A 50470-nucleotide genomic window follows, 5' to 3' on the forward strand; every position below is an offset into this window, starting at 1 on the left:
GGTTAAGCATCTGACTTCGGCTCGGGTCATGATCTCATGGTTTGTGAGTTTGAGCCCCGCGATGGGCTCTGTGCTGACAGCTCAGAGCCTCAACCCTGCTTCAGATTCTGTGTCTCCTCCTCTTCCTGCTCCTCCCCAACTCATGTTCTGTCTCTCTCTCTCTGTCTCAACAATAAATAAACACTAAAAAAAATTTTTTTTTTCAACATTTTTTATTGATTTTTGGGACAGAGAGAGACAGAGCATGAACGGGGGAGGGGCAGAGAGAGAGGGAGACACAGAATCGGAAACAGGCTCCGGGCTCCGAGCCATCAGCCCAGAGCCTGACGCGGGGCTCGAACTCACGGACCGCGAGATCGTGACCTGGCTGAAGTCGGACGCTTAACCGACTGCGCCACCCAGGCGCCCCTAAAAAAAAATTTTTTTTAAATAATTGAAGGTAAAGAGGCAGAGAGGCTATCAGTATTCAAACAATTTCTGTTCATCCTTTAGGACAGGGTTGGGCAAACCCTTCCTGTGAAGAGCCAGATAGTAAATATGTTAGGCTTTTCAATCTACATAAACTCTATTGCAACTACTCAACTCCATAGTATAGTTTGAAAGCAGCCGTAGATAAGATGTAAAGGAATGGACGTGGCCGTGTTCCAATAAGCTTAATATTCATACACAGAAATCTGAAGTATGTATAATTTGCATGTCACAAATTGCCCCCTTTTAATTGTTCAGCCAGTTAGAGTTTTTATTTTTATTTATTTTGAGAGAGAGAGAGAGAGAGAGAGAGAGAGAGCAAGCAGGAGAGGGGCAGAGAGAGAGAGAGACAGAATCCCAAGCAGGGCCTGATGCAGGGCTCGAACTCACAGACCACGACGAGATCATGACCTGAGCCGAAATCAAGGGTTGACTGAGCCACCTAGGTGCCCCATACTTTTCAACCATTTAAAAATATAAACATCATTCTTCGTTCATAAATCCTATAAAGACAGGTGACAGCCGGATTTGACCCTTGAGCTACTTTGACAACCCCGACTTTCGGAAATGTAAGAGACAAGTAGATGAGGAAGTAGGGAGACAACAAAATATTTCTTGACTATCTACTGTCTGCCAGAGACTGTGCTAAGTGCTGCTGAGGATACAACAGGGAAGGGAAAAAGCAAATCCCTGCCCTTAGGAAGCACATGTTCTAAGCAGGAGATCCAAGTAATAAACAAGATCATTTCAGGCTGGGTACTTGATATACAGGAAATGAACAGGATAATGAAATTAGACCATTTCAGAGAGGCAAAGACAACCCTTTTTATCTTTGTATTAGTTTCCTGTAGCTGCCATAACACAATGTCACAAATCAAGTGGCTTGAACAACAGAACTGTAGCTCTGGAGGCCGGAAGTCCAAAATCAAGGTGTCAGCAGGCAGTACTTTCTACAGAAGCTTCGGGGAGAATCCAACTTTTGCCTCTTGCAGCTCTGGCAGCTGTCAGCATTTCTTGGCATTTCTCGCCTAATGACTGCTTCAGTCCCGTCTCTGCCTCGGTGGACACATTGCCTCCTTCTCTGTGTCTTCTCCTGTCTTAAGTCTCCCTCTGCCAAAGACACTTGTCATTAAATTTAGGGCCCACCTGAGTAATCTCCTCATCTCAAGATCCTTACCTGTATCAGCAAAGATCTTTTTTCCAAGTAAGGTAATATTTGGCAGGCTCAGAAGATTCCCGAATTAACTTTACTTGGCTATATGAAATCACAGCCTGCTAACAAGTAAATGTAGACATAATGATCTACTGGAAAACCACCAGTTTGCAGCCATCACTGAAACAATGGATTCTGGCTAAAACAAGGGGGTGAAAGGCCACTGGAAGAAAGGATACTCACACAAACTCTGTGTCCTCCAACAGATTACTTGTTAATTATCAAGGGGACAGCTACCTTTGCAGTAAAGAAACCTGGCGGAACGCTTCTGAACCAAGCGATCAGGCCTTGCACTGACCTCATCTGAAGAAATGCACTGAGAGGATGGAAACTCACCTGCGTAGATTTTCAACAGAAATGCATTATCTGAATCTACTCACGAGGAAACAAAGCCAAGTCAAGGGACATTCTGCAGATCTGGATTTGCCAAGATAACAAAACAAGGCATTCTTTCCAGTAATTCCTAAGTTAAGTCGTGTTATACTTTTTTACATATGTGTCCCCTCTACTAGACCAAAAACTCCTAATGGACAATATCTGTGTCTTACTCATCTGCGAATCCCCGGCACCAAGAATGGGATATTAGTGAAATAATGCAATTTAAAGTAGGTACAACAGATACTACTGAATTGCTTGAAATACCGTAGAAGATTAGTTAACAACTTGAAAATATGATCGCAATATATTCGATAAGAAAAGCAGTCCATACAAAAAAAATATGATCATTTGTGGCATGTTTCCAGGAAAAAGGTGAAAGAATTTTCACGAAAATGTTAATAGTGGTCATCCCTGGGTGGGAGGATTATCAGTAGTTCTTACTGTCTTCTTTTTATAATACATTTATACATTTTCTAGAGTATGCATTACCTTGTAATAATGATGTCTAATTATTAATGACACTAGTCTATTCTAAGAAGTAAAAGATGTGGCCACTCTTCCCCTCCAAACTTAATTAAAACACACTATCACACCTAAACTGTACACTAACATTTTATAAAACATTTTTCTTTTTTTTTTGGACTTTAATAATTTATTTTTTAATTTACACCCGAGTGAGTTAGCATATAGTGCAACAATGGTTTAGGAGTAGATTCCTTAATGCCCCTTACCCATTTAGCCCATCCCCCTCCTTATAAAATATTTTTCTTAAGTATGAGTCTCCACCCCCAGACCACTTATGCATTTTCAAAATGCAAATGCTTTGGCCCCACTAAGACTTAATGAATAAAAATCTCTAGGAGTAATACCTGGGTAGATGTCCTTGATAAAAATACTGGCGTTGCTCGTTAGCTTTGTCATTCCTATACTAGGAACCAATGTTTAGGGGTACCTGGGTGGCTCAGTAGGTTAAGCATCTGACTTCGGCTCAGGTCATGATCTCACAGCTTGTGGGTTCAAACCCCATGTCGGGCTCTGTGCTGACAGCTCAGAACCTGGAGCTGCTTCGGATTCTGTGTCTCCCTCTCTCTCTCTGCCTCTCTCCAGCTCGTGCTCTTTCTTTCTTTCTCTCTCTCTCTCAAAAATAAATAAATGTTAAAAAAAAATTTTTTTTACCCATGTTAAAAAAAACATGTTACCCAAGAACCCATGTTAAAAAAAACAAAACGCACAATGTTAAAAACCTAGGTTCCATTGCATAATATGTAAAATTTTATTAGCACTTCTTTCTGAGACTGTACTCATGTGTCTCTCTCCGCAACATCAACCTTGAACCTCTGGAGACAGGGAATTTTGGTTGATTCTTCTTCCCATGGCAATGACTGATGTGTAAGTAGTGCACCCTCTGTGTTGGTGGGATGGGTGGACGCTTGCATGCAAGAATGATAGACACCGTTCACCTTGCTCCTTATTTCTGCCACTGTTTTGTGGCCCAAATCTAGCACACGTATCTGGAAAATACAGGCAGACCTTAGAGATATTGCGGTTTGTTTCTAGACCACTACAATAAAGCAAATATTGCAAATAAAGTGAGCCAAATATATATTTTTGGTTTCCTGGTGCATATAAAAGCTATTATTTACACTATGTTGTGGTTTATTAAGTGAACAATAACGTTATGTCTAAAACAGTGTACAACCTTAATTAAAAAATACTTCGGTAAAAAACACTAACCATCATCTGAGCCTTGGGAGACTCATAATCTTTTTGTTGATGGAGGGTCTTGCCTCAACGCTGGTGGCAACTGACTGATCTGGGTGCGGGTTGCTGAAGGTTGGTGTCGCCATGGTAGTGTCTTCAGATAAGACAACAATAAAGTTTGCCACGGTGATTGACTCCCCCCTTCCTGAATGATTTATCTGTGAAATGTAGAAATTATTGCATTTCACCCACAGTTTAACTTCTTTCAAAGTTCCTGCTTTATCAACTAAGTCCATGTAAATTCTGAATCCTTTGTGGCCATTTCAACAATCTTTATAGCATCTTCACCAGGAGTAGATTCCATCTCAAAAACTACTTTCTTTTGCTCGTTCTTAAGAAACAACTCCTCATCCATTCAAGTTTTATCATGAGATCACGACAATTCAGTCCCATCTTCCAGTTCCGCTGCGATATTCCACTTCTCTTGCTAATATTCACATCTGTTGTTACTTCCCCCACTGAAGTCTTGAACCGTCGATTTGTAAAAAACACAGTATCTGCAAAACACAACCAAGCACAGCACCGTAAAACGAGGTATGCTTGTAATCACGTCAGGCAGCTAAAATTGTAACCTGACCAAAACAGAAAACAATTTTAGAAATACGAAACAATTCTAGTAGGTAGATATTCTGCATAGAAATGACAACGAGGCATACAGATATGGAGCGGCTTCATGCACAAGATATTTTTTAAATGCAAACCAAACTTTTCTGTAGCTTTTGATCCATACCTGGCACTTGTCCAATATGATCAGGCTTTTGGCCATTATCCTTAATTAATTCAATTCTACATTAAATTCAATATTCTTCAATAACTCCCTTTTCCAAAAATGCGTTTGAGGTATTGATGTTAACATTTTATTAATAGCTCTGCAATATTTGCATTCTGTGTGACACTAATATCAAGGATCCAAAAATAAGATAAACTGGAACTCAATTTTTCCTAGGCATACTTCAACGCAATTTGTATATGTGGCCAATAAATTATCCAAAAATCCAGATTTTTATTAAGTGCCTAGTATCTCTCAGATACTGTGGAAATTATGTACTCGGTGACCAGGGAGGTGTTTGTAAAAATGACCACGAATTCTCTTCTTGGAGTGTGATACTGCACTTCCCATCAAAAGGTAGAGTCGACCTTCCTATCCCTTGCATCGTAGATGGTCCTGTGACTTGTGAAAAAAAATGTGATGCAAGCGGTGGCTTTAATTCCCCAGCGAGGGTTTCCTCTCCTGCTGTATCTGGGGCCCTAACACCACCGTGTGGATGAGCCTGAGCCAGCCTGCTAGAGAAGAAACATGGAGACACATCAAGGCTCTCTGGCCAATTGCGAGACCTATCAGCAAGGCCTTCCTTAGTTATTTGGTCACCATCTAACTCATTGGCTGACTCTAGCCGTTCGGCCAGCCCAGAAGAAGTCAGCTGAGCTGCCCAGACCAGAATCGCCTGACCACAGAATCACGGACTAAACACATGGTTGTTGTAGGCGCTAAACTGGGGGTGGAGGAGGTTACTAGCAGAAGCTATCTGACTAAAACAGGCAATGGTTTTACAGTTCGGAACACTAGAGTCAAATGAATTCTCATTTAGGGACTTTTTTTGAAAGCGTATTTATTTATTTTGAGAGAAAGCGCAAGTGGGGGAGGAGCGGAGAGTGAAGAGTGAGGGAGAAAGCAAGAATCCCAAGCAGGCTCCGCACGGTCAGCGCGGAGCCACGGGCCTCGAACTCATGAACCATGAGACCATGACCTGAGCCGAAGTTGGACGCTTAACCTGCTGAGGCACCCAGGTGCCCCTTTATTCAGGGACTTTTGCGGTACATTCCTATAAAGTCAAATCTGCAAAGTCTCAATTCTATGTGCCCTATAGGACAGAAAAAAACGGTATTGGATGTGCACTGAGTGCGCAGAGGCTTTGGGGAAACACCACAGCTTATTCACCCAACGTTTGCTGAGCATCTTTGGGGTCTATGGGGATACAAAGACGATCAAATAACTCAGGCTCTGCTCTCAAAAGTCTTAGTCAAGGAAATGGAAAAACACAATAGTAATCAGAGGATTAAAATAAAATCTGATAATCTCTGTGAAGGAGTCAGGCCTGCTGGAGGCGGCCGGGAGGGTGACGAAAGAGAAGGGAGGAAAGGCCCCCTCGCCCTACCACCGCAGTCAGATCTGAGAGATAAAAAGAGTCAGCCAGGAGAAGTGAGGGATGGGAGTTTACAGGGTCAAGAAGAAAGGAGGGAGCCAGGATCCCATTTGTTATAACTTCAAGTAGTTCCCTGGGATTGGAAACCAGAGCAAAGAAAAGGGAAAGCAGCAGACAAGAAGGGAGGGGTGTGGCAACCGAGACACGGAGAGGTCGTGCTAAGAACCTTGAATTTTATTTTGAAGGTAAAGGGGAGCCACTGAAAGTTTTTAAGGTGGGGAGATACCATGATAAGTTTTAGAAATCTGTTTGCTCAAGTTGCCAGTCGTAGGAATGGTGAGAGGAAAGTTAAGTGGAGGCAGGTAGACCGAGGTGAAAGCTGCACTACATGTCTTGGAATCGTGATGTCCGCGTGGGTGGGAGGATATAGGATGTGGACAAGGAATTGGTGCATGAAACCCGGGTAGGGTGATTAGGAACAGGTAAAAGAAAAGATCATTGTTAAGGGTGGATTAGGGACTTACGCAATGGGGAAGCTAGTTTGCAGGTAAGAGTTGGAAGCTGTGTTTGACATATTGAGCCTGGGGCATCCATGGGAACCCTGCATGGAAACGTGTGCCGTTAACATGCTGCTGGCGAGCTCAGCAGAGACGTGGAAGCTGAAGGTGCACGCTTAAGGTGATGGACCCGAGACATTCCCCAAGAGCCTCTGGGGCTATGCCCCTGGGAAAGTAACCTTCCTTTCCAGTGTCTACGTCTGAAAATGAAGATATTAATCATCATGTGACAGGGACGTGGTGAAAATTACACGTCATGATGTTAAACACAATGCCTGGTACATGACAGGCATTTGACACATGTTTATTGTGAATGAGAGTCAAGAAGAGAACATGTTCAGTGAGAAAGGGCCCAGGATGGGTGGGGAAGTGGGGAGCTCCAGTATTTAAGAAACACTAAGGAGCAAAGGATACTGAAAGAAAATAAGTAAATAAAGAGAAGAAAGTAAGAGAGCAGGCAAATAACTATTCAGAAACCTGTTTACTAATATAAGCCTACTATCTTCCAAAGAAGGTCATACACACTGACCAATAATTCCTCCTCTGTGTATCTGTCCTAAAGTAATAATAGTTGTTGGTTTTTTGTTTTTGTTTTTGTTTTCATTAAGAACAGGGGCATCTAGGTGGCTCAGTTGGTTAAGCGTCTGACTTGATTTCAGTTCAGGTCATGATCTCACAGTTTGTGGGTTTGAGCCCTACATTGGGCTCGGTGCTAAAAGCCTGAAGCCTGCTTGGGATTCTCTCTCTCTCTCTCTCTCTCTCTCTCCTCTCTCTCTTCCCCTTCCCCAATTCCACTCTCTCATTCTCTCTCTCTCAAAATAAGAAAAATAATCTTAAGAAATTAAGAACAATATTTGTATAAAATGTTTGTTGTGTTTTAAAAAAACATAAAGAGGGGTGCCTGGGTGGCTCAGTCGGCTAAGTGTTCTACTTCAGCTCAGGTCATGATCTCACGGTTTGTGAGTTCGAGCTCCACTTTGGGCTGTCCACTGTGAACACAGAGCCCGCTTCAGATCCTCTAACCCCCTCTCTCTCTGCCCCTCCCACGCTCTCTCACTCTCTCTCTCTCTAAAATAATTGTTTAAAAATCTTTAAAAAAAACGTAAGGAACATAAACAGAGAAGAGCTATAAAAACTGTGGTAAATTTATAGGATTTATTTTATGACAAGGGTGGTCAGTCAGAGTTGAGACAGTGATGAGGAATGACGATGTTCACAAACCAGAACAAAATATACCAACTATTAATAAAGATCAGATAATATGACTTGAGAATTTCTGGTTTTTGTTACTTCATTCATTCGTTACGATGAGGATGTACTAGTCACACTCCAAAACCCCTACCTGAAAAATAAATAAATCAAAGGCAATACAGATACTTCACTCAGGGTGGCAGGGGGAAGAGTACTCACCTTGGTTCCAACGTCACTCACAATAAGACCTCTATCTTTCTATGATGGTTTCTAATGATTCTGATGATTCCTCACCATGTAATCTTCCTCCTGCCAAACTCTGCTTGTTGGATTGTTTGAGTTTTCCTACTTCCTACCCTCCTTCCTTCTGCTGGAATCCTGCCTCATAGAGACGAATGCCTGACCTCTAACTAGACAGGCCTGTTTCAAAACATACCTACCCCACCAGCCCCACCAGCCCCTGTGACCCACCTGGATCTTATCTCTAATCTCTCTTTCTAGTCAGTGACTATGGCTTTGTGCTTCCTTCAAGGCATCACTATTTCATTTCATGCTAAAAAATACCCTCGGGTCATTCTACGGACAAGTTCGGGAGTGGAAGGGAAAATCTTCAAACGCTCTAAAATCATTGCAAAATTGTGTGTGTGCGCACATATGTGCTTTTTTATTTCTTTTTTCTTTCTTTCTTTCTTTCTTTCTTTTTTTTTTTTTTTTTTTGAGGGAGAGGACCCATAACTTTCACCAGATTCTCAAATTTCCCATGACTCAAAAGACGGTAAGAAACAGCATTCAATTCTCATTTGGTCCTTTTGTTCTACCGGCTCTGCTAGGGTTTATCCAGCTTGGTGCCTCTTCCATGCCTGGTAAGGAGCCTTGCGCAAAACAGGTATTTGGTTGCTGAATTCAACTGAATGGAGTAAACACAGATGTTGGCATTTACCAAGTTGGAAAGGGGAAATTTTTTAAAAGGAAGAAGAAACAAACAAAAAGAACCCGTTAACTCCTCCAATGTAAAGATTCTATCACAACCCACACAAGCACAAAAGTGAAAGTGAAATCACTGTATTTTCTTCAAAACCTAGGGCCAGCCCGGCCTGCCAGCAAGGCTAGGATTAGAGGATCAGGAGAGGTCGTGTGCAGTCCTCAATCTGCCCCCGACTCACTTCTATTTTGAGTAATAATTCTCTCAAACTCACTATACCTCATTTCCTATTTGTGCAACACGGAAAATAATTCTTGCCCCTTATCTACCCAGTGAGGAGGTCGTCAGGAAAACAGATGACACACAGAATGCTTTCTGAACACTTCATTAGGCAGTCTCCACAAATCTTTTCATCAGAAAGCCTGTGGTTGCAAAGGCCTGCTCAGCTGTGGTGCTTGTTTTGATGTCCCGATGCTTTCTTTCAGGTCTAAAATATTTCCAAATGTGCTTGAGTTTAACATCGACGGTAGGAAAAAACTTGGGCTGGAATGCACTCTGACCACACTCCAGACCAGCATTTCTCAATTTTTAACCCATATTCCCATTTGATAAGCAGTAGAAATCCCACTCCCTCTTTAAACTTTGTATTAGGAAAACAACGGTTGATTCTCTCCCCCCTTCTCAACATACACACTTCTATAATAAATACGTCTCACAATAAAAAGGAATGAACTATTGATTTGTAACAGCATGAATGAATCTCAAAAGCGTTATGCTCAAAACCAGTGCAAAAAGAGTACATTGTGCATGATTTTATTCACATAAAATTCTGGAAAAGCACATGACTCTACATGACAGACGAGCAGTTGTCAGGGGAAGGATGGGGTAGCAGGACAGGAGGGGCTCTAGGGAACTTTGGGGGAAGGGGTGATACAGATATCCCGCATCTTGATTGTGCCGTGTTCACAATGTATGCACACGTCAAAACTTAACACATATCTGCATCCATTGTATGTGAAGTATACATCAATAAAGCTGTTTGTAAAAGCTGTATACCCCTGGCAGCTGAGTGGCTCAGTCGGTTTGGGTGTCTGACTCTTGATTTTGGCTCAGGTCATGATCCCAGGGTCATGAGATCAAGCCCTGCACCGGGCTCTACAGTGAGCACAAAGCCTGCTTAAGATTCTCTCTCTCTCTCTCTCTCTCTCTCTCTCTCTCTTTCTCTCTCTCTCTCTCCCCAGCTCTCTCTCTCATAAAAAAAAATTATTATATGCCACTGAATTACTTTCAAGGAAATTGAAACCTGTCCATGTCCCCATAAAAATTGCTCTAAAACATGAGCTTACCGACCCTCTAGACTGAGTCTTTGATTCATTCTTTAACCCCCAAGACTCAGTACAGCAAGCAAGCATTTAACACTCAGTACTCCCCATTTCCACAGAGGCCTGGTGGTTTCAGGCCGCCTGTGCTCATTGTGTTCTCTCCCTGCAAGTGACCTCCTGCTTCTTTCTTCTGTTCTTCACGCTTTATTCCAGATGCAGCTCAGGAATCTCCTGAAGCCGAGTCAGCCCCCTTCTTGGGCTCCTGTAGCTCCTGGGCATATTTCTTGCCTCTACTCACCCCTTCCATGAACCTGTACACCTAAAGGGGTTCTTAACCATTTATCGTGCCTCAGTCACCTTTGGCAGTCTTGTGAAGACTTCCCAGAATGAGATAAACTACACAGGCGCGTGCAGTGAACTGATCACGACATATGGTTGTCGAACTATCAAAACACATATTTGATGTAATAACACGTGCCTTTTTACGGATGTATTAAATGACAATATCCAGCGGTAGGTCAAATAACTGCCATTATTTCAAAGTAGCGATATGTATATGCAATATTTCAAGAGAGCTGCACACAGCTGTGATAGGATATGTATATGAAAATATATGTGTTTCCTGGTGACCACGGGTCACAGGTACGGCTGATGCTACTGTGTTTTCCATCGCCGTTTCTCTCTGAAGGAAATACTGCGTTCCAGTTAGAGGTTACTGAAAATGTAATTTCTTCTCCATTCAAGTTCACAAAGCCGCTGAATTCCATCCAAGGACAAGGATCCATGGACACCTGAATAAGAACTGCTCTTTAGAGAGGCTGTGTACTATTTATCTTTGTGTTCTCAGTGCTCTTAGCCACACAGGGGGCAAGGGAAGCTTAAGGGCCCGGGACAAAACACCGTAACGATAGCAATGACAATATTACGTAGGAATTCAAAAACAAAGACAAATAATTTCTCCCGTTAATAATTGTTACCATCGCTGCTAGTATGTTTCCACCAGACTATGTCCTGGAAAACTGTTCGCTCAATGCCAAGGAACTTCAGATACATCTACCTGAAACCGCATTGTTCTTTGGCCACCTTGTAACATAGTCTGTAATTCGCCAAGTGTTAACATTAAACCAGGAAAAGAGAGTATATAAAGACTGAGGAGATCTAGCGGAAGTCAACTCCCTCACCATGACCTCACTGTGTCCATCCGATGTGACCTTCACATGGATGGTGTGGCTCTAGATACATGAGGAATGTAAGAAATTCCCTTGGCTCAGTCTTCTCCTCCTCATTGCAGCAGACGATAACGCAAGATGCTTTGTCCCAACCACGCCTCTCTCTTAATATTTCTAAATACTTCCTTTCTTCTCTTTACTGTTGCAGTTCTTGTTGAGAGCATTTCGTAAGAGTGTAAAAATAATGAAGTAGGCTCAAGTGAACTGGAGTAACAATGGAGCACCTTGTGGGGAAAAACCCTGTTCGCTGTGAATTTTCACATGACCCTCTTCGGTCTCATGCTGCAGATTCAGCCATGCGCTCTGGGGCCCAGCTGGCGTGTGGAGGCTCAGGCCACAGAAGGAAAAGGCATCTCGTCCGCCTCCCACTCTGTGGGACCCGTTTCCTCCAGTATTTGAGGAGGACTGGTTTCTTCACTTCCAGCAGAGTTCACGTGAACTAAGGTGAGTTTAAAATTTTGACCTTAAAGCCTCTGTTTTCACTCCCACCCAAGAAGTTTTTAGAAGCCACTCTTACCCTAAATCAGTCAGATTCAAAAGAATGTTGAGCAAGCCTGTTATCCACCCACACCCCTACTCTGTCGGAGCCCTAAACATCTGCAACATTAAAAATGAGATAAGCAGTTTAGGAAACAGTATGTGAAGATAGTGGCTTGTTGCCTGAACAAGGACTTGGGAGGTCCCGCAGAACTACCGAGTGAGGACAGACCCCCCCTTGCTGGAGGAGAGAGGCACAACTCTGAAGTAAGCTGGCTGATGTGCAGAACATTCTGCCCGTGGCAGAAATGAGCGTCTTTCCCGTCTCCACTCTCTCGCCCTTCGTCCACAAACGTGTTCAAATTGATTGCATTGTAGAGTAGTAACAACTACCTTTACACCACTTCTCCCCAAAGTTAGCAAACTGCCACCCCATTATCTCTGTGTTCTAACTTCTTAAGCGCAGTCCACAGCTGGTGTCCTCACTTCCTCCCTATTGCTCTCTTCTCTAACCTCTCTCAACTCTGCCTCCAGCCACCAGCCTCCACGCTGGATTGTAGTCTGTAAGAAAGGAGAATGTCAAAGTCAAGGACTCCATAATTGCCAACTGGATCCAATGGATGGCTTGGAGTCCTTGGCTGGCCCAGTCCAGATTGACACCTGACACTCCTTCCACCTGAAAACAGTCTTCCCTGCTCTCCTTCTACCTCTTAGTTGTACCCGCAATGTCTAGTTTGACGTCCACATTTTAACCCAAGTTCAAATGGTTGCAAAGAATCTAGTTTATGGTGCTTTGTAATGCCAAGATCCTTAATAGTCAATAATTGTACATTATTCTTTTTTTCTGTTTTAAGTCGTATTTTCCATTCCATTTCCCCACAGGTGTTTTTCTTAGCTTTCCTGAGATATAAATCACATATCATACAATCCATCCACTTTGAGTGTATAATGCAATGGTTTTTGGAATATCCAGAGTTGGGCGATCATCACCAGAATCCACGATAAAACATTTTCATCACCCCAAAAAGAAACTTTGTACTGATTGGCAATTACTCCCCTTTCCCTGGTCCCCTACCACAACCCTAAGCAACCACTAATCTACTTTCTGTCTACAGGTTTGCTTATTCTGGGCATTTCATACAAATGGAATCATACAATATGTAGTCTTTTGTGACTGGCTTCCTTCACTTAGCATAACGTTTCAGGGTTCATCCATGTTGCAGCAGTATCTGTACTCGTTCCCTTTTATAATCCAATAATATTCCATTATATGGATATACTACATTTTATTTATTCATCAATTGGTGGACATTTGGGCTGTTTCTACTTTTTGGCTATTGTAGACACTGCTGCTAGAAACATCCATGTACAAATTTCTGTGTTACCCACAGATGTTAAACCCAATTTATTTCTATGTTTCAAAGTCTTTTGTTATCAATAAGCTTTTCATGCATCTCATCCACAAACTATATACATAAATTAAAAATTAAATTAAAAATTAGAAATAAAAATTAAAAGAAAAAAGTTTCTGTGACCATAATTCACCAAATACATGCAAAAAAATTGGACTGAATAGTAATACTGAGTAGTAATAAATTCCAATTATTGGTAATACACAATCAAAGCATCAGAAGTATATTGCAAAATTTGACAATTATTAAACATAATAAGTAAAATTTGGAGGGGGTTCCTGGGTGGCTCAGTTGGTTGAACGTCTGACTTCGGCTCAGTTCATGATCTCGCGGTTTGTGAGTTCAAGCCCAACATCGGGCTCTGTGCTGATGGCTCAGAGCCTGGAGCCTGCTTCTGATTCTGTGTCTCCCTCTCTCTTCCTGTTCCTCCCCTACTTGCGGGCGCTCTCTCTTTGTCTCTCAAAAATAAACTTAAAAATTTTTTAAGTAAAATTTTGTTGGAAATATATCCATTACTAGAGATGAACTGGGTTTATTTTCCAAATATTAGTTCATGGGTCTGTGGATGCCTTTGAATCACACTGAAATAGTTTGGCATAATTACATCTTACTACTTTTTTTTTTTTTTTTTTTTTTTTTTTTTTTTTTTTTACAGATGCAATCACTGAGAAACACTTCAAAATACACAAGTGAGGGCACCTGGGTGGCTTAATCGGTTGAGTGTCCGACTTTGGCTCAGGTCATGATCTCACGGTTTGTGAGTTCGAGCCCCACTTTGGGCTCTGTGCTGACAGCTCAGAGCCTGAAGCCTGCTTCAGGTTCTGTGTTCCCCTCTCTCTCCACCCCACCCCTGCTTGTGCTCTGTCTCTGTCTTTCAAAAATGAATAAACATTAAAAAAAATTTTAACAAAATACACAAGTGAAGGAATGGAAGTATTCTACTTATACCATTGTTGCTCAAATCTTTGACATCCAGGCTAGCCAGAACCCCACAATCACTTTGTAATCTATCATCAAAAATTATGTTTAGGTCTCCCTCCAAAAGTGCTAAAAGCAAACAGCCAAAACCACCTGATTCGTAAAAGGAAGTGTGGCCCAGTCCTTAGTCACTCACTTTCTCACACCTGCGTCAGTGTTTAGAATGGCCCCTTTGTTTGGAGCCCAAGTTTTTGTTCACTCCCCAAACACATCACAGTAAGATGGTAGGCAAGAGGGGTGCCTGTTTCCTGTAAAGTGGGAAGCTGACTTGTTCTCAGGGGGATCTGTTTCAGAAAAGGGTGTAAATATGGACAACGGACACCTGAAAATTGCTTCCCTCACCCAGACTGTGATATCATTTCCTACAACCACTTTGACTCTCAACTCCACAGCTCCAGATCAGCCTCCACTGAGGCCCAGACCCGCAGCCCACAGTGCACTGCTTGGCCAGCCCTCAGGTCCCTCAAGAGTCCCACATACAGCTAATCTCCCCCCAAATCTATCTCCCTGCCCATCTTCCCAGGCACCCTCATCCATTCTGTTCACCACCCTGCCACTAGATTAGTATGCTACACTGTGCTACTATGATCTAGTCACTGACCTAGTTGAAATCCTTCATGGGTGCCCCAGATCTATCTTGAACTTTTGCACATAAAGCATCTCCTCCAAGAGACAGAGTGAAGCCAGATCCTCTCCAGAGAAAGGGTGCAAGTTCTCAGCCTCTAACCTTCTAACACCCAGCTAAGCCATCCAGGAGACAGGATAGGTTAGTAGTTAAAAGGATGGACTCTGGAATGGGACTACCTGATTGAAGGCAGTCATTCGAGGGGTAACGTTGGGTGAAATCTTTGACCTCTCTGAGCCAGTTTCTTCACGTACAGAGGATAATAATACTATCTTTCTTAAAGGATAGGTATAAAGATGAAATGATGAAATGTGTATAATATGCTTAGTACAGTGTGTGACACATGATAAATTCGAGTAAGACCTCAATGGATCCTAGTGGCCAACATCATGAAATAAACCACCGATGTCTTAAGTTGAGAATCCAAAGCCATTTCAAATTGGGAAAGCCCCTTTTCCAGCCTCATCTCCTGTCTCTCCCCAACGTTTCCCCCACAAGCTCCCCATACCATACCACTTGCTCTCCTCCTCCTCTCTCCCAAATCAGCTTTTCACAGCCCTGAGTCTTTGCTTTCAGCCTTCCTCTCAGCTAGAATTCTTTCTTTACCATCTGCCTTGTGAATGGCACCTTCCCAACAGCCTCCCTGGTTGTTTTGTCTCAAGTCTCCTTTGCTGATCACTCTTCTTCTTCCAGAACTCTCAGTGTTGGAGTGCCCTAAAGCTCAGTCCTTGGACCCCTCCTCTTCTCTATCAATGCTCCCTTTATGATCTCCCTAAGTCACCAGTCTTTAAATATTTATATGCTGATCATTTCCAAATATGTCACCAGATCAGACCTCTCTTTCCACTTATTGACCTCCACTTGGATATCCAGTGGACGTCTCAACATGGACAAATGTGAAGTCTTAGTCTTACCCGCAAGTCTGCTTCATCATCTATCTGCATGTTGCCCCCCAAATGTTGCTGGCAAACTCCAGCCTTCCTACTGCTCATGCCAAAAATATTTCATATCTAACCCATGATAAGTCCTACTGGTTGTACCTTCAAAATATGTCCAGAATCTGATTACTTCTTATCCCCTGTACTGTCATGAACCCTGGTCAGAGCCATTATCCTCTCTTGTCTGGATTACTAGTCTCCCTGCTTCAAACTTGCCTCTGCAAGTCTATTCTCAGTATAGCAATTGGAATGACCTTTTCGAAACCTCAGTCTCATCATGTCCGCCTCTGCTCAAAACCTAGCAATGGCTCCATATTTCTTCACATTTCTTTCATTATAAAACTCAAAGTCCTTTTTTTTCCCCTTAATGTTTATTTATTTATTTTGAGAGCAAGTGAAAGCGAGAGCAGGGGAGGGGCAGAGAGAGAGGGAGAGAGAATCCCAAGCAGGCTGCACACTGTCAGCACAGAGCCTGACATAGGGCCCAATCTCACAAACTGTGAGATCATGACCTGAGCCAAAATCAAGAGTCAGATGTTTAACTGACTGAGCCACCCAGGTACCCCCTCAATCATTAAGATAATGCTTAACAGTCCAACTCCTTTACTTCTCTAACCTCACTTTCTATTACTTCCCCCCACAAGCTCTGTTCCCGGCACACTGCCTTCCTTTTTATTCCTAAATCTGGCCAGTAGGCAATTTTTTATTTGCCTTAGCTATCTTCTCTGCCTGAGGACCTTCCACCAAGATCCCCACATGACCAACTCCCTCAGCAACTTCAAATCTTTGCTTATATCTCATCTTCTCCATGAGAACTCCCCTGACCTGAGCTGGGGCTCAGACATAGCCACCTGAACCCAGAGCATTTCTATTCTCTATGTGGTTTCCCAGGTTGCTCTATGCCAGAACTAGTCTTACCTGGGCCTCTGAGGAAGTGAAAATTAAAAATTCACTTTGCTGAGTCTCTCCTCTGGTCCCACACTAGGTCTTGTGAAGAAAAGGAACCATCCTGATTTCATAGGGATCAAGTCACTTGACCCAGATCACCAGGCTTATAAACAACAGAGACGCAGAGCCATGTCGGCCTGATGCCTACACTGCACCCTTTCTTCAGACCACTCTGCTGAATGCTAGATGCTCATGTCCTTGCCCTGCCCCTCTACCTGTAGAATGTTAGCCTACTTCCGGTTCTGGAGAGTCAAATGAAAGGCAGTCAGCTTAGGGGTTTCTTTTTTTGTTCTTTTAATGCCAAGTCATTGTGTTATGTCCATCAATCTAAGCTTGAAACAAACAAAACACATGTGTAATACATTCCACGTTTTCATCTATAGGTGCTAATGACAGAATCGCTTTGAGCAAGAAGGTGTGCTAAGTTAGAATCTTGCTCTGCATCCCGCTGGGCTCCTGGGTGGCTATTTGCAGTCTTCCGGCCCTTTCTTCTCTTTCTCCCGTCCCCACCCCCTCCTTAATTGTTCTCCAAGAGAAAACAAGAACTCCAACCAACTGATGATGTTCTTTCCATATTTAACATTCCTTGTCGGTGAGTAGTCATTTTTATGAGCTAAGAGGCACTCTCCACAGTGACACCAGGGCTAGAATCATTCTCCTGGGCTCAGATTCTCACTCTGCCACTGTCTAGAAGCGCTATGCGAATGATTTAGCCTCTAAGTTTTAGTATACTCAGCTTTAAGCTATTAAAAACAAAAGCTCTTCCTTTATGGAGACTGTAAGGATGTTCAGAGAGAGTGCAACAAGGTACTTAGCACTGTCGCTGCACAAAGCAAGTGAACACTCGGCGGGCAGTACTTATTTTGTTGTTATTCCACAGGTGCTGGCTGGGAGATGTTGGTGCCCACTGCTCCATCCATGAAGCGATCAAGCCGCTGCTCCCCACCCAAGACTCAACACGCTCTGGAAGACAGTCATCTTAACTGTTTCTATAGTCAACATCCATCTCGTGAAATGACCTTATTTGTTAATACTAGTAAACAGAAATTTCTGACTTCCTTGTTGAAGGAATGTTGTCATTGAGTTCCGAATGCTTACCTTAAAGGGAACCACTTTCATATCATAGAAATAAAATAGCCACTCTAAATACAAATGGTTACGAATTTTATCTTTATCTATGATCCACATTCCCAGCAAGCGTTCTGTAAACTTTCTTTCCGATTCTCAGGAAACTGCAGCTTCCTGCCACTTCTCCTATTAATCCAGTTGTAGTCACATCTCCTCACTGTCTATTCAACTACATGATCAAATAAGAACACAGACTTACTGAAAGTTCGACTAAAGTTAGACATCAGCTCTCAATATCTAGTTCATTACGGTTATGCTTTTATGATTAATTCTTTGAAAGAAAGCTAATTCAAGAAGCTTAGTTATGCAAAACTTCAGAATAATGGCAAAGACCATTTCTTTTTTCCTTTTTCTAAACATTGTAAGACAACTGCTTTACCATTTATATTCATTTTCACTTTCCAGGAACAGGAAGAAATATTTAAAGAATTTCACCAACAAATCACCAGACAGAAAGAGGATTTACCAGACTATAGAAATCTCTGAAAACAAATTTAAAAGTTAATAACAAGTTACTATGCATGATCTCCCTTCCAGTCTTCTTATTCGTATCCAAATAACAACATACCAGCTAGCTGCTCACAGTTTTATTTTCTGCGGTACTTTTCCTAGGTGCAAAATGTTTGACCCTGCAGACTAGGTGACTCAGCACATTCAAATTGCAGATCTCAGGTTTAGAGGGTGGATGACCTCCTCTCCTCCTGCAAGTACTGCAAAGAAGATACCAGGATGGAATTTTCTTCTTCTTCTTCTTCTTCTTCTTCTTCTTCTTCTTCTTCTCTTGAGGCTTGAAAGGTCAAAGATGCTAAACATATGCCTCTCTAACGATGAACAAATGAACGAACGAATGAATGAACAAATATAAAACAAAGAGAAATAAGATTGGCAGAAAAACAGTTCTATCTGATTGCTAAAGAGATTATAGTACTGACACATTAGCATTTAAATTGCCCCAGGAGGACATGGGGGGAAATACCTCACTGATGCTAAGGTGGTAGGGAAGCTGGTCAAGTTTGCACCTTTTTTTCTACTATTGTTTAACTGGAACGGTTCTTTCCAGTTCATCCTGTTCCAGGACGAACAGACCACGGTGAAGGTGAAACAGGCATTAAGAAAGCTAATAGTTCACACAAAGGCAAATTAACTCTTTTTTTTTTTTTAATTACAAAGACGATGAAGCTGAGTAATGGAGACTTTTGAGCACTATGCTTTTCTAGCGATACATATACTAGTGGTTCCCCAAACTTGCAGATGATCAAACCACAAGGGGAGGTTTTTATAAATGTACATCTACAGTCCCCTTCCTGCCCCCAATTCTGATTCAGTAGGTGTGTGGGGTGGGGCCCAGCAATCTGTAAAACACTCACCCCACCGACTCCTTTGCAGGGCTAAGTTTGGGATCAGACAGCAGATAAACAAAGGTGCAGCAAAACAAATGGTGAACCACACCTCCCCCAGCCCGACTATAAATCTTGTGGATAAAAGAGAGTTCTTGTAAAATTTAGGAGGATGCATCCTCGAATGCTAACGCTGTTAGTAAATATCAGTGGTATTCTTCATTGTCTTAACTTTTAAAATTCCCAATGAAATCCTAACCTTAAAAAGTTATTTCAGGACATGACCTTGTCTCCCAGTTCCTGTTTATAGTGATGAGCTCCACATATCTCTGCGCCTGAAACAAAGACTCCTGAGCCAGGCCCTGTGTTTGCTAATTTCCTTCAATTCGCTCCCTTAATCTTCACAGCAACCCCTGGAAATAGCTACTCCTATCCCTGTTTCACAGACGAGGAAGCGGAGGCTAGGAAAAGCAAATCATTTTAGGATAAAGCCAAGATGTAAACGATGTCTCTTACTGGCTTGGTTGGGTTGGTTGGTTATTTGGAGGAATTTACACATGAGATTTGGATCTGTTCTTTAAAAAATCTCAGGCCAGTAGAATCCTCAGACACTTGGCAACATCGGTTGGGGTGGGCATCGTGCCAGGTGCCGGGCAGATACGAAGAGATACAAACAGCTCCCTGCCAGAGAAGGGCCTTTCCTGGCCCCTCACAGGGTGGTGGAGAGGAAGAAGGAGTGATCTCCCACGAGGTTCTTCTGGACTGCGTTCAATTATCTGTCCCATTGTCTCCAGGAGCATAGTCTTTGCCATCTGAACTGTCACATCTGCACTCTTGATTCAGAAATGTGTTCACCCAAATCGTGGGCGCAGAAGGCCGTGTGAGGGACACTGGTGGGAGGGGCTGACTGGGGCCCTCTTTGAAAGCCTTCACAGAGGATGTGGCTTGCGAGCTAAATGTTGAAGGATGAAAAAGACTTCACTAAGCAAAGGGGAGAAAGGGTGTTCTAGGCCCAGAGCAGCATGTGCAGAACCTGCCTGGTCTAGCAGGAGACCTTAAGGCTAAGGTGCAGCTGAGGGCAGGGGCCACGGAGTGGGGAGGGAAGCTACACAAAGACAAAGAAAGGGATTGTATGCTGTGTGAGGAGTTTAGATTTTAAAACATGCACAAGGAGCCAACGGTGGTTTTAATGCAGCAGTTACAAGACAGAATTTGTATTTTATTTTATTTTTTAATGTTTTTTTCACTTTTGAGAGAGAGAGAGAGAGAAAGAGACAGAGCGTGAGCGGGGGAGGGGCAGAGAGAGAGGGAGACACAGAATCTGAAGCAGGCTCCAGGCTCTGAGCTGTCAGTACAGAGCCCGACGAGGGGCTCGAACCCACAGACCGGGAGACCATGACCTGAGTCAAAGTTGGATGCTTCAGCGACTGAGCCACCCAGGTAGCCCCTGAATTTGTATTTTAGAAAGCCAGTGTTTGCCACGGGGTGGAGAAGGAGCTGTACACAAGCACACAAGGAAGGCTGGTGGGACATGCCAGGACATATCCAGTCCAAACTAACACAAGGATCCTGAGGTTAAAGGAGGGACTTCTTTGGACAAATTTCTCAGGTTGAGGGTGCAAGCTTTGGGGTCTGGTGGCTGAAAACTGGCTTCAGACCTCTGTCTGTGACTCACAGGCAAGTTTTGGGCAGCCACTTAGGTGGCTGGCTACAGGCTGAGGGGAAGAGGGGAGAGTACGGGAGCCTCCAAGGTCTCTAAGTGGGCGGGTGAAGGCACATGTCATGAACCAGGCTGGGGACACAGAAGAAAGACCTGTGTCTGAAGGAAAAGGCAGTGTGTTTGGTTTTGAACATGTAGAGTTTGGGATGCCTACAGGATTTTCTTTCCAATAGGTAGTTGGAGACACAGATTTAAAAAATGGTCAGAACCAGAAGAGCAGATTCGTGAGTCATTTGGGAGCACATTTGAAGCCCTGGAAATGGAATTTCGGGGAATGCTAATTCATAGGGCATACTGATGGAAACCAGAGTAGCAATTGTTTTGTTCAAAATGGAACCTGTAGTTCAGGTTTATCCGAAACACATACAACAAATACACACTGAGCACCAACTGCATGCCGGGCACTGCCCTGGAGCCTACGATTTGAACAAGCAGACCAAGCCACCAAGAGCTGACACTGTCACTGGGGAGTAAGGCCATCCACGCACTGTGGGAAGACCACTCAGAGGGAAGTAGACAGAGGGCAGAGATGTTGAGCGCCTGTGGGAGGCCCATGCTAGCTCCAGGGGTCAGGAGGCTCCTTCTAAGCCCTTTATGGGCATTATCCCATTAATCCTTACAAAAACCCAATAAGGTAATATGGTTATTATCTTCACCTTAAAAATAAGGAAACCAACCTATAGAGATGTTAAGTAACTTGCCCCTAGTTACTTGCTAGGTAACAAGGGAAGAACAAGACAGGGATTTTACTAGCTTACAGCTAGTAAGCTTTTCGAGAAGCCCTTGACCCAAACAATCTAGCTCCAGACAGAGTTCATGCTCTTCCCTCCTCCATGAATTGCCTCTCGCCGTCTGATAAATGCTCAGAGAAAATGAGACTTAAAGAAGGAAGAAGAGATTAACAGCACATCACAGTGGTTAAGAGCACAGTGGTTCAGGTTGTATCTGGAAATAGCAAGCGGTTGGTGTCTGCTATATTCTTATTTAAAGCATGGCAGCTTCACAAAGAAGTGGTCAGAAGCCTCAAATTCAAATGTGAGCTCACTATTTGCTAATTCTGTAACCTGGGAACAGAAAATGACCTCTATGAACCTGTTTTTTTTTTTTTTTTTCCATCTAGAAAATAAATCTAACTCACAACTCAAAGATTATCCTGAAGATAAAGGGATATAACCACATGAAACACATATCAGTCTCGAGCACACAACGTTGCCCTCAACAGCTGGTGGAGCTGGAGAAAGGTCCCCGTTGCAGATAACACACCATCGCTTCCGCATAAAAAGCTGAAGCTCAGCGTGGACACAGCATCTAAACCAAGATTGTTGGGGAACCTGGCTGTTTCAGTGCATGGAGCATGCAATCTTTAATCTCAGGGTCATGAGTTTGAGTCCCATGAGATTACTTAAAAAAAAAAAAAAGTAAACAGGGGCGCCAGGGTGGCTCAGTCGGTTAAGTGTCCGACTTCGGCTCAGGTCATGATCTTGCAGTTCGTGGGTTTGAACCCCTTGTTGGGTTCTGCGCTGACAGCTAACATCCTGGAGCCTGCTTCAGATTCTGTGTCTTTCTCTCTCTGCTCCTGCCTTGCTCATGCTCTGTCTCTCTCTCTCTCTCTCTCTCAAAAATAAATAAACATTAAAAAGAAAACAAACAAACAAACTACTACGGTTAAAAAAAAAAGTAAACAAACCAAGATTGTTAATGATTATTAATTGTTAATAGCAATGAATAACTGATATTCTGACAAAAAAAAAACCAAAACCTAGGTGGGATAAAAATGTCACTTTGGGAACTCCAACTGGTCTTAACAGTTATTAAAGAAAAGTAAATTAATTTTATGAGCCACTGTGAAAATTAGCTTAGGTACACTAAAGGGAAGTTTATTTCACTGAAACTCAGGCCCTTCCAAAGTGACTCAATCAGAAAGGACAGGCTTCGTCTGCATTGTACCTTTTCTCCCTCTACTTTCCTCATTCTAAGATAAGAATATTGGCCAGGTGCCTGGCTGACTCAGTCAGTAGAGCCTGAGACTCTTCATCTTGGGATTGTAAGTTTGGGCCCCACATTGGGTATAGAGATTATTTAAAAATATAAAACCTAAAAAAATAAAGTAAAATAAAATATTGCCCCTACAAGGTAGAAACAAAATTTCAAAATGAAAGCAAATTAGCTCTTGGGAAGAACAGACACCAAGATCCCAAAGTGCCACATAAAGTTCCATAAGAGGGACCTCCACTGTGCCATGGGGGTCCAGGAAGATGGCTCTCAGCTGGCAGGCTCAGGCATGGGTATAAAAAGAGCATTTGATCATGGCTTTGAAGGACAACCTACAGGGGGCACCTGGGTGACTCAGTCGGTTAAGTCTGACTCTTGATTTCAGCTCAGGTCATGATCTCTCGGTTTGTGAGATCAAGTCCTGTGTGGGGCTCTGCGCTGACAGCACAGAGCCTTCTTGGGATTCTCTCTCTCCCTCTCTCTCTCTCTGCCCCTCCCCTGCTCACACTGGCTCCCTTTCTCTGTCTCTCTCTCAAAAATAAGTAAATAAGTAAACTTAAAAAAAAAAGAACAAAGAAAGAAAGGAAGGAAGGATAAACTACAGTGGCCCCTGGCTGGCTCAGTTGGTAGAACATGAGCCTCTCGATCTTAGGGTTGTGAGTTCCAGCCCCAGGTGGGGGGTAGAGTTTACTTTAAAAGTAAATAAATATATATCTAAAGGACCAACTACAGTTGAAGAGAACACCAGCAAGGTGCCTCCTCTGGCATCAACCACTCCCCTAGTCCTGACCACCCAGCCACAGAGGCGGCTCTGTTCTTCAGTGCACCCGGGCCATCCCTGCCTAGAAGCAGCTCCAGGTGAGCAACATGCCTGGGCTGTGAGTGAGCTTCATATGGCTCGTCTCAGGAGGAGTATCACCTCCTCTGCAAAGCCTTCCCTGAGCACCTGCCCTTCTAAGGCTCCCACGCCGATATGCCCACGTACCCTGGACTCCCCGCCCCAGCCCCTTGCCCAACACACCCAACTCCACACAAAGTCACATGAACATTCCATTTCGCTTTCTTTATAGTACTTACAACTATGAAAAATGATCTTGTTTGTTTGTTTTTACTGGTTTCTTTCTGCCCCTCCCATCCTCTGCTAGAAACCGTAAGCTCCGTGCACGCCTAGGTATTGCCTTTCTGGTTCACCCTTACATTCTCCGCACCTGGCAGGAACTAAAGAACTCACTAAATATTTATTGAATCAATAAAGTAACACAGAAGAGTGTGATCAAGTTGCAGAGGCAGAAAAACAAGAGCTGCATTTGAGAAAATGGTGAGTAGCTCATTTTGGTGCAGCCAGGCACGTACAGAGGAGGCTACGCGGGCTGCTTGCAGAGCGTCTGGCTGGGGCCGCCGAGGTTTGGATTGAGCAGATAGTGGAGAGCCTCTGAAGTGTCTGGCCCGGAGAACCTCTGAACAGATCGGTCCTTAGGGAAGGACTGCAAATATAATGAACTGGAAGGAAGCTAGAAAACCGGAGAGAAAACCATTTGTTACCACTAAAATTGGCAAAAATTAAGAAGCCCGATAGGGACGTAATGTACAGCTTAGTGACGATAGTTAACCATACCGTATTGCATATTTGAAAGTTGCTTAAGAGATCTTAAGAGCCTTTATCACAAGAAAAAAAATTGTTTTTAAATAAATTTTAAAGCAAGCAAGTCTAACAAGTGTTGAGAGTATTTAGGGAACGGTTTCAAACAGTTGAAAATCAATTTGGTGATATCTCTTGAAAGTGATATTTGGCATATTTAAAATGTAGTGATTCTACATGCTGGTATCCAGCCTAAAAAACTAACACCTGTATCTGGTGAAAATAATATAAGCATTGTTTATGTTCGCTAACATTGTAAAACAATCCATATCTCCCTAATAGTCTGTGTTGTGTATGAATAAATAAGCAAATTAAAGAACTATCCTGTAAAAAAATAAAATAAAATAAAATAAAATTTTAATATAAAAAGATCCCATATCCACTAATGGACTGATTAATAAAATATAGTATTATTCATACCATGATATACCAGGAAATTATAAATAATTTATATCTGGTATATTTATATATAAATATAAATATAACTATATATGGATAGATATATGTATATATGGATGCATGGATAGATATCATAAAACATTCAGTGAAAGTAAGCAAATCATAGAAAAATAAGTACACATGGAACCATTCATATGTATTTAAAATCATAAAACAATACTACATATTAATTATGGGTGCCATAAACATATAGAAAATACATATTTTTTACACGTTTATTTTTGAGAGAGAAAGAAAGAGCATGCATGAGTGGAGGTGGGGCAGAGAGAGCAGGGAACAGTGGATTTGAAGCGGGCTCTGTGCTGACAGCAGTGAGCCCGATGTGGGGCTTGAACTCATGAACTGTGAGATCATGACCTGAGCCAAAGTCGGATGCTCAACTGACTGAGCCACCCAGGAGCCCCCATATATAAAATATTTTTAAAGCACATATCAAACTAAACAGGGGTTCTATGAGGTGAGGACAGAAGGAAGAAATGGAAGTCGAATTAGTATTCAAAGGAAACTTGACCTTATCTCCAATGTTTTATGTCATTAAAAAATTGAAACAGATATGACAAAAATAACAACAGCTGTTAATTTGGGGTGATGAGAATATAGTCCATCACTTGGAATCAGAAAAGGGATGCTAGACACTGATGGAAAGCCTGAAGGGATCTCAGGACTGGGTAGATTGGTAGAGGGTCTAAACAAGTCTGAAAGGATGGAAAGTTCAAATTTATAATTTTTTTTTCTTTTAATTATGAGAGGCACCATTAAGAAAACTAACAAACATTGGGTTCCATTTTTGAAAGGTTTGCTGTGTTAAGGAGGCCTCGACTTGATGTCCAGCAAGAAGACAGAATTCAAAACCCAAGCTGGTGCTTAATAGTGGTCCTGGGAAAGTGAGGAAAAAAATGGGTGCCTCAATTTCCCTCAAAACAAACAAACAAACAAATAACTTTTTTAGGGTCTCTGGAGGATTCACTCTGTACTTTTGGTCTCTAGAGGATTCACTCTGTACTTTTGGTTTGTTTACAACACATACAGAAACCCATACTCAGTGCCTTCCACTCAATGAATAAACATTAGTTTCCCTCTTTGAAAGTCAGGTTACTAAATTTAAATACACGTTTCTAGAAGGACTGGGGGGGATCTGATCCCTGACAAGCAATTAACCATTCCAGTAAGGCAACTTGTTAACAGTTTCCTTTCAGTAAGCAACATAGATTAACAGAGCAAACAAGGACCCAAATTCACAATGTTCAAACATAAAACTGTATTTTGAAGTCAAACTCCCTATTCTTACATAAAGATTATCAACTTCTAATTTTCAAAAGAATCCACTTACCCTTATAGTGGTGCCTGACTGGCTCAGTCAGTACAGCATGTGGCTCTTGATCTTGGGGTTGTAAGTTCAAGCCCCATGTTGGTATAGAGATTACTTAAAAAAAAAAAAAAAAAAAAAAAGGAATGCATTTGCCTTTATTATGTATGTATACATATTATATATGTATACATATTATATATGTACCTCCTCTAATATTTCATAATTACATGTTTGTTTAGTGCCATCCTATCCTTTTATAATGTGTTTTGCAACCTCTGAAAAAGTCAATAGTCTGGGGCCCCTGGCTGGCTCAGTTGGTAGGTAGTTGCAGTCATGCAACTCTTGATCTCAGGGTTGTAAGTTCGAGCCACGTTGGGTGTAGAGATAACTTAAAAATAAAATCTTAAAAAAAAAAAGTCAATAGTCTTAGCTCTTCCCTAAAGAAGGAAACACAAGACAGTGGGTGACTAGTCAGGGTGACTCACGGACAGTGTCAATAACTGGAACTCAGAACCCAGGGAGCCTGGCATCCTCCGTTCCTAAAACCGCAAGGCTTCTGCTAACCCCAGCAGAATTTACTTCTTCACTTCGCTTCTTTGAGGACCTGGGAACCAGAATATCAGTTTCCAAAGTTTTCTCCTTCAAAAGTAGTCAGCAGTCAAAAATAAAGGTTGGCCTGCAAGTTGTAGCCTTTAAAATTGTTTGAGTATCTGAATATAAGATTCCATTTTCTAACCTCTGCTTTTTAATAAGGCATAGCTAACCTCCACGGTACCACCTAACAATCTCCGAAACTAACGTAACTTTGCTGGTGAGCTTTTTGAGGAATCCTCTTTTCAGACCGGGTTACATACAGATCAACTGGTACTGTTTAAACGATTTGCTGTTTGTGTTTGTTCGAGTTAGTGCTATCTTGGACACACTCAGCTCCTAACAGCCACAGGGCTGGTATGCTGAAACTGACCTTATAAAGCCAACAGTTAGTGACTCTGTATACAAGGATTTAAGAGATTATTTTACCCGAATAAAGTTGCTATGTAGCCATCCGGAGTGTATGGCGTTTCTTTCCATTAACACACTAAAGATTTTGTAAGCACTTGAAATTAAATGGCTTAAAAAAAAAAAAACTAATATACTAAAATGTAGGTTTACTGACAAAATCAGATATTTTCAGTGAAAAAGCCAACCTGACTGTGGTTTCTGATTGTGCTTTCCTCCTGGGACTTTAAAACGCCTTCACAAATATTTTTTTCACCATCACATATTTCTCATTCCAATTTTATATGTTTTTAAAAAAAGGAACTTAATCACTTATTCAAAGTCACACAGCCAGTTCAGAGCAGAAGTCAAATAAGAGCCCGAATTTAATATAGAAAACTAAGAATCTGATATTGTGTGTCCTTTTCACTAGGCTGTATTGCCCCCTTATTTTATTTTCCTAAAAAAAAAATAATTGTTTACATATCAGTTAAAGTGGTCACATTGAAAAGCTAGCATTAATTATCAGCAGGTCCTTTCTTGAAACTACAAACACAATCAAATTTGTGCTCAAAAATAAGCTATAAATATAATGTTGTATCTTATCATTTCATCTATAAGTTGAAGCCTTCATCATATTCATTAATTAAGATGTCATAAATCTTTTCTATCCTATCGCTTAAATGTTCTTAAACTAGCATACAAAACACCAAAACGCACATCAGCCACACAACACACACAAATCCATCACTCAGTCTCGGTCCATTAGTCTTGCCAAGGTCAGTATCGAGTATTCCTGAAATTTTCACTTGTAGAATGAATGGATGTTTTGTAAGGATTATCTATTCAGGCAGAAAAAAAAAAAAGGAGGGGTGGGGGGGATGAAAACAAGAAACAATTAGCTATTCAACTGGTACTGAGCAAATTCCAAGTATGAAATCCTTTGTTTGTTTTTATTTTGTTTTTGTTTTTCTTACCTACCGGAGGACTCCAATTCACGAAAAGGAATACATCTTGTGAGATTTTTCTAGAGCTTTCCACAGACCTCTGTGGAGACCCTCCTTGTCAGTTTTGGCTCTATTTTGGCAGCCCGGGACTGGAATTTAGAGCTGTCTATTTGCATTTCAACACCCTTCTTTTGTTTTCTGTCCTTCCAGAGCTCAGCCAGTTCAAATAGCAGGTAAGGTAGTTAGATCATTCCAATGACCCTAGAAAACTCAAAGGAGAAAACTTGTCCAAACAATGCGGTTATTTTGGCTAAAAACTACCACTTACTTCATTTAGCCAAGCCTACAAAGCCCAAGCTAGACCATCGTGTTAAAAATTTACCTTAGATTGTTCTTAATACTCTCACAGCCCGAGAGAGAGGTTAGAGTGATTGGTGAGGAGGAGGAGGGGAAAGGAGGGGGCAGTTTTGCCTTCTGGAATCTCTCCTGAATAAATATCAACAAAATGTTGAAATGGTCATAGGAATTTACAGGTCACAATATTGCATTCGATTCTGAGAGCAACAGCCTCTATCACTTCTGCTGAAGGAGCTCTCCTATGAGGCACTAACACAATTAAAAGAGAAAAATGCGGGGTGTCTGGCTTAGCTGGTAGAACATGTCACTCCCTGTCTCAGGGTGGCGAGTTCAGGCTCCATGTTGGGCATAGAGATTACTTAAAATAAATTTATATATTTTTTAATGTTTGTTTATTTTTGAGAGACAGAGAGAGAGCAAGAGAGGGAGAGGCAGAGAGAAAGGGAGAGAGTGAATCTGAAGCAGGCTCCACACTGTCAGGGCAAAGCCCTACGTGGGGCTCAAATTCATGAACCGTAAGATCATGACCTGAGCCAAAGTCAGACATTTGGTCGACTGAGCCACCAGGCGACACAAAATAAAATAAAATAAAATAAAATAAAATAAAATAAAAAGAGAGAGAGAGATACAGAGAAAGAGGGAGAAATGCTTGTTAGGTGGAGAGCATTGGAGAGAGTAGGGCCTGAAGGACACCTAGGTCCAGATGCAGCTGGTATAGAATTCCTGTCACACAGGCTCAGGTGACCACATGGCCAACATTCTGTCACGTGACCCAGAAGACAGCTTTCCAAGAGTTTAATATTCCAAGAAGCAGCAGATAAATATTTGCAAAGTTGCATATTTTTTTAATGTTTATTTATTTTGAGAAACAGAAAAAGAGCATAAGCAGGGTAAGGGCAGAGAGAGAAGGAGAGAATCCCAAGCCAGCTCTGTGCTATCAGATCCTGCGCGATCCCATGAACCCTGAGATCATGACCTGAGCCAAAATCAAGACTCGGCTGCTTAACTGACTGAGCCACCCAGGCTTATTTTTTTTATTTTTATTTTTTACATTTATTTATTTTTGATAGAGATGCATCTAAAAAAATTTTTTTTTTACATTTATTTATTTTTGATAGAGACAGAGCATGAGCAGGGAAGGGGCAGAGAGAGAAGGAGACACAGAATCAGAAGCAGGCTCCAGGCTCTGAGCTGGCAGCACGGAGCCCGACGCGGGGCTCGAACTCACTAGATCATGACCTGAGCCAAAGTCGGATGCTTAACCGACTGAGCCACCCAAGCACCCCAAGTTGCATATTTTTAATAGGCAAATCCCCCAGGGTCCATCTTGAAGGTCAGTGTTTGGAAAAAGACTGTAATTATAATGAGGCCATACAGTCACAGATGAGAGATGGAAGGGACCATGAAGTTCATTTCCTCAAGGTCCATGGTTACACAGCCTATTTGCTATGGGCCTGGAACTGCAGGGTAGGCCCCACAGCCATGCTCTTGGGCTTTTGGTTTCCAAACCCGCCTACATGCAATCCACAGTGAGATCAGATTATGTGGAATCCCGGGACATCGCAAGTCAGCCCAGAATGAAGATACAGCTGCATAGATTCCAAAGGCTGGAACTTGTTGTCACCTGAAACATCCATCTGAGAAATTGCTGACTCCCAGGCACCCCTCGATGTGCATCTCTCCTTCTAACTTGCATGGTCTACAGCTGCAACTGTTCTTAGAACTATTAGTGCCTCCACTGGGTGGCTCAGTTGATTAAGCATCCGACTCTCTGTTTGGGTTCAGGTCATGATCTCACAGTTCATGTGTTCCAACCCCACATCGGGATCTGCGTTTACAGTACGGAACCTGCTTGGGATTCTCTTTCTCTGTTCCTTCCCTATTTGTGCTCTCTCTCTCTCAAAATAAATAAACTTTAGAAATAAAAAAAAGAAACAAAGAAAATGTGCTGATCCCTCTACTTCCTCCCAATTCATCAGCCCTCTGCTTTTTTCACTCTCCTCTTTATCAAGTTTGATTCCATGTTATAATATCCTTGTCACAAATCCATCCAGGAAAACATCAGCCCTGAATGAACCCACTCATCTCTTTCCCCCTTGCTTGTATACAAGCAGGCATATTCTGCTGGAGAGAATCAAAAGAGTAGATGGTTTCATAATCCCCAACTTCAAATGGGCCCTTTCCAATAACTACTTGGAATCTTCTCCACCATTCTTACAGTTTCGGCACACCTATCTCTCCCTTTACCTCTCCATCTTTTAGTACTCAGATGAGGGCGCTCTAGACCTCTTTCTTCCAGCCGCAGCCCTGCTCTCTCTCCCAGTTCATGATGAATGGGACTCTTCCTCTGTGTGTTCAATCCTTCCACCTGTGCTTTATGTTCTCTCCCGTCATCTTCAGCCACAACACTTTTATCACTTTCTTCTCAAATCACACATCAATTCTATCAGAAAAGCCTACCGATTCTGCCTTCAAACTATATTGAAAATCCAACCATTTCTCATGATCACCACTGCAACCAGCCAAGACACAATCATCTCCCAACTAGATAATTAATGGTCTCTGAGCTTTGCCCCTCACAGTCTATTCTCAACATGGCAACCCTAGTGATCTTTCAAAATCATAACTCAGAGCATGTCCTCCTTTGCTTAAAATCTTCCAACGGCTTTCCATCTACCCGGAGTAAAAGCCAAAGAAAGACTCTATGAAGGTCTTTAAGATTCCATCAGCACTGTCCAACAGAACTTTCTGTGATGATGGAAATTATTTCTATGTCACTGTCCAATACAGTAACCACTAGCTACATGTGGCTATTGAGCACTTGGAATGTGGGTAGTGCAATTAAGAATATGGATTTGTGGGGTGCCTGTATGGCTTAGTCAGTTGAGCATCTGACTCTTGATTTTGGCTCAGGTCATGATCTCACCGTTCGTGAGATCCAGCCCTGCCTTGGGCTCTGTGCTGACAGCACGGAGCTTGCTTGGGATTCTCTCTTTTTCTCTATGCTCCTCTCCTGCTTGCATGTGTGCACACACTCTCTCTCTCTCTCAAAAAAAAAAAAAAAAAAAATAATTAAAAAAAAGAATATGAATTCGTATTTTTAAATAACTGATTTACATTAAAATAGCCACCTATGGCTAGTGGCTACAATTTTGGAAAGCACAATTCTATGTGACCTCTTCCCATCCACCCTATCCTCCATTTCCTGACTCTATATCACACTAAAAAATCTCCTTTAAAGTCAGTCCTTTGATGTCACTTCTCTGCACAAAAATCTCCACGGCTGGGGCATCTGGGTGGCTCAGTCGGTTGAGCCACCTGACTTCGATTCTGGTCATGACCTTGCAGTTCATGAGTTTAAGCCCCACATCGGGCTCACAGAACCCGCTTTATATCCTCTGTCCCTCTCTCTCTGCCCCTCCCCAGCTTGTGCTCTCTCAAAAGTAAATAAAATATATTTTTTAAAAATCTCCTTAGCTTCCATTTTACTCAAAATAAAAGCCAAAGAATGTGCTTATTTTAATGTACAAGGCTTTATATGATCCAGCCACCCTACCCAGCTCTGTGGTCTCAGTCCCTAGTCCCATTCTCTTCCTTGTTTACTCCATTCTAGCCACAACACTGGCCTCTTTAGTAGAACATACAAACATGCTGCTGCCTCAGGGCCTTTGCTCATACTGTTCTCTCTGACTGGGATATCTTCTGCCCAGGATTCATATCACAAGTTCAGAGCACCCTCACTTCTTTCAGGAACACTGCTCCAATGTCTTCTGGTGAAAGAGGCTGATATTATTTGACCTGAAAGCCCTATCCAAAACAGCATCCCTCCCATCCTATCACTCTCTATCTTATCTCCATACTCTGTTTTTGTTTTTGTTTTGTTTTTTTCTTTTTTTAATAGCACTTATCTCCATCTGGTGAATCCTGTTTGTTTACTTATTGTCTGTCCACTCAGCAGGGCAGGACCTCTTTCTGTTTTGTTCACAATAGTACCCCTAGTACCTGGTTCATCATAGGCATTCAAAAAAACAAAAAACAAAAAAGCTGAATTTGATGAAAGAATATGGATGGCTTTATGATGCTAAAAGCTGCTTTCAAACTTTCAAACTGTCTCAACCCTTCAGGCCTGACATCCAGCACTTTCCTGCAACTATCCCTTGGGGAGAGGTTGAGAATTGGGTTCCTCTCTAAATATAGCATCCTCACGTGCAAGAGAGTAGCTCGGTGCTTTTACTAGATTAGCTTGAATCCACACAACAACCCATTTTACTAGTAGAGAAGCAGACAGTTTAAGTAAACTGCTTGAACTCAGCTAGAGTGACCTTCACCTTGCCTCTCATGATGAAGTTTCCATAGTCAACTGAAAAGCTTTCTGAGAGCAACAACATTAAAGTGACCGCAAACTTCATGATTAAATCTCTCTTCTGACTGTGCCTTCATAGGAGAAAATGAGAATAGCTACTATTATTAAGAGACTAAGTGAAAAATAATTCAGTTGAGCTAATAGAAAGTGACTGTATCCTTTATTCTTCCCCTAAATGGCCAAAGTTGTGTGGTTTTTTTTTTCTTTTATCAAATTGCTTTTAGATTTTAAAAATGCTATGCTGTGGGCACTTGGGTGTCTCAGTCGGTTGAGCGTCCAACTTCAGCTCAGGTCATGATCTCACAGTTTGTGGGTTTGAGCCCCGCGTCGGGCTCTGTGCTGACATCTCAGGGCCTGGAGCCTGCTTCGGATTCTGTGTCTCCCTCTCTCTCTGCCCCTCCCCCGTTCATGCTCTGTCTCTCTGTCTCAAAAATAAATAAAAATAAGTAAATAAATAAATAAATATGCTATGCTAAATAAAATATTGTTGGCCTTCATGTTTGAAAATGTTGCTGCTGAGAATGCTATTTCTTATGCTAGAATTTTTACAGTCAGCAAATAAAGTAATGGTCAGTAAATTCAAGACCAGTTACACAGATTGGATCAACTTCCTCTCAACCTGCTGGACAAGAGTGAGTGCTATATTTTTTTTTTTCCTGGTTTTATGTTTAACATATTAATGAGGAACAGGGATGGTCTCAGTAATTTCAAGCCATAGGTAGTTAACATAGTTATAGCCATTAGTTCTAATTATATATGCCATGAAACCTTTTAGTGGAAATGTCAAAACATAAACACTGGTTTGCGTTTCACATCCTGTTCTTTTCCATTGTTGTCTGACAGAACCACCAGTGAATAGGGAAATTACATCTTTGGCTACAAAAATGAAGATACAGGGGCGCCTGGGTGGCTCAGTCAGTTAAGCATCTGACTCTGATTTCAGCTCAGGTCATGATCTCACGGTGTGTGAGTTTGAGCCCCGGGTCCTGAATCATGTGCAGAGCCTGCTTGAGGTTCTCTCTCTCCCTCCCTCTCTCTCTGCCCCTCCCCCACTCGCACATGTGCCCTCTCTTTTCCTCCGAAAAATAAACATTTTTTTAAAAATGAAGATACAATTGGAGTCATCCGCTGGACAGAGAACCTAAAAAATTTTAGGGACTTTGGGACTCTTGCTTCCAACATTCTTGCTTGTCAGAGGGGGAAACCCAGCTCAAAGCACAGGCACCATGAGATGTGTGGCCAGGACTAAAGCATCCTGACTTCCTTGCAGTTCATGTGTTTCCACCAAAACCCAGTGATTATCTTCCAATTGGCATAGGGAAGAGGAGGGGGGAGAATTTCCACAGAGGACCTGCATATGACTTTTCTGATACTATTCACGGTTATGAATTGCAAATTACTTTTCAAAATGACTTCTCTCAAAATACCCAGACACCTGGCCACAGACTGCCAACCTAATGCTAAAATAGGCACCTTGATCAGCTCACCCTGTGACTTCAACCATTCAGCTGCATTTGACCACAGAGACAGACATCTCTGCCAAAAGAAATATGAACAGCCCTGGGAACTGATTACAAAATTGGGATTGGTCCAAACTTTTCAAAAGTGATGGCTCTGTTGTCTGGAATGTCTCACAGCCAGGACATTTTTCTCGACAAGTCAGCTCTATGTAATGAAAGCAATTAGAAGAAGTTCAAATGTGCACAGAACTTGTCTCTCTGCCTAATATGGAAATAATAATTAACTGTCCAAAATGTAAGCCCTGGATCATGGCTGATGATTCACCTTTAAGTTGTGCAAAGAAGGTCAAACCTTTTGTAAAACAGTTTAACAATGTGTATCAAGAGTCATAAAAATGTCTCTTCCCTTTGACACAGTAATCTTACTGCTGGAACTGATCTTAAGAAATGATCCCCGTCCCCCCCCCCACCCCAAAAGAGATGTTCACTACAAAATGTGAATCAACTTAGATGCCCAATAATAGGGAAAATGTTAGTTATGGTACATCTTTCTAATGAGATATTACACAAACATTAAAAATGAATTATGAAGAGGGGTGCCTGGGTGGCTCAGTCAGTTGGGCGTCGGACTTTGGCTCAGGTCATGTTCTCACGTTCATGGTTCGAGCTTGGCGTCGGTCTCTGTGCTGACAGCTCAGAGCCTGGAGCCTACTTCGGATTCTGTGTCTCCCTCTCTCTCTGACCCTCCCCCATTCTTGCTCTGTCTCTCTCTGTCTCAAAAATAAAAACATTAAAAAACAATTTTTTTTTTAAAGCAGAACACAGGAGTGCCTGGGCAGCTCGGTCCGTTAAGCATCTAAACTCTTGGTTTCAGCTTGAGTCATGATCTCACAGTCTGTGAGATCAAGCCCCATGTCTGGCTCTGCACTAACAGTGCAGAGTCTACTTGGTATTTTCTCTCTGCCCCTTCCCCACTCACTCTCTCTCACATTCTCTCTCTCTCTCTCAAAAACAAATACATAAATTAAAAAATTTTTTAATGTTTATTTATTTTTGAGAGAGAGAGAGAGAGAAACAGAGCACGAGCAAGGGAGGAGCAGATTGAGAGAGAGAGAGAGAGAGAGAGAGAATCCGAAGCAGGCTCCAGGCTCTAAGCTGTTAGCAGAGAGCCTGACGCAGGCTTGAACTCACAAACCACGAGATTATGACCTGAGCCAAAGTCGGATGCTTAACCAACTGAGCCACCCAGGTGCCCCTAAATACATAAATCTTAAAAAAAAAAAAAAAAAAGCAGAATACAAATTATATGTGCATTATGATTGAGACCATGTCCAAATCTTGTTTGTTTGTTTTGAGAGAAAGAGAGAGTGCATGTGCAAGCAGGGGAGGGGCAGAGAGAGAGGGAGAGGGAATCCTAAGCAGGCTCCACACCCAGCACAAATCCCACGAGGGGCTTGATCTTATGACCATGAGATTATGACCTGACCTGAAATCAAGAGTCAGGCACTTAACTTACTGAACCACGCTTACAGCTCTCAAATCTATTTTCACACAGAAAAAACAGAAGGTACGATAATGGATTATTCCCCCCCCCCCCTTTTTTCCCTTAGCTTTTGGGAATGTTGATCTACTGTTTTGATCAATTTCAAAAGAAAAAAGTGTTATGTACAATGCTCCATCCTCTGCTCTATATAAATAAATCAGTACATAAATACTTTTAAAACTATAAACAGCTTATTTCAAAATATTTAGCCATTAAAAATTGGGAGCAGGGTACTTGTCCAACATTTGACAGCCGACAGAATACTCACATCAGTATTGCCTCAACCCCCTCTTACCTGTCCAAAGTCAACCCAGATTCACCGGAGTCCAGGATACAGTCAGGTTGACCAGGTACACGGCTCCGCCCCTAGGGAACTCCCTCTCCTAAAGAAACTGGTTGTGTTATTCTGTATCCCAAGCTCCTACTATTTCTACAGAGGACCCAGTTTGTGCAAAGCTCTGGGACCATCCCCTGCAGCTACCCCTGCCCTCTGGAAGGCAAGTAAGTCCTATCGAGACTGGACTTTGGATCCTAGCTCCAAAGGTAGAAAAGTACACAGCTATGAGGACTTTGTTTTGATGTTTTTTTCTCTAAAACAGATTTTCACACCAGTGAACCTGGACGTTCCAGCCCTTCACAGGCAAATAAAGAGTGGGGCCTCTCTTCTTGCTTTGCGTCTGCTACCGAAAGCAGTGAATCACCCCACAAATTGTGTGGGGAATGAGCCTGAACGCTGACTACTTGCACTCTGTGTTCATGTAGATATTGGTCATCAGTGTTCACACACGAAAGGAGACAGAGTTGTTCTTATCTAATCATTAAAAAGGAAAAATAAAAAACCTACCAAATTCTACAGATTTGTTTCACTGCCTTGAGACCAAAATGTTCATAAGAACTCAGAAATCTGTCTACAGAAGTCATGCTATTGCTAAGCTAATGCTTAGGAAACTCAGACATGGTCATTTTGGTATGTCAGTAAATAATAAGAAATGAAAATAGACCCCATTATATATATATATACATTATATATATATATATATATATGTATGTATATACTGTTTCAAATGAATGTTCTGTCAATAATTCTTCAAAGGGAAAAAATTTAAATTTCACAGCATTTGTTTTTGATCTATCAAACTCTTTCTAAACCATCATACCTATGTTGCTCAAAAATTGTTGAGACCTTGGGTCAAGGAGACACTCGCGTTGGCTTTCAAAAGAAAATGTGCTTCTCTACACTAAAATGGCCACTTAAGCAAGAATGTGGAAATGATTTATCTCACAATGTTTAAAGTTGGATCTTTACTCTAGCTATGTCATGACTGCACAATCAGTCAGGGACAAGTAGTTATATGCTCCTAAACAAAGAAAAGCACTCTAATGGCCAAAAGAGTTGAGTATCTAACATAGCAAAATTACCTTAATAAAAGGTAAATTACCCACATCCCAAAGAATAAAAATCACTGATAACAATAATGCTTAAGTGTTAAGAACAGCAGAACATGAAATAGGTCTATTTACATCACATAAAGATTGCCTTCCCAATGTGGTCTTAAGAAGTGATATTAACGCTGTATTATTGTTAAGTCAGAATGAAAAAGAAAAGGAACCATGTGGCATCACCAGAGACTATAACCACATGAGAGCAGAGATTATTATTTATTTGGTTTCCTGCAGTATCTCCGGGACCTAGTAGGTTCTCAATAAGTATTTGTTGAATAAATGAATGAATGCACAAATAAAGGAACAAAGCTCATCAAAATAAAAATATAGTTTGAAATGTGAGATTATAGAGGCAGGCATACTTGCCTTAAGTCATTAAAAAGATTCTGCTTAGAAGTGAATATGTTTGCTACATACCGTATTTAAAAAGTGGGTGTTAAAATTTAAGTACAGATCTCACATTTAAAACATGGCTAGGAGCGCCAGGGTGGCTCAGTCGGTTAAGCATCTGACTTTGGCTCAGGTTGTGATCTCAAGGTTCAAGAGTTGGAGCCCCGCAAAGGGCTCCGTGCTGACAGCTCAGAGCCTGGAGCCTGCTTCGGATTCTTGTCTCTCTCTCTCTCTCTCTCTCTCTCTCTCTCTGCCCCTCCCCTGCTCATTCTCTCTCTCTCAAAAATAATAAACAATAATAATAATAATAAGCCATGGCTAAAGTGTTAATTGAACCAAATAGGAGCTATTCTAAAGATTGTCTCCATAGATTCAATCATATTGGAGTTTCAGAAGTTTCTTGGTCAAGTTGACTAATGGACTCAGAGGCTGTTCCTAGAAGTGTTAGGAACTGAAACACAGTCCAAGATTGATCTTAACTCTTCCCAGGGTTACAGTCTAAAGCATACCCCACCCCTGTTTTACTCTAGCTCACCACCCTGTGTCCTTCCTTGGTAGCACTTATCACAACCCGGTTATCTTGTTTGCTATTCTCTGCTTACTTCACTAGAATGTTACTTCCAGGAGAGCAAGAACCTTGACTCTCTTCGTTTATCAGTGTATTCCAGCACCTGACACAGTGCCTGGTACCTAGTAGATATTCAAATTCTTAAAAATGAATGAATGAGTGACTAAATGAGTAGTAGATCCAAGGTGAGGTAAATAGCTGCTTACTGGCTATGGGAAGGCATATGTAAAACTATTCTTAGACTGCTGCCCTAGGCTGCTATACAACAATATGGAATTCTGTTTTTAATTAAGATTTGGTAAAAGGCATTGTAATTGACATATTATCCATGGATAAGTGATGCAAGTCTTCCCATTCCAGACAGATTCTAAGAAAGATCTTGACAGCTCAAAGTTTAAGCTGCTCTCAAGTATAAGAAGAGGCTTATATTTCCCAAAATAAGTTTTTAAACATTAAGGTACCTAAAACTGGAAGATTCCAGCTACAAAATCATCTGCAAGTCCATTCAATTTAACAAGCAACTATAAATCTCCTGCCATGCTTCTTTTTATCAGTGGTATAGTAAAAATACCCAATTCACTAATTCAATGGTGAATTTGTAGATTCTCTATCAAAGACATTTTAATTTCTTCATTTTGTCTTAACCTGTAAATTTAGGATACTCTAGTTTTCATTATATCTGTATTCTTAGGAAAAGATTTTACTTAACAGGAACTTTTCTTAGCAGCAGTAACTGTGAAATTGAATCTAGGTGTAAATTTACTGCCTAGCCTAACTAACTGCAGTGTATTTATTTTGCATTCCCTGAATTATTCCATGGTTTTGCAATATAGTCCATTTCCTTGGGTGCATCACGTCTATGGTACAAGTCTACTTTGAATAATTTTAGGGTGAAAATATTCTGCTGGTATCAATCCACACATTTGTTGAAAATGGGACTTCCAGGGCACCTAGGTGGCTGATTTGGTTCAGCGTCCGACTTCGGCTCAGGTCATGATCTCGCGGTTTGTGAGTTCAGCCCCACGTCGGGCTCTGTGCTGACAGCTCGGAGCCTGGAGCCTGCTTCCCATTCTGTGTCTCCCTCTCTCTCTGCCCCTCTCCTGCATGCTCTGTCTCTCTCTCTCTCTCTGTCAAAAATAAACATTAAAAAAAAAAAGAAAGAAAGAAAATGGGACTCCCAACAACCTAGATGAATACACACCAGATCAACCTTCTTGAGATATATTCAGACATGGTACACATTGATAGGTCATGGTATTATCATGGTAACTTAAAGCCTAGCTAAAAATTAAGAAAGCACAAAAGTTCAACATTCATTTTTAGCTGTTTTACTTGTTTTCATCACCTTCCCATACACTGGGTTCGATATTATACAGTTTTTGCCTATATCAATAATCATTCCAAAACCAGGTATAGCATGGATATTATTAATTCAGTTATTTTACCTTTGTGCAAATATTATAGCAACAGTAAAGGAAATTAGCATAAAGAAGGAAAGGATTAATGGCATAATACTGTCATTGCACCATATCAACTATTTCATTCCTTATCAATACATGAACATAATTTTAAATTGCCTTTATACTATACATGCTATTTAGAATTATGTCTTTTTTGCTTTATATGTTTCCATATATAGCAGACATTTCCATTTGTAACTTTCAGTGGTGAAATATACCATCTGATAAAATTTGTGATTTGTTTTAAATGCTCCTTCTGTGGGATACTGGGCATTTTTCTTTTGTTTGGGGGACACCATCAAAAATAACACTAAAGATACAGTTTACTAGAAAGTCTAAAACAAATTCTTGGGGGGCACCTGGGTGGCTCAGTTGGTTAAGTGTCTGACTCTTGGTTTCGTCTCAGGTCATGACCTCACAGTTCCTGAATTCAAGTCCCATGATGGGCTCTGCACTGACAGTGCAGAGTCTGCTTGGGATTCTCTCTTTCCCTCTCTCTCTGCCTCTTCTCTGTTCATGCTCTCTCTCACTTTCACATAAACTATAAATAAATAAATAAAGCAAGCAAGCAAGCAAGCAAATTCTTGGACTGGGATTAACACGTCAAAAAACATGAACATTTTCACATCTTGATTACATTCCAACCCAGATTTAAAAGTTTATTCTCAGAAACATGAGTAATAGGGGTGTTCCAGGAAGTATATGATGAATATTAAAATGTTATGGACTTTGTTTATATCAAGTAGAGCACTGGAGAAGTAGGATAGAAGTCATATCCAGTGACTGGTCCATCCAGCCCAGGAGTTTATGGGAAGCTGTCTGGGTCCTCTGTGACAACTTACAAGATGAGTCCCCAAAACATCTTAGTTTTCTTTAGCACCATTTTGGAGTAATTATTCATGGAAGTATTTAAATACATACCCTACTCAGAAACCAGCTTTAAAGATACTAGCTATACCACTCAGATGGCAAGGACATTACTTTTTTGTTTGCCACTGTAGCACCAGGACCTCAAACAGTGCCAGGAAGTTACAAGTTTCCCCCACTCTCCGAAAACACAGTGTTCCTATGAAACCTCTCCTGAGCTCAAGTATCCTATAGCAAAGAAACAATTGCCATTCTGTAAAAATGAAAACCCTCTTCAGACTTATCTCAGTGGGTGAAAACAAGTACTAATGTAGGTCTTTCAAGTACTAATGTAGGTCTTTTTTAAAAACAAAGTGGCATAAAACAAACTTTCAAATGGTGATGGAGGGGGACTGTGTTAGGTACTATTTGTTGAATGAATCCATTTAATGAATATATTTTTTTAATTTTTTAGTGTTTATTTACTTTTGACAGAGAGAGAGAGAGACAGAGCATGAGCAGGGTAGGGGCAGAGAGAGAGGGAGACACAGAATCCAAAGCAGGCTCCAGGCTCTGAGCTGTCAGCACAGAGCCCGATGCGGGGCTCGAACTCACACACCGTGAGATCATGAACTGAGCTAAAGTTGGATGTTCAACCGACTGAGCCACCCAGGCACTCCCCCTTTAATGAATATTAAGAAAACCAAAGGAACTCACTACATAGGTGTAATTTGGCGCTTCATTCTTTCTCCTCACCCACCCCCACACCCCTTATAGAATCTTAATTTACTTACAGTCTACAAGTCTCTTGGGTAGAACCCATTGCACAGAAGGAAGTTAATAGAAGAACACTAGTGAACCATTGTAGGGAAGGTTGGATTCAAATCCTCATTCTTCTCTGCAGTCTGGCCATTCTAGCCCCACAGATAAGATCTGTCCCACACAGTTCAATACCTTGATACACTCTTTGCCAAATGTTTTATGTTTTTCTCTTCCCTAAAGGACCAATCTCTATATGAGGATATTAAATAAATTTAAAGGAAGAAATAAAGTGAGAAACAACCATGGTGAGAAGAGAAGATAGCTCTCTTTCAAGGAAATTAATAGAGACGGAAAGATTCAAAAAGCTAAACCACATATCCTTGAGGAAAGGGCCCTATGGCAAATCTTACCATATATGACTTAAGAGCCAACTGAGACTCTTCAAAGTAGCCAAACAGCCCTCCAGGGGCACCATGTAATCAGAACAGAGAAGAGAGGCAAAAAAAAAAAAAAAAAAAAAAAAAAACTCAGCAAGAAGAGACTACACAAAAACCAAAAAGTCTAGTTCAATTGCCTTACAATTTGTTGTAGCTTCTAGTTAACTATAAGTTACTCAATAGTGGCTGTGGAGTTCAGCATGAATTGTCTCTATAGAGCCCACTAAGATTTTCTAGAAAGATTTCTAACAAGAGTTCTTAAAGATTTCAGCAAACTTTACACTTTTCTCAATTCCAGACATCTCTACCCCACTTACATTCTACCAAGTACCAGATACCTTTTCTTGAGCCAGGTGTCATTTTCTATGCATGTGATATTCAGGGTTGGTTTTTGGTAACTAATGAGTGCAAATAGCTGCTTCAAAAATAAATGTGATACTGTGGCTTCAGCAATTTTTTTTTCCAGCAAAAAACTAGAGTAAAATTCCAGATATGCTGGCCCTTATTTAAATCTATAAAGATGTGGAAGAAGCAATCATCCCTGAGTGGGTAGAGCCAGAAGTTTTAAAGAATGTAACAGTGATCAAATCTATTGAAGACACTGGTTACATATAACTAAAATGAATTTCTATCATATTCTTTAATATTCATGTAGTTTAAGACACAAACTAATTCAGTCTCCCTTTAAAAATTAATTTTCCTTCAAAAAGAAAAAAGGCATAGGATTTATTGTCAAACAGAGAACCATCCTAGAACCATTCTAAGGGTTCAGAAAAACTCTAAACATACTCTAACAATCTGAATTAATGCGTGTTATCTGCATAGGAAGGGCAACATCTCACTCAGGTGACTGACAATGTGAGTCAAGCAGAGGTAAAAAGTTTTCACATTAGCATATTAACAAAAGATCTATCAAAAATCATAAAAGTGAATTTAAATTTCACATTAACTTAAAATGGAGCAAATAACATTCCAACTAAATGATGAGAGTGAGTTTAAAGATACTTTAGCTTATTTTAAAATAGATTTCAACTAAAGTAACCACGTATTGATACACTCTCTAACGTTACCTCGAGTATGCTTTTTGCTTCCAGTGATACTGATGATACTGATATTTGATGCAATTTAGGTCACCTCATTTTTGTTGGTTTTTCCAGAGCTTTACTTTTATGCATATAAGTATCACTGTAGACAAATAAGCAAAGACTTGGGAAAAAAACCATGCACAATCCCATCACCCAGAAATAATACTTTGTTAACCCTTCCAGGTTTTTTTCCTATGCACACATTCTGACAAAAAGAAAGTATCATCTTACATTTTACAACTTTTTTTTTAAGTGAATAAATATTGAGCATCTTTCCATTTTTATAAAATCATTTTTAATGATTGCACTCTCTACAAATAGAATATGTTATTTAACCTGTCTGGACATTTAGAATGTTTCAATTTTTCCACTACTATGAACAGTGCTAGGATGAATATCTTTGCTCATCTTTAGTACACATTCCACAATATTCCCATAGAAAATATCCCTAGAATTATAATTGGTAGCTCAAATGCTCTGTGCATATTTTAAGCCTTTTGATATAAACTAACCTCCAGAAAAGCAGTCCTAATGTAAACTGCAAAATAGGAAGTTTAGGACACTTTAAAGGGATGTTGCATTAATCATGCATTTAATTTAGATGATGTCTTTTTTTTTTAATGTTTATTTATTTTTGAGAGAGAGACACACAGAGTATGAGCAGGGGATGGGCAGAAAGAGAGGGAGACAGAATCTGAAGCAGGTTCCAGCACAGAGCCCAATGCAGGGCTCAAACCCACAAGCTGCGAGATCACCAGCTGAGCTAAAGTAGGAACATCAATTAACTGACCACCCAGGTGCCCCTTAGATGATGTCTTAAGTCAAGACGTAGGCAATATCAATTAACAAAGAAATACGGCCAATAAACAGAAGAAAACAACTTTCAAAATAATCACCAAAGAATGAAAATCAAAATGATTACATTTCTCCTCTCTCAAAAGGTAACATTCCTTAGAAATATCTAGAGTTGGCTAAAGAAAAGAGCCTAAGATGGGCACTTTCACACCCTGCAGGTAAATAAACAGGCACAAACTTTTTGAAGGTCAATTTAGCAATATCAAAGCCTTAAGAATTTTCAAACCCTTTAACCTAGTATAGTGTATTTATAGACTTTATCATACTAAAATAATCCAGACACAGGTATAAAGAATTACAAACAAAGGCATTCAGAGTGTTATATATTTCATCATAACAGTGAAAAGTTACCAATAATCAGTAATTAGATACCTATGAACTAAAGTAAGACTTAAAAGCTCCATTTTATGGGGCACCTGGCTGGCTCAGCTGATAAAGCGTATGACTCTTGATCTCAGGGTTGTGAGTGTGAACCCCATGTTGGGTGTGGAGATTACTTAAAAATAAAATCTTGAGAAAAATAGTTACATTTCTATAGGGGAAACTGAAAAAAAAAATACAACAAAATGTTGCTTAAATAGTTGTCTGAATGCTGGATGCTTTTTCTTCTTTTTTGTATCTTCCGGCTTCTTAACAATAATCCTCTGCCTGCTAACTGGAAAAAAATAAAAGAAACATAAAAATGTGTGCAGTCACTGAACTTTATTTCTTTCAGTAAAAATGCTACCAAGTTCTCTGAGACTACTGGAGTTTTATCTTCAGCATTGTAGCCTACAGTTAATGGACATTGTTCATTTAAAGGATAACTTAAAATATTTTTACTTCTACATGTTGCCCTGTAATTTCTAGGTAGCTCATGAAATTATTTAAAATTCGCCTTTCTTTAGGATAATTTATATGACCTTTTAACAGCACGATAATTTTGCAATTCAAGGCCTGCCTATGATATGTGTGGCAATAAAAGATGTTTCCCGTTAATAAAGACAAAAGTGACAGAAAGTGGATCAAAGGAAAAGAATTACTTATTCTCCATTCCAGCGCCCTGTGCGACGGGCATTTGGAAACAGAGCAAGGAAAAGGAAATGGGACAGAGGCCTTTTGAATTGTTAGTTTATTCACTCAAAAATATTCAGAAGCTGCTGTCAATATTGATGTAAAAACTAGAGTCACAAACAGAAGCCCTTTTTCTCTACCCTTTCCATCTCTTTCCCTCATTCCCTCTAGAAGGGACAAAACCAAGACAGATGTAGATATAGACGTAGATGCTATGCTCTCGTTCAGAGAAATGCTGCTCCTCATCTTCTAGAATGGTGTTTTTCAAGTTACAGATGCGTTTTTAGTGGGTCCTATCCAGCACTTTTCAAAAAATGAAATAGAGGAAATTATCGGAGTCTTTTTACAATAAATGTAAATGACACCATCATGCCGTATGCTTTACACTTACACAGTGATGTATGTCAATTGTTTCTCAATGAAACTGGAAAAAAAAATAGAATGTATGAGCAGGCAATAAGAAAGATGTTATTTTGTGTGAAAACATTATATATGATTTGTATCATAGGTGATATAAAATGTATTTTTGACTATGGGGTCATGAATAAAAGTCTGAAAACTTCTATTCTAATGTAATAGAGACACAATGAAAGCATCAATAAACTACTGTTCCCCACAGTAATTAAAAATTAATCTCCAGGGTCACTTGGCTGGCTCAGTTGGAAGAGCATGTGACTTTTAATCTCTGAGTCTTGAGTTTGAGCCCCTCATTTCGTGTAGAGATTACTAAAAATAATGAATACATTTCTTAAAAAAAAAAATTAAGTCCTCAAATCAAGCATTCCTTAAAAGTATGAAAAAAATGACTTGGGACAGAAGGGTTCTAGAGTTATGCCCTGACCCAAACCTTAAACCTTCAGAAATTTTGTGTTGCCTGAAATCATATGAAGAGTGTTGACAGGTTGGCCACATTAAACTCTGGTCTATTTTTTAATACTTAGTCTACCTGTCACACCATAATTATATAGCCTGCTATGGTACCACAAACCTCAAAATTCTCTGTGCTTCCACTTGCCTGGCCATACTCCCCCACTTAAAGCCTTCCTTTGTATCCTTTGGAACTCATTCCACAATCAAACTCTCCTACAACCTTAACCTCCTGGCATTCACCTAAAACCTCTCTCTCACGGTCCTCTTAAGAGGAGGCTGTGCTTTCATCCGTTTTTACAAATACTGAGTACCTTCCAAGTGCCAGGCAATGTGCAAAGCACCATGAATATGGTAATGAGGAATGACAAATGCAGTGTTCTGAGTTGGCTCTGGGCTGGCCCTCTTGCAGGCACAGAGAGGAAGCCTATGTGTCAGGAGAGTAGGGCACAGTCTGAGAGGAGCAGACAGAGTGGCTGTACAAGGCCCCACAGGAAATGTGGATTTTATTCGAAGAGCAGTAGGAAGTGACTGAAGTGTTTAAAACAGGGGAGTTACATTATACGAATAATTTTAGAGGAAATGGATTGAGTGGTGGCAAAAATGAAAATAGGGAGGAGAGTTAGGCAGTGAAAACCATCTGAAGGAGAGATGATGGTGCCTTGAACCTGAATAGTGGCAGTGGAAATAAACAGAACTGATTGAAAATACATTCTGCACGTCAGTAGAATCTGCCAATATACTGAAATTGGGGAAAATTAAGAAGGACACAGATTTGGGGCTAGGTGGGGTCAGTGTCCTCTTTTCCCACACACCTCCTTCCTAAAAACTTTCTAAAGGTTTTCCCTTTTTGCAAAGCTAGTTTCTTTGAACCTCATGGCATTTGGCTGTATCCCTCTCCACCATTTCTCTTAGCTTCTGTCTATTAACTACCTAGCCGGATCCTAGAGGAACACTTTGTAAACGGGCTCCTCTCCTCCCCGAGTCCTGCCATCTTTCTGAATATCTTCAAGATCTAAGGGAATCAGCCATCCATCACTTTGCCCCTCTTGTTCTTGACCACCCTTATCTCCAACTTTATTCTGCCCTGCAGCAATTCAATCACGTCTCTAAGTTGCACCCGAGACCTCATAAGGTCCAAATCTGCTCTTTCTGGAATAAGTTCTAACAACCCACTCTGACCCGAACCTCTTGTCCTTTGGGCTTCCTCATCTAATTCCACCACAGCTGTTTTCCAAACTTCTGGGGGTTTTTCCCATCTCCCTGTCTGCTTCTATCCAGCTTGGATTCCACCCCAATCCAATACTCCATTTCCAATCGTTGTCCTTTCCGCTACCTAGCAAATCTATGCCTGTCCTTTCCAACTGGTACCACTTGCTATATAGTCATGGTCCTTCTGAAATTTCCACTTGTTTTCTCTACACTTATTCTTTGCCTGCCTACCTCCTTATCTTTCAGGTCTTCATGATTCCTAAATCAGGGTAAGTATCCAACTATCCAACTCTATACCCTCCTCACCTCTTCCTCTCATTATACTCTGCTTCAGGCCCTTTTTTAAAATTCACTAGACTTTAATTAAGCTTAAGAGGACAACAAGGACCATGTCTGATTCTTAACTTTAGTGCCAGTGGCTAGTAGTGTTTGGCATGCACTTAATACTGTTATGGGGTAATATCCTATTTTAAAAACTGAAACATAAAAAGTAGAGTGATTTTTGAGTTGAAAAAGTGAAATCATAACATTAGATCTTTCACCAAACTTACCTAGTTTGTTATCCTTTGCATGTAAAGACTGTCCCACTAGGAAAGTGATATAAAATTGGCTTACCGCCAGCAGGCATTGATTTTTACATTGATTAACCCTTTTGATCTCCCTTGTGACCAATGACATAAATTTGCAACATATCTGACTGATGTTAGGATCTATTCAGCAGCACAGAATATCTGAAACATGGACCGTTTTAAATGCTCATGTATTTATTCCTTTTGGAATTTTTGTTTCAGAATGCTAATACTGAAAAATCACCTTTTATTTATCTTTATTTATTTAAGTAATCTCTGCACCCATCAATGGGGCTCAAACTCACCACCCAGAGATCAAGGTCACATGCCCTTCCAACTGAGCCAGCCAGGTGCCCCTAAAAATCACCTTTTAAAAAGTTTATGTCAGAGTGCCTGGGTAACTCAGTTGGTTTAGCATCTGACTCTTGATTTGGCTTAGGTCATGATCCCAGGGTCATGGGATCGAGCCCCATGTCAGGCTCTACACTCTTAAGTTTCTCCCTTTCTCCTTCTGGCTCTCTCCCGCATGCATGCAGTCTCTCTCTCTAAAATAAAAGACAAAATTTTTTTTTTTTTAATTAAAAAATTTGTCATTAAAACCACTGGTTAGGGGCTCCCAGGTGGCTCAGTTGGTTAAGTGTCCGACTTCGGCTCAGGTCATGATCTCGCAGTTTGTGAGTTCGAGCCCCGTGTCGGGCTCTGTGCTGACAGCTCAGAGCCTGGAGCCTACTTCAGATTCTATGTCTCCCTCTCTTTACCCCTCCCCTGCTCACACTCTGTGTCTCTCTGTCTCTCAATAATAAATGTTTAAAAAAAATTTTTTTAAAGAAAATAAAAAACCCACTGGTTAGTGTATGTCAGCATGCTCAAATGTGAGATCTCAACAATGAAGAAAATCTGTTACCCATTATGTGATATTATTATTAATCTTATACTGGTGTCTTAAAAAATTTTGTTAAAAATCACCAAGTGTATTAGTGAAGATAAATCCTTAAAAATTAAAAAGCATGATTTGCATCTTAATGAGATGACACTAACAAAATACTTGTTTGCATTTTGAAGTGTCTATACTCTCCTAAATTCTATCTTTTATGTTTGACATTCATGTACTTAGAATATTGAAGTCAAATCCCAAATGCAAGCAACAAATTCTGTTTTCCTTTAGACCTATTTTTGGGAAAAGATTAAATGGGCCAACTGGCTAAACAATGAGGAGGCCAAAAAAAACCATCATCAGGTAATAAACACAAGCAGTAGAAAACCATGTGGCACTTTTAAGAAACTTCAGGAGCACCTGGGTAGCTCAGTCCAATCTCAGCTCAGGTTATAATCTGACAGTTCTTGAGTTCAAGCCCTGTGGGCTCCCTTCACTTTGGATCCACTGTCTCCCTCTTTCTCTGTCCCTCCCCCGCTCACGCTCTCTCAAAAGTAAACATTAAAAGGGCGCCGGGGATGGGGGGAGGGATCTCAGTCGGTTAAGCGGTTAAGCGTCTGACTTCTGCTCAGGTCATGATCTCACTCACGGCTCCTGAGTTCCTGCCCCGGGTTGGGCTCTGTGCTGACCGCTCAGAGCCTCGAGCCTGCTTCGGATTCTGTCACCCTCTCTCCCTGCCCCTCCCCCTCTCATGCTCTGTCTCTATCAAAAATAAATAAACATTCAATAAATAAATAAACAAATAAATAAACAAACAAACAAACATTAAAAAAAACAACTTCAAAATATTCTCAAATTATCTTCAATTTCTCAGTTTATTCTCTAAGCATATCTTGCACTAAACTGCTTCAGCAAAGATTCCTCTATAGACTATAATTCAAAAAATAGTTAAATAACACGAGTGTTTTTAAAAAAACACTAGAGTTTTTACTTTTAAATTATCATATTATTTTCTATTTTTCCTCTGAAGTGGTTATTCTGAAAACAAATCAAAGTACACGGTATATATAAACAACACTGACATTATTTCTATTCCTGAGAAAATTATATTTCCTTTTACCTACTTATTTATTAAGAAAGAATGCTATGACAGGAACAAATATCATACGACTTCATTCATATGAGGACTTTAAGAGACAAAACAGATGAACATAAGGGAAGGGAAACAAAAATAATATAAAAACAGGGAGGGGGAAAAAACATAGAGACTCTGGAGGGGTTGTGGGAGGGGGGATGGGCTAAATGGGTAAGGGGCATTAAGGCATCTACTCCTGAAATCGTTGTTGCACTATATGCTAACTAATTTGGATGTAAATTAAAAAAAATAAAATTAAAACAAATTATAAAAAAAATAAAAAGCTAGAAAGAAAGAAAGAAAAAAAGAATGCTATGACAGGATAACAAGAGGAGTCAGTTGTTTTCTATAAATTGTTACACTTTGGGGAAACAAAATGAGGAAGGTGGTAATATTTATACTAAATTTCCTTTATATTCATGTTTCCAGTGGAAACAATAAAAATAATCTGAACATCAGAGATAGAAAATAACCTACCTTTTCATATTACAAATTTGCTTCCCTCAAAAAAAATTCCCACTGTGCAAATTCTAAATATTAGCACTATAACTATACACATTGAAAATTGCAAACAAACAGCTGAGCACGATAGGATCGACAGTATCTAACCAGGGAATCACAAATAGGACATGGAAAGATTCTGTAAAAAAGAATGAGTAAAAATAGAAAACCTTCATTCCTCCACATTGTTAGCCCAGTTCTGCCAGACAACCTCTTTTATGTAACTCAGGCAGGTTAGGATTCCTTGGGTCATAGGCCTTACTTATTGCAGACTAATTTCCTGTTCTCTGCTGCGGTGGTCACCGTCCTGAGAACCTGGCAGGCAAGTATTTTTATCTTTACAGGAAGAAGTGATCTGGAAAGGTTAGCAGTTTCCCTGAATCACACAGCTTAAAAGTTCTGGAGCTGGGCCTTGTTCTAAGAACTCAAGCATCTGGACTTGTAGACTTGAGTTCTGTCCCATTATAATGAAAGCCGGTGCCAGGCTGGATAGTGAACACACGTCAAAATGTCAGGGGTCTAAGGCTCAGCCTACATGCGCATTCTTGTGCCACCATTTCCAGTGTTTCTCTCGTGGAAGTGTCCTAACCCAGTTTGTTCATCTGTAAAATGAGATTA

General features: G+C 40.8%; 2 long non-coding RNA genes across 2 annotated transcripts; both read right to left on the reverse strand.

Annotated features, from left to right (window-relative positions):
- Positions 1 to 3287: 3287 nt before the first annotated feature.
- On the reverse strand, positions 3288 to 8251 carry LOC125925923 (uncharacterized). The gene is made up of 3 exons (XR_007458933.1): positions 7932 to 8251; positions 3794 to 4317; positions 3288 to 3570 (listed from the first exon to the last, which is right to left on the reverse strand). It is a non-coding gene; the product is annotated as an uncharacterized LOC125925923 (long non-coding RNA).
- A 15602-nt stretch (positions 8252 to 23853) lies between these two features.
- On the reverse strand, positions 23854 to 28788 carry LOC125925927 (uncharacterized). Its single transcript, XR_007458940.1, has 3 exons — positions 26633 to 28788; positions 26169 to 26261; positions 23854 to 24251 (listed from the first exon to the last, which is right to left on the reverse strand). It is a non-coding gene; the product is annotated as an uncharacterized LOC125925927 (long non-coding RNA).
- Between the last annotated feature and the right edge of the window lie 21682 nt (positions 28789 to 50470).

The sequence above is a fragment of the Panthera uncia genome, chromosome F1, assembly GCF_023721935.1.
Source record: "Panthera uncia isolate 11264 chromosome F1, Puncia_PCG_1.0, whole genome shotgun sequence".
Taxonomy (NCBI): Eukaryota; Metazoa; Chordata; class Mammalia; order Carnivora; family Felidae; genus Panthera; species Panthera uncia.